General features: G+C 35.0%; 9 protein-coding genes and 1 pseudogene across 11 annotated transcripts; 6 read left to right on the plus strand and 4 right to left on the minus strand.

Moving 5' to 3' along the window:
• Positions 1 to 10,319: 10,319 nt before the first annotated feature.
• Positions 10,320 to 11,956, plus strand: LOC110710578 (annotated as a pseudogene).
• Positions 11,957 to 13,372: 1,416 nt separating this feature from the next.
• Positions 13,373 to 15,354, plus strand: LOC110710661 (cytochrome P450 94A1-like). The gene has a single exon (XM_021888989.1). The coding sequence runs from the start codon at positions 13,679 to 13,681 to the stop codon at positions 15,212 to 15,214; it is 1,536 nt and encodes a 511-aa protein (XP_021744681.1). The 5' UTR covers positions 13,373 to 13,678; the 3' UTR covers positions 15,215 to 15,354.
• Positions 15,355 to 19,143: 3,789 nt separating this feature from the next.
• LOC110710541 (7-deoxyloganetin glucosyltransferase-like) lies at positions 19,144 to 21,823 on the plus strand. Its single transcript, XM_021888864.1, has 2 exons — positions 19,144 to 19,944; positions 20,725 to 21,823. Exons 1-2 carry the CDS (start codon positions 19,404 to 19,406, stop codon positions 21,675 to 21,677), a joined length of 1,494 nt encoding a protein of 497 aa, XP_021744556.1. The 5' UTR covers positions 19,144 to 19,403; the 3' UTR covers positions 21,678 to 21,823.
• Positions 21,824 to 25,628: 3,805 nt separating this feature from the next.
• On the plus strand, positions 25,629 to 28,808 carry LOC110710612 (7-deoxyloganetin glucosyltransferase-like). Its single transcript, XM_021888938.1, has 2 exons — positions 25,629 to 26,091; positions 27,793 to 28,808. Exons 1-2 carry the CDS (start codon positions 25,629 to 25,631, stop codon positions 28,734 to 28,736), a joined length of 1,407 nt encoding a protein of 468 aa, XP_021744630.1. The 3' UTR covers positions 28,737 to 28,808.
• A 444-nt stretch (positions 28,809 to 29,252) lies between these two features.
• LOC110710520 lies at positions 29,253 to 31,740 on the plus strand. Of its 2 annotated transcripts, none has more exons than XM_021888838.1 (3): positions 29,253 to 29,390; positions 30,576 to 30,705; positions 31,139 to 31,740. In XM_021888838.1, exons 2-3 carry the CDS (start codon positions 30,582 to 30,584, stop codon positions 31,531 to 31,533), a joined length of 519 nt encoding a protein of 172 aa, XP_021744530.1. In that variant the 5' UTR covers positions 29,253 to 29,390; positions 30,576 to 30,581; the 3' UTR covers positions 31,534 to 31,740. The 2 variants fall into 2 exon arrangements, with proteins under 2 accessions (XP_021744530.1, XP_021744531.1); XM_021888839.1 differs by having other exon boundaries at positions 29,255 to 29,390; positions 31,157 to 31,740.
• On the minus strand, positions 31,619 to 35,124 carry LOC110710519 (protein NRT1/ PTR FAMILY 3.1-like). The gene is made up of 4 exons (XM_021888837.1): positions 34,959 to 35,124; positions 34,216 to 34,433; positions 33,065 to 33,624; positions 31,619 to 32,744 (listed from the first exon to the last, which is right to left on the minus strand). The coding sequence occupies exons 1-4, from the start codon at positions 35,062 to 35,064 to the stop codon at positions 31,814 to 31,816; spliced, it is 1,815 nt and encodes a 604-aa protein (XP_021744529.1). The 5' UTR covers positions 35,065 to 35,124; the 3' UTR covers positions 31,619 to 31,813.
• A 4,284-nt stretch (positions 35,125 to 39,408) lies between these two features.
• LOC110710614 lies at positions 39,409 to 40,128 on the minus strand. Its single transcript, XM_021888939.1, has one exon. The coding sequence runs from the start codon at positions 40,126 to 40,128 to the stop codon at positions 39,409 to 39,411; it is 720 nt and encodes a 239-aa protein (XP_021744631.1).
• A 10,483-nt stretch (positions 40,129 to 50,611) lies between these two features.
• LOC110710558 (exocyst complex component SEC15A-like) lies at positions 50,612 to 54,469 on the minus strand. Of its 2 annotated transcripts, none has more exons than XM_021888886.1 (2): positions 54,265 to 54,469; positions 50,612 to 53,330 (listed from the first exon to the last, which is right to left on the minus strand). In XM_021888886.1, the coding sequence occupies exon 2, from the start codon at positions 53,310 to 53,312 to the stop codon at positions 50,937 to 50,939; it is 2,376 nt and encodes a 791-aa protein (XP_021744578.1). In that variant the 5' UTR covers positions 53,313 to 53,330; positions 54,265 to 54,469; the 3' UTR covers positions 50,612 to 50,936. The 2 variants fall into 2 exon arrangements, with proteins under 2 accessions (XP_021744578.1, XP_021744577.1); XM_021888885.1 differs by having other exon boundaries at positions 54,259 to 54,469.
• Positions 54,470 to 63,415: 8,946 nt separating this feature from the next.
• On the plus strand, positions 63,416 to 64,809 carry LOC110710602 (psbP domain-containing protein 6, chloroplastic-like). The gene is made up of 3 exons (XM_021888928.1): positions 63,416 to 63,900; positions 64,109 to 64,425; positions 64,518 to 64,809. The coding sequence occupies exons 1-3, from the start codon at positions 63,585 to 63,587 to the stop codon at positions 64,686 to 64,688; spliced, it is 804 nt and encodes a 267-aa protein (XP_021744620.1). The 5' UTR covers positions 63,416 to 63,584; the 3' UTR covers positions 64,689 to 64,809.
• A 96-nt stretch (positions 64,810 to 64,905) lies between these two features.
• Positions 64,906 to 68,500, minus strand: LOC110710601 (bZIP transcription factor 17-like). The gene is made up of 2 exons (XM_021888927.1): positions 66,707 to 68,500; positions 64,906 to 65,691 (listed from the first exon to the last, which is right to left on the minus strand). Exons 1-2 carry the CDS (start codon positions 68,373 to 68,375, stop codon positions 65,252 to 65,254), a joined length of 2,109 nt encoding a protein of 702 aa, XP_021744619.1. The 5' UTR covers positions 68,376 to 68,500; the 3' UTR covers positions 64,906 to 65,251.
• Positions 68,501 to 70,877: the final 2,377 nt, after the last annotated feature.

Genomic DNA, 70,877 nt, shown 5'->3' on the forward strand with positions numbered 1-70,877 from the left:
TCTTTATACATATTTTTTTTTATTCTCTAAAATTATTTCACCTAAAAAGAACTAAAAATATTGTTTTTAAATTTCAAATTTTAAATTTATAAATTTCATTTTCAAAATTTTAGTTTTCAATTTTTTTTTTTCATTGATATTTTTCACCTTTAATATATATAGTTACAATATTCATTTTAGGGTTGGTATATATAATTTTTTTGTGATGTCCTATATGTGATTTAATAATGTTCTCAATAAGAAAACATGATGTACTTTATAGTTGTTTGTAATGTCAATAATTTTTGTAAAACTATATCTTTTTCCTTATGTCCATAATTATATTATATAATGATTTTTATTAGATTTTTTGATAGTTTATTTTAAATGTCCATGTTCTTTGATTGCGTAATTGCAATGTACTTTTATCGTCACATATTGTTCATTGCTTATTGTGAAATGTTCTTTGAATTTTGTCTTTGAATCGTGGTAGGTGTGTGTGTGTGTGTGTATATATATATATATATGTTCATTACATAATATTATCATGTTCTATAGTAATATCACGGATGTTCTTTAGATCTTAAAAACAATCATCAATAGAGAAGATCTCAAAAGAATATCATCATCTACCTTCACGATCCTAATTTTAAAATAAATATATGTAGTTAGTGATAATTAATATTAAAAAAAAATATAGAATTAATAAATGATATATTATTTTAAAAATATTATAATAATTCAAAGAACATGCAGAATAAATCAAGAACATCGAAGCAAAGAACATAAAGGATAAAAATAAAGAACATTCACATAATTGTTCAATAACTATTATAACAAACATAAGTACAATTTATAAAGAACATCATCTTCAACATTTGACAAAATATAAAGAACATCATCTTTAACCTTTGACAAAATAAAAGAACATCATCTTCAACCTTTGTCATATGGATCTCAAATTCATAAATATCAAAATTGAAAAAAAAAAATGATATTTTACAATAATCGTGCAAAATAATAACAAAATATGATCAACCTAATAAGCAAAATCCTGAAATTAAAATCATAACAAATAAAATCAAATTACCTTCTCCGATCCATCGATTACAATGTTCTCATAATTTGCTCTGTATTTTTCTCTTTACAAAATTCTTTATAAACTTTATTCTCTCTTAATTCGAAATTGAAATATGGTGAAATTTAATTTTGAAAGTTATGTAAAAATGGAGAATATCATGTTGAATCTCATGAATTGTGGAAGAGATTGATTTTTTTTTTTTTAAATAACAAATTGATGGCTTGCAAATGAAATGTTAAAAACTCATCATTTAACACTAGGTGTACCATGAGCATGGTACACCCTAGTGTACTATGCAATTTTCAGTATATTTATCTTATTTTGTCTGATAATCTTATTGTTTGCAACGAATTAACCTTACGTAGAACAAAACTCACACCCCTAGATCATACATAAATTTTGCTTTTAATTAGGTGTCCCCAATTTAATTTTGGGTGTACCTAAAATTCGAATCTTATTAGTCAATTAAGACAATCAAAAGATAAGACATGGTTAAAATATATACTTGAATGTACATTGTATCGAACAATAATTAACACAACTAGACGGTCCCAAACGAAAACTGGTTAGTCTCAAAATACGCTAAATGTTAGTTTTTTTTAATCGAAGGATGATTATCAAAATTCATACAGATAAAAATCCTAGCAAATTCGATTAGTAGTCCTATAGCTCCCGGCACAGGATTACTCTTGCATAGAAAAAAAACTCTCAACCCCTACAGAGCATACATTCATAAAATTCACTTTTAGATATACCCAATTTAATTTTGGGCGTACCCAAAAGTTGATTTTTATATGTTAATCAGAAGGATTGACTAAGACAAGACTTGATTAAAACATAGATTACGGTGTATATATAAAATGTTTCCCAATTTGGATATATCTAATCTATATTTGGGCATACCTAAAACAAAGTAGCTAAATGGAATATAAGAAGATAAAAAAAAAGAATGGTGGGAATGATATGTAGTCCCGATTAAGAATATTTAAAGGTTATTACAATCAAATAGGGTAATCTCAATCAAGTATTATAAAGTCTCAATAAAAAAATAATAGAAGGTTTAATTTTTTTAATCAATTAGGCAGTTCCAATTGAGCATTATAGAGTCCCAATAAAAATTAGAAAGGATATTACAATCAAATTAGGCAATCCTAATTTATTTATTTTTTATTTTTTTATGGTATTTAGAGAGCCACAAGGGCGGGGATGAGAATCGATCTCAGGACCTCCTAAAACCGGGAGGAAAGCTGTAGCCACTTGAGCTATCCCTCACTCTCAAATTAGGCAATCCTAATTAAGTGTTATGGAGTCTAATAAAAAAAATAGTTGAAGGTTATATTATAATCAGATTAGACAGTCCCAGCTAAGTGTTGTAGAGTGCTAATACAAAATATTTGAAAGTTATTAAAATCAAATTAGGCAGTCCCAATAATTAAGTATTATAGAGTCCAATAAAAAATACTAGGCAGTCCCAATAATTAAGTATTATAGAGTCTAGTAGTTGAAGATTATTATTACAATCAAATTAGGCGGACCCAACTAATTTTTTTAGAGTCCCAATACAAAAATTTTAAAGTTATTACAATTAAATTAGACAATTTCATTTAAGTACTTCCTTCATTTCGTTATAATTAGAGTTTTGTGTAAGCTATGTGGTGACGAAATAAGTGTTTAAAGTGATTTTTTTAACCATAAAAGGAATAAATGATAAGAGGGAAGATAAAAAAAATGAACATAGCAAAGTGGAATATAAGAAGATGATAAGAACGGAGGGAGTATATATTGTGTAATCCCTATTAAGAATATTTGAAGGTTATTACAATCAAATATGGTAGCCTTTTTTAATGATTATTCTTCAAATTGTTTTTGATTCAAGTTAATCTTTGCTTTTTTATTTTTGGGACTGCCTATAACTGTTTAGGAGTTTAGGACGATTTAATTATATTTTTTTTTATATAATATATTAATATGTATACACATGTTTTGGTGAATAACATTGTTGGTAATAAATTGATAAGAACATTTGACAATTAAATCATTACCACCATTGTATTTGACAATTAATTTAATTTAACAAGGCTGAGTGTCATATTGTTGGAAAATGACAAAAATACAATTTAAGATCAAAGCCCTCTTATTCATCATACCCAAACAAGGTGGGGATACCCACCCATAATATAGGACGACCTAATAAACAAGATAAAAAATAAAAAAGACTCACTTTTTAACACTTTTACTTATTTTTATAAATTATTATTCAACCTGCCTAAATAAAATTTCGGCGCTTTTTCAGTGTGGTCGGCACTAGCTGCTTAGTCAGTCAAGAATACTTATTCTGGGGTTACTCAGTCGATTAACGCATTTTCGCCGGGATTATTTATGTAGGGGTTACTCAAACAGTCATTGGTTACTAAATTTTCTCAATCCGTTAGCGCCTTTTCTGTGTGAGAGTAATCTGTGACCGACTGAATAACCCATGACCAACCGAGTAATACTTTTATATGTTTCTGAAAAATGTGGAATTGATGTAAGTTAGTAATAATTTCAAGTGAAATTTATTTAATATTAAGTTTGAAGATAAATGTTGATATATACTATTTGATGAATGTTGCAATTTTGTTTTGTATTTGAGATATTATTTTACAACGACACCAACTACCAAGGTTGAGTTTTGATTATTTGTTTTTGTCGATTTTATCTTTACAAGCTGTGAGACACATGCAAATTGCGTGTGCAACATAAGAAATTATTATGTACGACTCGATTCTCTTTTTTTTTTCCTAAAATATTATCTACCTTATTCTAATAAAAAAAAAAAATATTAGTGAGTTTATAAATTGATAAAATCGTAGAGGTTAAAAGGTAAGATAAGAGTACATTATAATGTTTATGCAAAATATGATTTCCCTCAAAAAAAACATTAAAAATAAAGTAAATTAAAGGATGGTAGTTTTTTTTTTTTTTTTGGTTAAAAAAAAGGCCAAATTAGAAAATAACACCTGTTAAAAGACCGTATTTTGATTTTAACACCTTAACATTTCAAAGTTTTATTATAACACCTACTAAAAAATTAAAATTTTGGTTTCACCACCAGAAAACGGATTCCGTGACGGAAATTTTGCATGGGCCCCACAAATTAGCTTACCCTCCAAATTTCTTCCTATTCATTTCGACTATCACCCAAAATAGGAAAATGGTAGAAAAATTATGAAAAGTGGTCCACCTAAATTATGTATTAATGCTAACTGCCCAAAAAACTGTCTCAATAAATGATTAAATTTAACTCAAATTTAATACTCAAACAACAACAAACAACCCCTCAAAAAATAAACTTGTTCATCATCTCTCTCACTTTCTCTCTCCTCTGCTTGTTCAACGCTCTTTTACAGAGCTGTAGAAATTTGCTCTAAACCAGCTTTATATACTGTTATTTTTCTGGGTTTTTGTTTTCTATTAGCAAAATCGATCGAAAATTCTTCAATTGCAGCAGATCATGCCATGGTAAAACAGTAAATTACCCATTTTGATTCGTGGATTTGGGTTCGCGTGGGTGAGCTAGGTGAGTCGAGAGTTTTGGTTTCGCGGTGTGATGAGTTTGTGTTCGTGGTGGTGGGTTCGTGGTTCTGGGTTCGTGGTGGTGGGTTCTGGATTTGAAGGGTGGGTGTTTCTAGGTGGCGTCGGTGGTGGTGCTAGGTCGTTCTGTTTAACTTTGGTGGTTTTGTGGGTTGGTGGGTGGTGAATCGTGGGTTAGGTGGGTGGTTCGTGGGTGGTGGGTCGTGGATTTAGGTTCGCGTGGGTGAGCTAGGTGAGTCGGGGGTTTTGGTTTCGTGGTGTGATGAGTTCGTGGTTCGTGGTGGTGGGTTCGTGGTGGTGGGTTCTGGATTTGAAGGGTGGGTGTTTCTAGGTGGCGTCGGTGGTGGTGTTGTCGCCGGCGAAGCAAGCAGGTCGCCGACGATCTGGGGATATTGATTACGATTGATTAATCACTGGATTGTGAAATTGATTTTCTAAAATCATAGAAAGCACAAATAAAAGTTAAAAACATCTTACCTCAGAATGTTCAATGGAGGAGAGAGGTCGAAAGCTGATTCAATGGAGGATTCAGAATGCGCTTCAATGGAGGAGAGAGAAATGGAGGGGGGGGGGGGTGGGGGGAGAGAAGGGGGGTGCAGTCTGTGGAGTGACTCAGTGAAGCAATTTGGGAATGTAGGTGATAGTCGAAATGAATAGGAAGAAATTTGGAGGGTAAGCTAATTTGTGGGGCCCATGCAAAATTTCCGTCACGGAATCCGTTTTCTGGTGGTGAAACCAAAATTTTAATTTTTTAGTAGGTGTTATAATAAAACTTTGAAATGTTAAGGTGTTAAAATCAAAATACGGTCTTTTAACAAGTGTTATTTTCTAATTTGGCCTAAAAAAAATGGTAGTTATATTTTTAAAATTGTAGTTTTCTTTTGGAAATTATAAAAGATGAAAGGGGTATCTTGGGAAAGTGAAATTTATCACCCAAAACCCCCGTTAACTATATATATTACTATAGATTTATTAACATAATTGAAACAATTAAATATAGAATAAGATTATTAGTAGTATAGTTGCATTTGCACTGCTCCAATGAACAATGATTTTTAGATAACGAAGGTATTATAAACAATAATCCACCATATAAACATTAAAGAAATGGTAATAATTTAATTTAATTTAGATATCTTTATGAAATTAATTGTATTTAGTTATTATAGATTATACGTATTAATTAAAAAATTTACATATAGAAATAATTAAATACAAGTAATTATATTTCAAAAAAAAATACAAGTAACTATGCTTCCAAAAAAAAAAAACAAAATCTACGCTAGTAATAAAAAAAAAATGAAAAAAAAAATTACAAAAACTATGCTAGTACTCACACGAATCAAAATCTAATAACTAAAGGAATTTTATCATCTATATTAGATGAAGGTTGAGTATATATGCATTGAGTACTTTTATTTTTCCGAAAAAAAAAAAAAATTCAAAATCTTATCAATATATTTTTTTTTTTGAAAGCCAAAATCTTATCAATATAAGTAATAAATATGATGCTTTAAATTTTTTATTTTTTTTATTTTTTATTTTTAAGGACTATAACAGCTTAGTTAGGCAAAATATATTCTACAAGTATTTAGCAAACCTGTATTAATATTTTTATTAGTTAACAAAATATATACTTAATATATTTGAGATTTTTTTTTATTGAAAAGATTCATCCTTTAAATTAAGTACTTTTATTTGTTCAAAAAAAAAAATTAAGTACTTTTATATATATTTATTAACATAATTAAAACCCCCAATAACAAACACGCCCAAAAAAAGAAAAACGGGAATCAGTTAGATTTATCTTCATTTTTATTTTAATTAATTTTCAACCTAAAATCATGCTCATCTAGCTTCAACATTCAACAATGGCTTCTTTAAAAAAAAACATTCAATGGCGGATAATTATTCACAAATCCGTATGACTATTTTAAATTATACTAAAAATCATTTGAATTATTCTAACAATTGATCCCGAAAGATATAATCCATAGTTTTCAATCAAATTTTTTATTCACATAGTTAAATTGATAGAAACTCTGAAATAAAAAATTAAAGCATAAATGTGATGATTAAACATTAATCTTATTGATTCTATATGTAATTTGGTAAATTTTGGATAAATAATGAAGATTGGAGGTTGATGATGGAGTGCCCATTAAAATAGATCAACAATTAGATGCACCATTGAAGATGGGTGAAGGTATCAAAATGGGGATGAAAGTATACAAATGAAAATTAAAGCATAAATGTGATGATTAAACATTAATCTTATTGATTCTATATGTAATTTGGTAAATTTTGGATAAATAATGAAGATTGGAGGTTGATGATGGAGTGCCCATTAAAATAGATCAACAATTAGATGCACCATTGAAGATGGGTGAAGGTATCAAAATGGGGATGAAAGTATACAAATGAATTTTGTCAATCGTTTATTTTGGATGATTTTCTTCAATTTTATAATTATGAGTGATTATATATAAGTTATAATATTATAACTTGAAAAAAAAAATTACCCTCTAAAAGTAATGAACCAAACAACCCTTTGCTGACTGGGCGTTGACTGGTCGCTGACTTGTCATGACTTAAATGATGTGTAACTTTGATTTTTCAATTTTTTTAAAAAAAAAATTTTCGAAGGCTAAGATTAAGCAATAAAAAATATCAACGGTTGAGATTTAGTCTGTTATTGTAGTCGACTGTAGTCGTCCGTAGTTGACGACTACAGTAGAATCATCGTTAATTATTTACTCAGGTTTAATTTCTTTATTTGTTTGTTTGGCGAGGATTGAGGATTCACGGTTTTATAATCTCCATCTAGAAGATCATGTATATGAGTATTTTCACTCAGACAACTATGTAAGTGGATTTAAAATCGAATTAGTACTAACTCATATTTTATTGCTTCAGGTGAAGTTTATTTTTTTTAAGGTAATCGTTGATTGAAATCTACGATGTAATTAGTTGAAGGTGATACGTATTTGTGTTGGAATTTTAGATTTCTTAATAAGAAATTATTTGTATGTGTCGTTTGGGTATCTTTCATCAATAAAATCCTTTTCTTTTTTAGAAAATCGCTCTAAAAAAAAAAAAAAAAAGCTTACATCCCTTTAAATAAAAAAAAAATTGAAAAAATTGCAAGCTTACATTTTTATTACTCCACCCAACTTTCTGTAATTTCCAACAAAAAATAACTCAATCAAGCTAAAAAGGAAAGATAAATGTATAACAACTATGTGTAAGTTAATCAAATACCAGCTTGTACAAAAATTAAGCACATCAATTCTCTGATCATAATCACAATTATGCTACTTATTATTAGGCAGAATTATGCTTATCATTATTGTTGACTCTCTTGGATGATATTTATCTCCATTATTTACCTATCGTACGGTTCTTACAGCTAAAGAAGCTAAAATTATAGTGCATATACTTTTTCTCATTTTTAGCTTTGTGCTTTGCATATCTAGCCTTGCATCCACACATATTAGTACTCCGTAAAGCAATTCAATCTAAAATTTTACAATACTACACCTTACAGGCTTACACCACAAATTCCAAATCAAAGCTACTTTATTAAAGCATGGCATGTTCTTGTTTTTATGCCACAATGTCTTTCAAACCCAAATGATAAACAATGTGATGAATGATTGTAACAAATCTCGAACCATCCAATAGTGAATAAAATTTAAATTGAATCTCGTTACATTATGTATGTTTTTTTTTTTTTTTTTTCAACATTGACAAAAAAAAGACAACTTACGAGTGTTTATCTAAATAATCCTCATTTTGTTTGTTTGAGCTACATTGAAGTGAGGGTTACTGTCCAAAATATCTCATCTATGTTAATTAATGAAACGAAAATTGAATTCTATCTACATTAGAGTGTTCTTCATTTTGTACACTTTTTAATGGAAAAAAAAAATCATTTTATAGCCTTCATAACAAAAGAAAAAGTAACAAGCAACAAAAAAGAAACACACAAGTGTTTATATCCACTAATTCCAAATTTCTTAGTTGATTATTATTAACTTATTTACCTTAATTATAAATTCTTATTCCATTAATTCCAAAAAATCAAACAATAATGGAGCAAATAATCACTACCTTAACTTCTTTCTTCCCATCTTCTACTCTCTTCTGTATCATTCTTTTTTCCCTCTATTTCACACTCAACAACCTACCAAACACCAAGAAACAACTTGGCTTCAAAACATACCCCTTTCTAGGAACCTTTCCACAATTCATAGCAAACCGGCACCGTTTCCACGATTATAGCCTCGAAATCCTTTCTCCCCTCCCCACACACACCTCCGTCTTCTACCGCCCTGGCAAAGTGCACGGTGTCATCACCGCGTACCTCCCAACGTCGAACATTTCCTTAAAACCCGTTTCGACAACTACCCTAAAGGCACTCGCTTCACCTCTTTACTGTATGACTTCTTTGGTACCGGTATATTTAACTCTGATGGTCATCATTGGCGCCATCAACGTAAAACTGCCAGTTATGAGTTCAACAAACATTCCCTTAAGAACTTTGTCCTAGAGAATATAAAGTTTGAGATTAAAACACGGCTTCTTCCGTTTTTTACAGAGGCATCCGGTTCAGACCGGGTTTTTGATTTACAAGATGTCCTCGAGCGGTTCGCTTTTGATAATATTTGTAAGTTGGCGTTTGATTTTGACCCGGGTTGTTTGGCGGGTGATGGGTCGGGAGAGTCCGAATTTATGCGGGCTTTTGATGACGCCAATACGCTTAGTGCCGGGCGTTTCTTGTGTGCGCTCCCTTTTAATATAGGATCAGAGAAGAGGTTAAGGGAATCAATCAAGACCGTCCATAATTTTGCTGAAAAGATTATACGGATGAGGTTAGAAGAAGTATCAAGAGGAAATATCAGTAATGTGAATTCCCAAGATTTGTTGTCACGTTTTATTTCCGCAAATGAAACAAGTAGACAACAAGATGGTAATTTTATAAGGGATGTTGTGACAAGTGTTATCCTAGCTACTTTATTAAAGTATGTCACGTTTTTGTTTTCATGCCACAATTTTTTTCAAACCCAAACAAGATAATTAACGTGAATGATTGTTAAAAATCTCCACCATCAAATGGTTACTAAAATATAAAATTGAATTTCGTCTACCTTAACACCTTATATCAATTAATCAAACTAGAATTGAATTCCAACTACATCAATATCCATCACTAGGTTATCCCTGTACGAATGTGCGATGCACGTTAAAATTAATTTTTCTTGTAATTTATGTTATGTTGCATTACATTGTATACAAATATTAAAATTAGATATAAAAATAATTTACATTTAAGGATATATAGAACCACATTATTTACAATAAATAATAGAAATAGTCAAAAGAAAATTATTTAAGGATGCATATTAATAAAATCTGAAGAAATTTTTTTTCAAAGTATACAATTAGCACAAATGTCATCAATATTATTATTTCAGCTTCCAACAATTAATTGTTTGTATAATAGTCTATAGAAGCATCTATTACTTCTTTGATTTTGTGAAGTGGACTCTCTCTCTTGGTCCCGTTCAAAAAAAAAAAACAAAAGAAAAGAAACAAACAACAAAAGCTACGTATAAGCGTTTATCGCCACTATTTCAAAATTTAGTTCATTATTTATTAACATTATAGACTTTAATTATTAATTCCTCATCCATTATTTCCCAAAAATCAAACAATGGAGCAAATCATCTCCTCCTTATCTTATCTATTCTCATCTTTTACTCTCTTCTCTTTCATTCTCTTTTCACTATATTTCACACTATACCACCTTCCAAACACTAAGAAACAACCCCTTGGTTTCAAAATATACCCTATCCTAGGCACCTTACCAGAGTTCCTAGTGAACCGGCACCGCTTTCTCGATTGGAGCTTCGAAATCCTTTCTCCAATCCCCACACACACCTCCATCTTCTTCCGCCCTGGCAAAGTGCACGGTGTCATCACCGCGTACCCTCCTAACGTCGAACATTTCCTTAAAACCCGTTTCGACAACTACCCTAAAGGCGCTCGCTTCAACTCTTTACTTTACGACTTCCTCGGTACCGGCATATTTAATTCCGACGACCACCTTTGGCGTCATCAACGTAAAACTGCCAGCTTTGAGTTTAACAAACGTTCTCTTAAGAACTTTGTCCTAGAGAGTGTAAGGTTTGAGATTAAAACACGGCTTATTCCTATTTTTAAAGAAGCTTCCGGTTCAGACCGGGTTTTGGATTTACAAGATATTCTCGAGCGGTTTGCTTTTGATAATGTTTGTAAGTTGGCCTTTGATTTTGACCCGGGTTGCTTGGCGGGTGACGGGTCGGGTGAGTCCGAATTTATGCGGGCTTTTGAGGATGCCGCTTCGCTTAGTGCCGAACGTTTCATGTGCGCGCTACCTTTAATATGGAAAGTTAAGAAATTTTTGAATATAGGATCGGAGAAGAGGTTAAGGGAGTCAATTAAGACAGTCCATGGGTTTGCTGATAAGATTATTCAGACGAGGTTAGAAGAAATATCAAGAGAAAAAATTAGTAATATGAATTCCCAAGATTTGTTGTCACCGCGGATGAAATAAGTAAACAACATGATGGTAATAATTTTCTAAGGGATGTTGTGATAAGTATTATCCTAGCTGGGAGGGATACTACGTCATCGGGTTTAAGTTGGTTTTTTTGGTTGTTATCCAATCATCCCGACGTTTTGACAAAGATTCGGTCCGAAATTGGTGAGGTTCGGACTAGAGTTGGTAAAAAAGTCGGGGATATGTATGATTTCGATGATCTAAGAGAAATGAATTACTTACATGCATCGTTATCTGAGAGTCTACGATTATACCCTCCAGTACCTGTAGATACTAGAACATGTTTGGAAGATGATGTGTTTCCAGATTAAGAAGGATTGGTTTGTCACGTATAGCACGTATGGTATGGGGAGAATGGAGAGCATATGGGGTATGGATTGCTTAATGTTTCGACCTGAACGATGGATAGATGAAAATGGTTGTTATAAATCGGAGAATTCGTTTAAGTATCCAGTTTTTCATGCGGGTCCAAGGATTTGTTTAGGGAAGGAGATGGCATATCTACAAATGAAGTCTATAGTAGCTTGTGTGGTGGAACAATTTGATGTGGAAATGCTAGAAAAAGAGAAATGTCCTCAATATTTGATGTCACTAACTCTAAGGGTGAAAGATGGACTTCCTGTTAAAGTAAAGGCGAGACAAACTTAATGGGCCGAGGAAGCAATATTGCAAATATAATTATCTTAACATATATTGTAACTTTTTTTTTTTTTTTTTTTAATGATACAACAAAGTTTTTAAGCTCATTTATTAATTAATCTTGTCTTATGAAAATTACGAGCGAAGAAAGCTCAGAAAATACTTGTATCTGATAGAAAGATATTAAGATAGTAGATATTTAATCTATGTACAATTTTTTAGAATGGGATATGTATTTAATTAACTCTAATGAAACTTACAAAAGCTCAAAAGAATTTATACTTGTGATTGATACAAAGATATTAAGATATACTTCACCTCAAAGTATATGCCCACAACATCTATTTTTGGTCTTCAAATCACCTTAGCTATAACATCTATTGTAATCTATTTCCACTCATTCAATCAAAGCTTTAGGGTCTGTTCTAATAGACTGAAAGTGGCTGAACTGAACTGAAATGAATATTTTATAAGGGAATGAAATTAGGAGCTGAACTGAAAATAAACGTATGAGAACAGGCCCTTAGTCCCATAAGTGCAGTTGGCTACATGAATTTAAAAGTGGTTATTCCGTATAATCATCCACAAAAATCTTCCTCCTTTATCCTTACGATCAAATACTTTATTCTCATGCAAATTCCTATGCTTCATATCTTTACCAACTCCTTCCAACTAAGTCATTTATGGTACGGTCTCCCTCTACCTCGTTTAGCCTCTCTATGATCCTATTCTTTCACTACTCTTCGTACCGGGGCACCCTGTTGTCTTCGCCTTACATGCCCGAATCAATGCAAGTGATTTTCACTCATTGAAGAAATAAATAAAGTTATTTATTTATTGCATTAACAATTACAGTGCTCATATTGTAATCAGTTGAAAATTTGAAATAGAAATTTTATGATTTTCACTCATTTTAATAGAAATGAAATTTTACAATAGGTTGTACCTTGTATGGTGCATGAATTGAAAAAGTGAAAGTGCATGATTTCTTATGCTTATGATTATATTCACCCACGATTCCACCTTATTGCTGGGCTAATGGCTATTACACTTGTAAAATTTCGTTTTCTTTTCACTTTGTTTAATTTAATTGAAAATATCTTACATTTTCTTTGTTACATGTTCAGATTCTTTGGTAACAACAGATTTTGTGAGGTCAAAGATATTTACAATATTCTCTCTACCAACAGAGCTTTTAAAGTGGCTAATTTGTTGTAATTATTTCATTTATTTTTCCCAACAATTTTAACCAGATTATAATAGATGAAATTTTAGAGAATATAACTTATTATTAAGGTAAAAGCTAACGAATGTCCTTGATAAAAATAGAAAGAATAAATTAAAATTAACATTAATAACACCGATCGATGGTAATTTTGTCATCCTTTCTCAAATTAATACCATTTTAAACAACCCAGACGCGTTCATTAGCAAAATCTTTTTATTAAAAATAATACAACAATATTTGTTCTTATAAAACAAAATGCAAGCTTACATTTTTTTTTACTCCACACAATTCAACTTTTTGTAATTTCCAACAAAAGCAACACTTACCTTATCTTTCAAGACCATATTTGCATTGTATTGCAATTGCCAAGTGTATACATTTTTATTACTCCAATAACACCAAAACGATAAACACTAAACTTTGATTCGAAAACACTACAATTTCCCACAATCTTTTAATTGGTTTCAATTTTTTTTTTGACAGATATTTTTTCTAATTTAAGTATATAATTTTACACATTAATACATGACACCAACCCTATTTACCACAATATTTTCTAACAACATAACAAACCATGGAAATCAATATCAATCTTGTTTTCCTCTCTACTACAACCCTTTTCCTCGTTCCTTTACTCTATTTCATCCTCCTTAAACCTAAAAAAACCCCTTATGGCTTTAAGAAATACCCGATTTTCGGTTCGATCCCGGTCTTTTTACGTAATCGCCATCGTTTTCTCGAATGGACTACCGATGTTTTGTCTACTATCCCTACTTACACCTCGGTATTCTACCGCTCCTTTGGCGGGATTCACGGTGTCCTCACCGCGGACCCTGCCAGCATCGAGTACATTCTCAAAACCCGGATTGAGAATTACCCGAAAGGGTCCCGGTTTCTTACAATCCTACAAGACTTCTTGGGCACCGGCATTTTTAATGCCGATGGCCTATTGTGGCGCTTGCAACGCAAAACTGCGAGTTTTGCGTTTAACATGCGCTCCTTAAGAAACTTCCTACTGAACTCGGTTCAAGTTGAGATTATTAATCGGCTTAATCCGATATTAGAAGAGGCCTCGGGTTCAAACCGGATTTTGGACCTACAAGACGTCCTCGAAAGGTTCGCTTTCGATAATGTTTGTAAGTTGTCATTTAATGTGGACCCGGGCTGCTTGAACCGGTCCGGTTCAAGCGAGTCCGAGTTTATGCGGGCTTTTAATGATGCCACGGAACTTAGTTCGGGACGTTTCTTGTATGCACTGCCTATGTTGTGGAAAATAAAAAAGATTTTTAATTTTGGGTCGGAAAATAAATTGATGCATTCAATCGTAACCGTACACGAGTACGCGGACGATATCATACGGTTGAGATTGGAGGAGAAAAAGTCAAATAAAGGTAACAAATATGATGATTTATTATCCCGTTTTATTGATGCTATGGAAGATAATAGTCAAAATTTTGTTACAAATTCAACTAAATTTTTGAGGGACGTTGTGATAAGTGTTATATTAGCTGGAAAAGATACCACGTCCACGGGTTTAAGTTGGTTGTTTTGGTTATTGTCACATAATCCGGATGTTGTTGAGAAAATTCGGGTGGAAATCGATAATATTCGGGTTCGAAATAAGAAAGTGATAGGAAGTACCTATGATTTTGAGGAGTTACAAGAAATGCATTACTTACACGCGGTGATATCTGAATCACTACGATTATATCCACCCGTACCTGTTGATACAAAAGCGTGTTTAGAAGATGATGTTTTACCTGATGGAACGAGGGTTAAAAAAGGTTGGTTTGTTATGTACCATATATATGCAATGGGCCGGATCGAGGGTATTTGGGGGAAAGATTGCTCCGAGTTTAAGCCCGAAAGGTGGTTGGAAAACGGGGTTTTTAAGCCGGATAGTCCGTTTAGGTACCCGGTTTTTCATGCCGGGCCAAGGGTTTGTTTGGGTAAGGATATGGCTTATATCCAAATGAAGTCTATAGTGGCTAGTGTGTTGGAACATTATGATGTGGACGTGTTAGGGAATGAGAAACGCCCAGATTACATATTATCATTGACACTAAGGATGAAAAATGGCTTGCCTGTCACATTAAGCAAGAGAAAGTGAAGTTGTGAACACTTGAAAAAACTTATCTTAATAGCAATTATTTGTATAGTCTCTTTGGTTGAGAGGTCGATATCTTATATGATAATAGAACCCCTCAAGCATGAAATTCCACATGCCTAAAAGAAGAGATTTAATTATTATCCTAACTTTTATGTACCTTTGAAAGAAAAATCACAAGACCACAATCATCTTAAGATATGTATAAAAAAAAAATGCATATATGTATAAATTTTGAATGTATTTGTACAGTTTTGATTCAAATTTGCATAGTTGGTATATATCTTTAAAGATTAAAAAAATTGCAATTTTGGTCTGCTTAAAAACGAACAAGTATTTTTTTTTAATAGAAAAATGAACAAGTATTTAAAACTGAAGCAATTTTTTTTTTATGTAAACTTTCTTTGTATAGATATGTAGGTTTTTTTTTAAAAAAAAATAAATAAATAAATTGGGTATTCTGAAGGTTGTGAATGATTAAGTGGTGACTCATTATTGTGAGAAACCAAACAAAAAATGATCTTGTTAACAAGCGTCCTGGGGCGTTAGATAAAGAATAATTATATTAGTTGAAATAGTATTGATTTACAAATGCATGACAAAATCACGCATCGTTTGGTGTAATTAATGTTAGTTTTACTTTGATAATTTCACTTTGGAAAAATTAGAAAAAAATAATCCCAACTTTTATGGATTTTGCTATAATAATCCCAACTTTGAATTATTCTAGAATAATCCGAACTTTGGGAGTTATTCTTTTTCTTCAATCCCAAATACCGGTTACCGGTTGAATGGTTTTTTTTTTGTTAAAGTGACACATGTCACAAATTGAGTGGTTAAAAAAAATTATAAAAAAAAAAGCAAAAGTAAAAAATAAAAAATTAACCCAGCCAACCCCTCCCAATTCCGGCCACCAGCATAATCCAAACAAGCACCCCCTTTGCCGCTGATTTCCCCTCCCCAGTCGCCGCTGATTCCCCCTCCCCTTTGCGCTGCTGATTCACCCTCCCCTTTCGCCGCTGATTCCCCCTCCCTTTCTTTTTCGTTTTCTCGTTTTTCGGCGACACTCGAAAACCCTTAAAACCTCTACCTCCACTCGAAACACCCTTAAAACCACCTCCCCCACTCTCTAAAACCACCAAAAACACCTCCACCACCATTGAAAACCCTAGCCGCAAGGGTTTCGAGGTGGTTGGAGGAACGATCTGGGATTTTTGAAAGTGGGGGAGGGGTTTAATTGGTGTTTCGTGGGGGAATGGGGGTGGAGGTGGGTCGCAACGACAGCACCAGGGATTTGGGGGGATAGTGGCGCATTGTTGGGGCAAGGCAAGGGATGGGTACGCTCGGCCGGCGGTGGCAGGTGGTGGTGGTGTTTGGGGTTACGGTGTTCAGGTAGGGGATATAAGGGTTTTCTGTTTTTTTTAAAAAAAATTATTTTTTTATTTTTCTTTTTTTTTTGGACCAATTGAAGCTCGACACATGGCTCATAACCTGCTATAACAAGTCATTGACTTTCGTTGACCGGTTTGGGATTGGAGAAAAAGAACACCCCCCAAAGTTCGGATTATTCCAGAATAAATGAAAGTTGGGATTATTCCACCAAAATTGTTGAAAGTTGGGATTATTTTTTCTAATTTTTCCTTTCACTTTTAATTTTCTTATTTAATGCCCGGGAGCACTCATTAGCTTTTGCCAACAAAAAAAAATACTCTGTAAACAACCAACGTAATATATTATTGTAGAACAATATTTATATGCCTAGACTTTACCAATACTTCCCTATATTTTTTATGACAAGAAAGTTCTAATGCCTAACTGTAACAAATGCCTAATATGATTATTATAGGGAATTTACTAGTATTTGTGTTTATTTAAAAGGTAAAAGTCCATAAAAGAAAGAGGTGGCGTAGATCCTATCTACTTTCTACCAGACTATCAAAGTCATGCATGATATTATTGAATTCACACATTGTTAAATATGTGTCTGGGCCGCACCGATCTGTGATCAAGAGAGAGAGTTCACTTCACAAGTCAAGGAGGTTTCATCTCAAAATCATATGACAATAGGAGGATTATCCCCTGACTTATAAAGTATTTAACTCTCTCTTTTTTTCTCAACGTGAGACACTTAGGGTCTATTCTATTCAGATTATTTTCAGTTCAGTTCAGCTCATTTCAGTTCTTAATTTCCTTCTCTCATAAATTATTCAGTTCAGTTAAGTTCAGTCAGTTCAGCTAAGTTTAGTCAATCAGAACAATCCCTTACATGTGTTCTTTGAGAAGTTTATAATTCAACACATAAATGGCATGTTAGGCATTTAGCAAAGTGCTCATTGTGAACCAGAGCCATTAAGAATGCCTAGCTCCTCGAGTCGTGATTGTGAAAAGGAAATTGCATGTTTTGACAGCGTGCGGAGGTGAAGCTGCCTTGCTGGTCAAGTGTCGCATTCTTCTATTTTAAACGGTCATTGTGTACTTGTGATCAACCTTGCTTCGCATTAGATTACAAACTAAAGCCCGGATTTCAGTCACTTCACTTTCTACATTACGGCCCCGTTTGGTTTAATGTAAAACATTTTCAATGTAAAATTAGTTTTCATGGAAATTATATTTTCAAGGAAAAACACAATTGCAAATTAGTTTTCCTTTGTTTGGTTGCATACAAGAAAAGTCCAAGAAAAATAAAAAAATAAGAGAGGAAATGTAAGGATGAATGAGAGGAAAGTAAAAAAAGAGGTAAGGAGGAGAGAGGAAAATGTGGCTTCCCTTGTTTTTGGAAGGAAAATGTTTTCCATCATTAAGGATGAAATTTTCCACCCTTGAAAAATTGTTTTCCTCTCCTTAACAAACCAAACAAAGTAAAATGGGAAAAAAAATGGAAAATTCATTTTCCATGAAAACCTTTTACATCAAACCAAACAGGGCCTACAATTCGTTTTTTTCTGCCGACTACGAGTACGTATTTGTTTACTAGTAGTTGTTGTTTTATGTGCATGCTTTATGCTTTTCAATTTTTTCTTAGTTAATTAATCATGTAATTTCTAAAAAATTGTTAGCAATCACATTTTGAAAATTCTGTTTTTGTTGAAACTATCTTTTTTTTTTTTAAAAAAAATAACAAAGAAAATCGTCTTGCGAGAACAGACCTAATTCTTTTAATTTACATTTCCCTCCTTCGTCCCGCTATATGTCTTCCCCCAATCCCCCTCCCTCTCTCTCTCCACCTTATCTTTGGGTGGTTAAGTACGTTATGATTTATTTTTATTTTTTTTAATTATTGGGAGAGAATTTTGAGGATGGTTGGTTGCCGGGATTTTTTGTAATGAGTTAGGCGATTTAGAGGAATTTTTCGGTCACCACCTTTGTTCTAATTCTAACCTTTATACATTTTTAAAATAATATTCCCTATAAAAGTCACGTTTCCTTAACATATATTATATGAATAAAAAACATTATAGCTTGATTTAATAATGAGGTTTTGATTGATTATATATACATATATACATATATATACTTCCTCCGTTCTGTACTACTTGACCCGTTTTGACTTTTACACTATTCACCATCCCTCCTTTGATCGTCTTTTGTGAATAATTTGTAAGGAAAAATATATTCATGTATGATATTTTTGAATTCGTCTCAATAAGTAATATCATAATATATAACTCTTTTAATTTTTACTTATGGAGAATTGAAGTTATTGATCGTTAAAGTTTTGCATTGGCAAGCGTGATAAAAGAAACAGGTCAAGTAAAAAAGAACAGAGGAAGTATATATATATATATATATATATTAAAAAAAAGTAAAGTTTGATTAATTAAAGGGTAAAATAAAAAAAATTGATACATCCATCCATTTCAAAATAGTCACATCATTTGTTATTCATATGTAAAAAGTAAGTCGAAATTAAAGGTTTTTGTACATTAGTTAATGTGATAAAAATGCCATCATCATTCATAAAATATTATTATAAACATTAGGTAGTGTGTCAACATTTATTTGACCTTTTGACTTACTTAGTACTAATGCACCAACCTTTTTATAACAATCATTGGAAGAAAAAAAATAATAATAAAATGTTACCCTTACACTAGACTCCATTAGTCCTTAGCAAGTATAAATAATTAAATATATATTATTATCATAGAAGCAAAAAACATAAAAAGTAGCTAAAGAAAAAAAAAATACCAAGATGAAAAATCATGTGGTTTGCATACCATTTCCATCACAAGGTCATATAAGACCCATGCTAAAATTAGCTAAAATCCTTCATTTTAAATTTGGTTTCCACATTACCTTCATCAACACATTACACAATCATCAAACCCTATTTCAATCTCAACAATATTATCATCAAAGTATTACTAGTCTTACCTTTCGATTCGAGTCCATACCCGTATGTAACGATGACAACAACAACGACGACAACAACACGAACCCGAAAGATATCATGTCCGTGATCAACTCTATTTTGAATAATCATTTGGGACCTCCCCTTAAAAAACTCCTTTTAAAACTTGGTAGTAAGGACTACTACCAATGTTTGCCTAAGAAAGATTTGAGGCCACCAGTGACGTGCATGGTTTCCGATGTTGGCATGTCGATGTTCACCCTTGACGTGGCCGATGAGATGGGGGTTCCGGCCGTGGCGTTGCAGACGTGTAGTGGTTGTGGAATGATGGGTTACTTGCAACATCGTCAGCTTCTAGACAAGGGCATTATACCTCTCAAAGGTATGTATGAGCCAATTCTTTCTTATGATTTTTTTTACTAGTATTTTTTCTATTTTGTTGAATATTTGACCAACAAAATAAAAATGAATTTATGTAGAAAGAGGGTTCTCCAACTTGTTGGTTAACTTTTGACTAATTAATTAGCTAGTAGGATTTGAAAATGTGAATGAAGATAATAAAATAATGCTATTATTGCTGTTATTATCAACAAATACTCTTGTGGTGATTATAAATTGTCATCTATTACCAATATACAAACTATTAATCGCCGCTAAACTTTGAAAAAATTAAAGTAGTCAATTCTATGTAGCTTACTGAGAATATATAAATATATTATTCTCCTTTCATGATCACATATTAATTTATATTTAATAATCGTTATGTTGTATACTTTTGATGAATTAGATCTTTGACATTTTACTTTACTTTGATTTTATTGTTCTAAATTCAACAGTATGAACTATGAAGTATCTATATATTATGGGACGTTTATGTATGAGATGAAAGGAGTATATTGCTTCTACGTAACAGTAAAAAAAAAAAATATATATATATACACCGGGTGTAAGGTGCACCAGAGGGTATTTTCTGCTTATTTGCTATTTTTTTTTCATTTTAAAATCTTAAATTGAGCAAACAGAAATTTGAAATGAAAAAAAAAAACACCCTTAGATGTACCTATCTCTACGTGCACCCTGGTGTATGTAAGTGATTTTGACTTAATTGCGGTCTACCCATTTATAATCTAATACGCGTTCTTTATTTTGTTTTCATACACAGACTCAAGTTACCTCACAAATGGCTACCTTGATAAGACTATTGATTGGATACCAAGTTTGAAGGGAATAAGATTAAAAGACATGCCGAGCTCTATTAGGACCACAGACCCAAATGATAAGATGATGAATTATATGATTTCAAGTGAGCATAAAGCTCTCAACTCACAAGCTATCATCATCAACACATTTGATGCTTTAGAGCAAGATGTTCTAAAGGATCTCTCGTCCATTTCACCAAATATCTACCCAATTGGGCCACTAAATTTATTAGTGGACCATATAGTACCAAAAGATGAAAACAATAGGCCCATTGGGCCTAGCCCTAAGGAAGATGTTGACTACATCCAATGGCTTGACTCCAATGAGCCCAATTCAGTTTTGTATGTAAATTTTGGGACACTTGTAGTTTTGACCCAAGAAAAACTTATTGAATTTGCATGGGGCCTTGCAAATAGTCATCATAATTTCTTTTGGGTTGTAAAATCCGATTTAGTTTTTGGTGGGTCAAATAATAATAATAATAATCATTTTCTTATTGAATTTGAGGAAGAGATCAAGGAAAGAGGCCTATTGACAAGTTGGTGTGACCAAGAGAAAGTGTTAGGTCATCCTTCTATAGGAGGGTTCGTGACACATTGTGGATGGAATTCGATGATTGAGAGCATAAGCAATGGGGTTCCAATGATTTGTTGCCCATTTTTCGCCGAGCAAGGTACTAATAGTTGGTATTGTTGTACTCATCTAGGCATCGGTGTGAGTATGAGTGAAGCCGCGAAAAGAGATGATGTTGAGAGGGTTGTGAAAGAGTTGATGGAGGAAGAAAATGGCAAGGAGATGATGAAAAAGAAAGCCATGGAGTGGAGGCAGTTGGCAAAAGAAGCAACCATGAGTCCACATGGATCTTCATATGTTAATTTAGAGAACGTAGTCAATGACATACTTCTTTCAAATTAAATCATATTAATTAAGCAAGAAGTGTTTAGCATTTTCCTCATCATAAAAGGAGTAAATCGTGTGGTATTTACTTTACTAGAACGCATGTATTAAATACTTTATAACGATCGATGCTATCGTGTAATATAAAAATATGGGGTTGGTAATTGGTATTACTCTTCAGCCCTTTATTATAATAAAATATGCTTTATTTAGGCTTTGTTCATTTCACCTTAAAAAATAATATTCAGCAAAAATAATTTAAGATCATTAAAAATAATTTTTAGTTTAGTAAAAATAAGTTCATTTCAATAAAAATAAGTTCATTTTAGTAAAAATCAGTACCTTTAAGAAGAAAATAAATATAATAGAGAATCAGTAAAAATTAATTTTAGTTGAGTAAAAATAATTTAAGTTCAGTATAAATAATTTCAGTTCAGCAAAAATAAGGTAAAGTAAACGGGGCCTTATTCTCGTACAGTTGTAACAATAGTGCAAAATATATACGTCGATAAACAGTCTCATAATTATATTGACTTTTGACATTTTTCCTATACTAACTTTGAACACATTTTATTACTAATAACTACTCTGATCCGTAGCTTTTAGGCTCGGGCAACATCTTGAGATACCGCATAAATTCTATAATCCAAATCCTTATACTTCCTCCGTTCTTTTTTACTTGACCACTTTGACTTTTATACTATTCACCACTCCTCCTTTAACCGTCTTTTGTGAATAATTTGTAAGGAAAAACATGCATGTTCATGTTGGATATTTTTTAATTCATCTCAAGAAGTAATATCAAAATATATAACTTTTATAATTTTTACTTATAAAGAATTAAAGTTATTAATCGTTGAAGTTTTGCATTAACAAGCGTGATAAAAGAAACATGTCAAGTAAAAAAGAACAGATGAAGTATGTTGAAAGAGTAAGAACAAAGAAGTAATGTATGACAATAATTTAGAAGTTGGTTAAAACTTTATTTTTTTATTAAATTTAAGGTTGTGGATTCAAATCTTAACTTGTGTAATTCACATATTATAACACACAAAATGAAAAACTAAATAAATTAAGGAAAAGCGTCACGTGACACTTAAGCTTGTCACTACGTAAAAAAATAAAATTGGCACCGGTTCAAACCCGGCCTAAGGCACCGGTTTGAACCGGTGTCAATGTGGGGGGGTGCCAAAAGTGGTTTAATAAGGCACCGGTTCAAACCGGTGCCAAAACTCGGCAATGGCACCGGTTAACAGGTGCCAAAAATGGTCAACAAAATTTTTTTGTTGTTTTTGGCACCGGTTAACCGGTGCCAAAAATGCCCAAATATATATATATATATATATTTTGTTTTTTCCATCTAAAAATTAAATAGCCTAAAATAAATAACAACATCAAAACATAAAGCCAATATCAATCATCATCAAAATTTGCAATATATGATCAAAAAAATATTACAACATATAAAAACTTCGATTACAGCATATAAATAAAAAAAATTACAATATAAATTTTTTAAAAAAATTACAATATAAATCAAAAAAAAAAAAACTCATTCATTCTTGTATCTTGCTTCTTCGATTTCAGATCTAGAATTCATACCTGCACCAATTAAAACAAAAAAAATCGATTAATATAATTAAACTTCGACCAGAAAAAAAAAAACTTGAAATCGAAAAAAAACCCAGAAAAAAAAAACTTGAACTCGAAAAAAAAACATGAAATCGAAAAAAAAGGCAGAAAAAAAAAACTTGAACTCGAAAAAAAACCCAGAAAAAAAAAACTTGAACTCGAAAAAAAACCCAGAAAAAAAACTTGAAATCGAAAAAAACCCAGGAAAAAAAAAATTAAACCCAGAAAACGAAAAAAAATTTGAAATCGAAAAAAAAGCCAGAAAAAAAAAAAACTTGAACTCGAAAAAAAAGCCAGAAAAAAAAACTTGAACTCGAAAAAAAACCTAGAAAAAAAAAAATTAAACCCAGAAATCGAAAAAAAATTTGAAATCCATTTAAATCCAGTATTCGAATAAACCCAAAAATTGAAAAAAAAATTTAAATCGAAAAAACCTTGAAAAAAAAATTAGAAATCGAAAAAATCCAGAAAACAAAAAAAATTGAAATCGAAAAAAATTCCATTAAAATCTGAAAAAAAAATCAAAATCGAAATTGATTAAAATTTTGATTAAAATAAAAAAAAATAGATTAAAAAAATTCGATTCTAATTAAATCGATTAAAATTTAAAAAAAAAATCCAAAAATTCGATTGAAATCAAAACAATAACCCAGAAATTCGATTGAAATCGATCAAAACAATAACCCAGAAAAAAAAAGAATTTAAACCGATTACAATTTTTAAAAAATTGATAAAAAAAATCAATTAAAACAAAAACCCAGAAAATTAAAACAAAACCCATAAATTCGATTGGCATCGGTCTTGCATGTTGTATTCAAAAACCCATATAGCTTTAGAAGGAGAAGATCTTTTGTGTAAGACAAAGAAGATCTTTCGTACAAGTCAAATTTACAGAGAATTAGAAGGAGAAGAAGGAGATCGAGAAAGATAAATGGAAAGAGAAGGAGGAGAAGGAGATCGAGAAGGGAGAAAGAGGAGGAGAGGAGAGGAGAGGAGAGAGAAAGAGGATGAGAGGAGAGAGAAGGGTACTGATGAGAGGAGAGGAGTATTAGGGTTGGGGGGGATTTAAAGAGTGGGTTCGGTTTTTTTTTTCAAAAAAAAATTTTAATGACTCCGGTTCAAAAAGGCACCGGTTCAAACCGGTGGCCTTTATGTATTTGGCACCGGTTTGAAGTGAACTGGTGCCTTATGTCTTGGTTCATTAACCCGCGCTTTTTTTGGCCTATTTTTGGCACCGGTTTGGCCTGAACCGGTGCCATTTGGGGGTTGCCTTTTTGTATTTTTCTACTAGTGTGTTTAGAAACATTTTTTAATAGGTAGTATAAATTTATAATAAATATTATTATTCTGATTGTTGTTGAGCTAATCTCATTTTTTATTTTCAAAAATATTTTGTTTGGTAATTATGTTAAAGCATAATTTAAGATATATTAATGTTCAAAATAATGCATTACTAAACGTGTCTAGTCGAGATCATACAGAATAAATTAATAAATACGAGTACAATCTATTAAGATATATATGGAGAAAGTACGTATGATTGGAGTTACATCATCTAGTTCACATACCGAGGACTTGAGGAGAATGATAGATCTAAATCACATATTCACATGTAAACAATATTACTTACAATGTTGATTTATACAAAATATACTTTGTATATCAAAAACTTTTCTAATTAAAAAATGTATGTCTTGCGTATAATTTTTTTTTTAATTATTTTTAATAATATGGTACGTATAATATAAAATGAAGAATTAAATCATAATCAAACGGTCAAGCATGTGAAACAGATTGCTTATTTATATTCGTTAATTATTTGCATGCAAGACAAATTTGATTTTTCATGAATTCACAAGTTTTATTTTATATTGTAAAATTAACTACTACGTACATTCATGAATCATGACAGGCTGATGTTTTTGTAATAGTCAACTTAATCTGAATAATATACTTCCTCCGTTTCTATTTAGTTGACGCGTTTAATTTAGACATGTATATTAAGGAGATGAGAAAGAGTGAGAGAGAATGAAAAAGCAAGTGAGGTACCTTGTAAATGCAAGGTAAAAAATTTACCTTAAAAGGAAACATGTCAATTAAAAAAACTTCCTAAAAAGGAATACGTGTCATTAAACGGAGATAGTATGAAACAATAATTATTGCTCTAAATGAATGCAATGGAGTAGTTCAGATCTACTATCAAGATTCAAGAATGATCTTTATATCTCGCTTCACTTCTTTCTCTCCTTAAATTGCAAACTCCGCTACAAAAATAGTCAAAGATATCATATTGTTCATATATTTTATTGTCTATAGTCTAGTAAATTTTTACTAAAAATGGAAAATCATGTTGTTTGTGTACCATTTCCTGCACAAGGTCACATAAGGCCTATGCTAAAACTTACTCAACTCCTCCATTTTAAATTCGAGTTTAGCATAACTTTCATAAACACGCACCACATCCACCAAACCTTGTTTAAAAATCACCATCGTTCACCAGAAGACGATGATCCAAAAGATATTCTTTCTGCCATCAACTCTATTGTCACTAATAAATTGGAGCTCCCGCTTAAGGAGCTCCTTGTGACAAAACTACTAGACAATTATAATAGTAATAGTGATTGTTTGCAACCGCGAGTTAGTTGTATGATTAGCGATGTTGGTATGTCTTCTTTCACACTTAGAGTGGCTGAAGAATTGGGGATTCGTGCTGTGCTACTTGAGACTGCTAGTGCTTGTAGCCTTTTGGCTTATTTCCATTGTCGCCAACTTCTTGACAAGGGTATCATACCCCTTCAAGGTAATATACTTTCGTTTTGAATTTTTATCACCTTGAATTTATTTGCTTTATGTTTTACTTACTAATATGCATTATTTTTTTATTCTAATAATGGTCTAAGTTTATATATTATTTAGTGATGCAATTTATACATGTTCGAACAATATAAATTATGTTTAGAATTTGATACATGCTAGAGTGTTAATTTTGGGCTGAGACTACAAATACAAGTTAAATTAGTTATGATAATAAAATAAAAAAGAAATATAAATTATAGACACCATGCCACCACATGTAGTTATAGACTTATAGTAATTACTACCTCCGTTACGTATTATTTGCAACGATTTGACATAAAGTAGAGAAAAAAAAATGTCTAATCGTTACAAATAATATGTAACGGAGGTAGTATATATAATAGATCGGCATTATCGCACCGAAAAACAAAATCACCAACAAGGCAACAAGGTAACAGCCATTTGTATATGTCATGTGGTACAACACCCTTTCTTTCAAGTTTCAACCAATCAAAATTGCACATTAATTTTATTTTGGGTTTTTCTACATGGTACCCTTGAGTTTTTGAGTTTTCTACCTTATACCCTCCTAAATTCAAATTTTTACAAGGTGACCTTGAGTTATTAGTTTATTTTACATTATATCCTTGAGTTTTTGAATTTTTCTATATGGTACCCTTGAGTTTTTGAATTTTTCTATATGGTACCCTTGATTAGTAAAATAAACGACTCTAAATTAATTTGACTCAAACCAACAGCATCTAAACGACTTATTTATTAGCACCCTCAAAGACACAACTAGCATGTTTAATGCGAAAAAAAGGACTAACAACTTGAGTCCCCTCTAAAACAAGGTCTTTTAGTTAAGTAGGACTGTAGGAGCAAAAAAAAAGTTCTTATCTTCCATCTCAAACAATCATACAAAAGTTCCACTAAATAGCGAATAATGAAGATTAATGATTCCTCTATCTAATATAAATATAGAAGTGGTAAATAGATCATATTTAGATGGTGTCGGTTTGAGTCAAATTAAGTTAGAGTCATTTATTTTACAACTCAAGGGTACCACGTTGAAAAAACCCAAAAACTCAAGGACACTTTGTAGAACTTTGGATTTAGAAGGGTACAATGTAGAAAACTCAATAACTTAGGGGTACCATATAGAAAATCCCTTTTATTTTTTACAACAAATTTCAACATACTCATTCACTCAAACTCCTTAAAATTGTATTGGGGTATAGTAATACTCCATGTACATCTTTCGAACGAACAAAACATTCAGGGTCTATTCACTTCAACTTAATTTCATTTCACTTTAGTTCAATTCAATTTAGCTTCAATCAGTTCAGTTCTATTCAGTTCAGCTCCAATCAATTTAGTTCAGTACAGTTTCAATCAATTTAGTTCAGTACAACTCCTAATTTCTTACTCTCTTAAAATATTCATTTTAGCTCAATTCAGTTCAATTAAGTTCAGTTCAGTAAATGTGAATAGGCCCTTAATTTCTGTAAGGCCTAATTAGTCTAATATATGTCGCATTTTACCACCAAAATACTACAAGTATATATATATGCCGCTACTTTATGATAGAGTGATAATAAGAAATAAGTGACAAATTTGTGTTCAAGTCCAAAATTATGATTTCCAACAAGTTGATATTCTTTATTTTGTCCTAAACATTAAAGTTTTGCTGTTTATTTTTCAGACCAAAGTTGCCTCACAAATGGTTATCTTGAAAAGTCAATAGATTGGATATCAAGTTTGAAGAGAATATCCTTAAAAGACATGCCAAGTTTTATTAGAACATTGAATCCAAATGATATGAATCATATGATGCTCAATATTGTTATGTCAAATGCACATAGAGCTCTCAAGTCTGAAGCCATCCTCATCAACACATTTGATGCCTTGGAACAACATGCCCTAGAAGATCTCTCCACCATTTTTCCTAACATTCATCCAATTGGACCCCTTAATTTGATGGTGGATCATCATATATCAAAAAAGGATACCATTAATAGTGGACCCCTTATGAATAGTAATGAGTATATGAAATGGCTTGATTCTCAAGAGCCTAAATCTGTTCTCTATGTAAGTTTTGGCTCCCTTGTTGGAGTCGATCAAGAGACGTTTATTGAACTTGCTTGGGGGCTTGCAAATAGCCTTACAAAGTTTTTATGGATTGTGAGATCTGATCAAGTCATTGAAAAGAGTTGTACTATTGAATTCAATCGATTTAAGGAAGAGATAAATGGTAGGGGTGTGCTAGTCACTTGGTGTGACCAAGAGCAAGTATTGGCGCATCCTTCGATTGGAGGGTTCTTTACACATTGTGGTTGGAATTCAACAATTGAGAGCATAAGTTATGGGGTGCCAATGATTTGTTGGCCATCGGCCGCAGACCAATTGATTAATTCTTGGTATTGTTGTAATTGTCTTGGCATTGGTATGAAGATGAGTGAACATGTTAAAAGAGATTATGTTGAGAGGGTGGTGAAAGAGTTGATGGAAACAAAAAATGGTAAAGAGATGGGGACAAAGGCTGCAAAGTGGAGAAACATTGCAATAGAAGCAACCATGAGTTCACATGGATCTTCATATGATAATTTAAAGAAAGTAGTTAATAATGTAATAAAAGTACATCAATAAGTCAATATTAATCTCATATGTTGTTGATCATGAGACGATTAATATAATTACGTTATAGTCATAGTAAGAAGTCTTGTAATGTGTTGACTTTTATTTTTTTAATTAAGGAAACTTTAACGGACATTTTTTGGTAAACAAATCAGAGAAAAATATGGAATTGAGTGCCAATTAACATTTGCAATATTTTTTAATGGTTGCAATTGGCAAAATATGTAATTTCAATTACTGTAATTGGCAAAATATATGTTTTTTTTGGAGGAAATATTACCTTCGTTTCTTTTTAGTTGACACATATTTCTTTTTAGGAAGTTTTTTTAGTTAACATTTTTCCTTTTAGGGTAACTTTTTACTTTGCATTTACAAGTTACTCCACTTGCTTTTTCACTCACTCTCTTCTCTTTAATATATGTGTCTATTTCAAACACGTCAACTAAATAAAAACGGAGGAAGTATTAAATTATTCCATAAATGGTTGACTTGAATTTGAAGTCCAGGATGAATGTGATGACAAAAACGACGTCGTATATTGATTCAATCAGATGATAGCATTTTTGCATACCATCTATCAGAGAAATTATACAAATCGAAAACCCTAATCTGCGGCTCTGCGCTCCAAATCTCATCAGACATCTTCATCTTCTCTCTTTCGTTGAGGTAATCTTCATTTTTTCTTGCAAAGTTGCAAACTTGCAGTTATATACTTGTACGATTATTGCCTTTATGTCAATTAATTACGAATTTGAAGTCTATTTATTATTATTATTATTATTATTATTATTTTTTTTTAAAAAAAATATGTAAGATTTAGTTCGTAAATTATTGGGAAATTTTATCAATAGAAATTTTTGGAGATTACATTGAGCTTAATTTTATTTGGGAAATGGATGAATTTTTATGACATACAAGTTCTTCGTATCATCTAAGTATTCTCCTATGATGAGTAAATTGGAAAAATGAGATTTTTAGAGGAGATAGAATAAGCTAAGTGTCAATTGGGATTTTTGGATTTGGGGTTTAAACTGAAATGTGAGTGATGCTATGAGTTTGTTGTCAAACTATAAGGTATGTAGAATTTATGATGAATTGTTGAGTATAGAAGGAGAAATGAGGGTTCCAAATGAACTGAAAGTGAAAGGATTGGGCTTTCTTGTTGTTGGGATTTAGAGATTTCAGGATTTCGTGCTGTTCTAATTGAGGGATGTCGGGTTTTCGTGTTGTGCTGATTGAGGGATGTCGGGCGTTTGTGCTGTGCTATCTGAGGGATGTTGGGCTTTTGTGCTCAGCTAACTGAGGATTTTGTGGCATTAGGTCTTTAGGATATTTCAGGGATGTCGGGGTTTTGTGCTGTGTGGTAATTGAGGGATGACGGGCATTTGTGATTTGTGGCATTTATGATGTGCTATTTCAGGGATGTCAGGGTTCTGTGCAGTGGTAATTGAGGGATGTATTGCATCCGTGCTATGGTAATTGAGGGATGTATTGCATCTGTGCTATTGCAATTGAGGAATGTATGGCTTTCATACCGTGCTATATGAATGAAGTCGAGTTTTGTGCTGTGCTATTTGGGGGTTCGGTTGAATAAGGATTATGGAAGTGGAGGCAAGCTTTAGTGGAATAGGGAGGGTAGAGCGATTAGTGATGCGTTGGGTGATGTTGGGTCAATGTGTGCAACCTTGTATTGTGCCATAAGGACTTTGATTTTCTTTGGTAGTTTTATGTATCTTCTGTTTGCCATCCAACTCATTTGTGATTTATGTTTTTGTTATAAAAAATGCAGTGTTAGTTTGTGTATTTATGTTCTAATTATTTTTTTTTTTTTTATGGATCCTCTTGGTTTAGAAAACCATGAAAAGACCATGGAGTGATAAAGAAGATGAATCGTCAGATGACGAATCATCATCTAGTGATACTGAATCAGAGGATGAGGATGAGCCTGGAAAGCCAAAGTCATCGCGAAAACCTTCTGGAGGTACTCGAAGTTTTTATTGTTTTCAATTCTTTTTTGTTTATCGGTGTGAAATAATATTCGTCAAAAAAATGGGGAAAGAGTTCTTTTTCCTCACATGGATAGTGTCTTTGAGGCGGCTGGAAAAATTCTTTCATGGTATGTAAAGGAAATCGATCATCTGGGTTTTTACTGAATTCAAGTGAACTTCCTAGAATACAACCCTAAATTATGGTCTTAAATTCAATTATTATGTGTATATTACGCCATCAAAGTTTTAAAATGTAGTGGCATTAGGAATTTAGGGTCAGTGTGAGGCAGAGAAATGTATAAAATTATGAGGATTTGTGCTGATTATGGATATGGGAAACCTCAAATGATTTAGGGCAGTTCATATCCTTGTGTCTGAGCTCTACAAGAAAATATTTCTCTAGAATTTACTTATTATATATCATAGTTTTGCTCTTATATGCAGTAAAATCTGCAAAACGAAAAAGCGGCGGAATTGATTTTGAAGCTTTGAGCCGCCATGGTTATAAAGGAGGCCTATCTATTCTGAAAGTGCCTCCACCGAAGGAGGATCCAAATCGAGACTGGACTTGGTCTACTGGCAAGGATAGGAAAAAAGATCAGGAGAGTGAGGAATCATACAAAGAGCGTCAGAAAACAAGAGCTGCTTTAGCAGATGGAGAAGAGCTTGCAACTGCTATAACTCAGAAAGAGAAGAAGACTTTTGCCCAGAAAGAAAAGAGAAAGAGAGACCTCGGCCAGACTAGTAGAGGAAAGAATTATGTTGAAGAAGAAAAGAGAATGTTAAGGGATAGCGGTGTATATTCTGGATTTGATTGTTGAAGCATGCAGATATTTAAATTCGAAAATCTTAACTCCAAGTAGGTTGCTCTGTTTGTGCATTTCGTACGTAGACAGATCCATGTTCTGGTGTACTATATTGTAGGTTGAGGATGCATTTATCATAAAAATACTTGCATAACTTACAAATTTGCTTTGTTATTAAGCTATAACTAGTTATATGCAGGTGACTAAGCAGAGGTTTTCAGCTAATTAAGTGTGAAATGTGATTACATTTCTATTAGTTATACATTAAACTCTGCTATTTCTAGTTTATCAAATTCTATTTGCCTTTCGAGAGTTCAACTTCGCTATCCTTGTCTACTATAACTTTTGACCATGGAGAATGGGTACATAAATCCTCCCCTTGCTCATCAGAGTCTTTGACCTGCTCCAAAGGCTTATATGTGTATAACGATGCACATAGAACATAATATATGAGATTTATTACTTGTATGCCAGAGACAAGCAAGAAGTAGTACTCCAACCTTCCCTTGTTGATGTTCCTATCAGGAAGCCAATTGTGCTCTTTTCCTGTGTAACCATGAACCATCGAGACTACCATCGTCCCTAAGTAGTTTCCTACTGATGTCGTTAAGCAATAGAGTGCAACAGCGGTGCTTCTCATGCTCTCAGGTGCTTGATCGTACAGAAACTCAAGATGACCGACATTCATGAAAACTTCTGCTAATCCGTGGAGGCAATATTGCGGGACTAACCAAAAGACACTGATGGGAATAATAGCCATAGGACTGTCCAAAAGGTGGTAATGAGTAGCAACTGATTTCCTCTTCTTCTCAACCAGAGAGGCTACAAGAGTTGCGACTATGTTGATCACGTATCCTATCCCCATCCGCTGTAAACATGATATGCCTACAGGGTTTCCAGTGAATCTACGTACAAAAGGAACAAAAGCACGCTCATAGACAACGAGCCCAATGAGCATGGTCCCAATGCTAAATATTGAAAGACTAGCTGGAGGTATTTGAAATGAAGAAGAGAGGTGACGGTCCATTGTCCGAGCTTGTGTGAGCACAAAGCTGCCTTGATGAGATGATGCAGTCACGAGCAGGATTCCAGCTGCCCATATCGGTAACACCCGGATGATAGATTTCAGCTCTTCCACTCTATGGACTGTAGACAATCTCCATAAGTTTGGTGGTTTTGAATCTTTTGCCTCTCCTTCTGTTACTACTGCTGCCTTGTCGAGCCACCTACAGGTAAAGGACCAAAATTACTCTAAACTGTCAGTTTTCAACAAAGATGAAGCTTTGTTATGGCAATATATATGTACTTTACATACATATGCAATGCACCATTACAAATATACATAAAACTTCGTAAATATTCTGATAGACATAAGTTCAGATTGTCTGTAAAATTGCAATATTATTGGCGGTACATTTGATGTGTGTTAGTAAAATACCGAGATTTGTAGTGATTTATATACTTTCTAAGCTAGTATTGTACTTTATATGACTCTAGAGTGACTCAGGTCAACAAAATAATGCTGGTATTTGTATAATAAACTTACGTGAACTGTTCAGAGTGCAGAAGTCTTCCATCAGTAGAGATAAGAGCATCAAGTTCCTTGTTTTGGTACAGCAAACTGCGGTCAGCTGGCAACGGAGCATTCCTCTTCTTCCAAGCAGCAACAGCCACTTGAAACATTCTAACCAAAGGGCTTCCTGCAGGCTTATGTTTGAGGTAAAGCGGATATCCGATCACAAAGGCTATAACCGATATTGTCATAGCCATTGTTGGGATTCCGAGCCCCCAACCCCAGCCCACATTGTCTTGGATATAGACTATAACAGTCAGTGCAGTTAGTGTTGCGAGTCCCATGAAGAAGTAATACCAGTTGAAGTAGTTCCACTTGCGCCCTGCAACACCGGACTTGCTCATGTCAAACTGGTTGGCTGCGAATGTCACCACGCAAGGCCGGATGCCACCCGTCCCTATAGTTGTTAGGAGGAGAGCCATGTATAATACCCAAAGTTGTTGTGTTGATGCTTCTTGGCAGTTCACTTGTGTAGGGCACGGCGGAGGGTGGAGTTTCGGGAGAATGGCTGTCATGGTAACACTGAACATCCCCTGCAACCATTGAAGACATTAGAAATTGTACAATGTGTACACAATTCAAAGGGCTAAAACAAATTTCTACATAAAACATGAACTTTATTATGCCATCATAACTAGTAAGTCTTCTTATTTTCTAGTGCATTTTAAAAGATTTGTCATTACAAATTCTTAGATAGGTGTGAAAATGTCACACTATAATTTATGCGCCTTGTTAAGACATAAGGAATCTATGTCAAAAAGGTGGAAACTACATATGCATGTCCTTGAGATTCGATTATAAATCCACTCTCAGAGATAAGTGTATCACCTCTCGACTCAGTTATATTGATACCATCATGTATCTTATAATAAATAAACGACAATAAAATAAAAGGAGATTGAAGAGCGAGTAAAATACTATCCTGTATCTATGTGCCTTGTTAAATATTAGAGATATGTGTCAAAAAGGCGGAAACTACTTATGATTGTCCTTTTAGAGTCGACTATAAATCCACTCTTAGAGATATGTGTATCACTTCTAGACTCAATTTATAGATATAATTCGTATCTAATAAATAAACGACAATAAAATAAAAGGATGAGATCGAAGAGCGAGTAAAATACCAATTGATAGAAGATAGAACCAATGGTAATAGTCCAAAATTGGCCAGCAAAAGAGTCGGCAATCAAAGCACCAATAAGAGGAGTAAAACTAGCAGTCCCCCCAAAATTGGTGAGTGTATTGGAGGCTTGTACAAGAGGCATGTTGAGTTGTTGGGTCAAGTATGTTATCATATTTGCATGAAATCCAACTCCAGCAAATCTGTCGCATATTTCATTTGCTGCAAAATTACAAATAACTCAACTGTTAGCATTTATGAATCAATAATGCTACTAGTACTAGCTTTTGTCACTAATTGAATTAGCCACATAGCTATAATTTAAGACTCGTGTTAATGTGCACGTGAAACTAGTTTGAATGTTCTGTGCAAGATTTTAAAATAGTGAGAAAGTTGAAGAATTTAAGTTGAAACATAGAAAATATAAACAACTAATAAATTATCCGCGGTATTAAATTAATATTAAAAAAAAAAAAAAAAATCTTGCCTACATTTCTTTCAAGGCCTTTTAGATTAGCAAGTTAAACTAAAATTATGGTAAGAACAATTATTAAAATCCAACTCAAGACTACAAAATTCCACACATAGCAAAAGATCAATGATTGTTAACTTATAAACAGAATTCAAAGTGTTTTTTTTTTTAATCAGAATTCAAAGGGTTCATTTGCTAATGTAACTTCCATTCAGAATTAATAGTCATGTTGATAAAGGAAGTAACTCGTAATGTGAAATTGTGAAGAAACTCACCGAGAATGAAAGGCAATGTTCGAATCCCACCACGCATCTTCTTCTTAGGACTATCTTCAATATTTTCTTCAACATATCCTACATCTAATTTCTTCTCCAAATCCATTATTGTAGATTTAAAATTTTAATGAATGAAGTTAAGAGTTATTGTGAGTTCTAGAAGAAGTTTAATGAAGGGTGGTATTTATAAGCCAACAACAAAGGCTAGAATCAGTGAACGTGCATGGTGCCTAAGTGTGAAGTGAGACCCACCATTATTGTGATAGATATTATTCACTACCTTATCCCTCGATTTTATTACTGCGTTGCATTATTATTCTAGCTTTCTTATGGTCTAGTGATGATGGATATACTAGTATATTTTCTTATAAACTTCATTGGATCTTCACCAACTACCAATTCATTGTTAATTTACGAATTACCTGTCACATTGTCTTAATACTCATAATATAATCACTCACGGTTAAAGATGTTGCAACTTTTATCTAAAGATTATTCCTAATAATATATTCATCATGATCATCAATTTTCAATTTCCCACTCTCCAATTCTCTATGTTAGTAGGAAAAAATGATTTTGGAAATTTGACATAAAACATTATAGGCATTATATTGCTTCTTTAATTTCCTATTTTATGTTGTAACTTTTGCACTATTGATGCACTATTTTTTTTTATTCTTTTTTTAAAGAAAAAGCATTGTTATGTGGGATCTTGTTATATTATTTATAATACGATATATACTTTTAATTTGCTTCGGCTTGCATTGCAAATTAATTAAAAACAAAATTAAAGTATTTATTGTGAGAAAAGCATGTAACAAAATATCAACACCAACATTGTACTTTTGCACCTAAAAATTAGATCATATTTGACTTTTGTGGCGAAATATTATCAAAGGTCAGTTTAGTTTCAATCAATATCAAAATTTATTAGACCTAAAACTTAATTTTTTTAAGGTAAAGAGAACATAGTTGGAGGCTTGGAGCAAATACATATTATAATCTGATGAAGATGTGTGATAAAAACAATGCAGTACCGAAAATTCTAGAGATTTTGTTTTAAAATAAATGTTGTGCCCTTAATTTTATGAATTAAATAAACTCTACATATCTAATAATTTTTGGGCGACACACAATTTGGATAAACTAAAAAAAACAATTTAATCTCATTGCTGAAAAAAAAACTACCTGTTCTCTTCAGCTTAATTTCACTGAAGGAAATTAATTCTGTGAATATTCCATTAATTTGTCAGCCAATATATACAATTGAGTAGCCTTATCTCAAGGCACTAATTATGCTACAAATAAGGGAATAGCTAATTACAAAATATACTTAAGCTATAAACAAGGTAACTAAAATATTTACATTGACTAAAGATATATTTTGAATATATCTTAACACACCCCCATAGTCTAAGCCGGAGGAGGACGAATGCTTAGACTATCTTTAAAGTCTTCAAAAAGAACACGAGGGAGGCCCTTTGTAAAAATAACCGCAATTTGGTGCCTAGAAGGAACATGATGAACCCGAACTTCACCCCGGGCTACCTTTTCTCGAACAAATAAAATATCCATCTCTATGTGCTTTGTTCGTTGATGTTGCACCGGATTGCCGGAAAGATGAATATCACTCACATTGTCACAATAAACCAAAGTCGCCTTCTTAATCGGACAATGTAATTCCAAAAGCAGGTTTCGAAGCCAACATGACTCAGAAACAACATTAGCAACGCCCCTGTATTCTGCCTCGGCACTAGACTTAGATAGAGTAGCCTGTCGTTTCGAGGACCAAGAAATCAAATTGTCACCCAAATATACACAATATCCAGATGTGGAGCATCTAGTATCTGGACACCCGGCCCAATCTGCATCTGTATATGAAACAAGAGAGGAAATAGATGACGGATACAGATGCAAACCATGATCAATCGTGCCTTGGACATACCGAATGACCCGTTTGAGAGCAGCCATATGCGTCTCTTTCGGATCATGCATATGTAAGCAAACCTGTTGGACCGCATATGAGATATTCGGTCTAGTAAATGTGAGGTATTGCAAGGCCCCTGCAAGACTACGATACAATGTAGGATCGGCACAAGGTGAACCTGTAGAACTGTCCTTCGGTTTTACCTCAACAGGTGTAGCCGAAGGTTTACACGAAGCCATCCCTGCTCTCTCAATAATTTCCTCCGCATATTTGCGTTGTGACAAAAATAATCCACCCTTATGTCTTGTCACTGCTATGCCAAGAAAATAATTAAGATGACCCAAGTCCTTCATAGCAAACTCCGAGCTAAGAAGGGACATAATAGAACGCCGCAGAGTGTCAGAAGAAGCAGTAAGAATAATGTCATCAACATATAAAAGTAAATAAGCCACATTTTTCCCTTGACGATAAATAAACAGGGAATTGTCACTTTTACTATTAGTGAAACCAATAGTAGCAACAAAATCTGCAAATCTCTTATACCACGCCCGGGGTGCCTGCTTAAGACCATATAAAGAGCCCCGAAATAAACACACATAATCAGGGTGAGTTTTATCACGGTACCCAAGGGGTTGATGCATATACACTGTCTCCTGAAGCTCACCATGTAAGAAAGTGTTCTTAACATCAAGCTGATGTATGGACCAAGCCTTAGACAAAGCAAGGCTAAGAACAGTACGGATAGTCGCCGGTTTTACAACCGGACTAAAAGTCTCCCCACAATCGATGCCAACCTGTTGTGTTTTGCCATCACCTACAAGACGGGCTTTATGCCTCTCAAAAGAACCGTCAGATTTCACTTTATGAGTAAAAATCCACATAGAGCGAATAACATTAACATCAGGTGGACGGGGCACCAACTCCCACGTCTTATTATTAATAAGAGCATTATACTCATCATCCATGGCCAATTTCCAATTCGGGTCATTAAGAGCAGAAACGGGGTTACGAGGCAAAGGGGATATCGTAACACTAGATGTCATAGCACTAAAATTTTTATATTTTGGATTTGGCTTGACTATACCGTTTCTACTACGAGTAACAATCCTAGGAGGAGGTGGCGGAGGAATAGGGGTTGAGGGAGGTGGAGCCGTGGCAAGAAGAGTAGAAGTAGCATTCGGAATTTCCGGTTGGGTAGGACCACATTGGGCCGTGGCTAATTGAACAGGCCCACGGTCCAGCGTGGCCCTATTATGCCCACCAGAATTCGGCATGCTAAGAGAAGGGGAAGAAGATGGATTTGAGCTGCTGGACCGAACTGGGCCAGAAGGTGGAGTAAGGGGCCCAGTTCGTAAGGAGCTAGGAGAAGAAGAAATGGGCTGGTCCGTGGACTTAGCTGATGTGCTTTGCAAATGATTGACAACATAAGAATTGAGACCATCATCCAAGAAATCATACGCATGGGAAGTGGGTTTATGCAAATCCTTAAAAGGAAAAATACTCTCATCAAAAATGACATGGCGACTAATAATAATTTTATTAGACGATAAATCAAAGCATTTGTAACCCCTATAATTTGGTGGATATCCCAAAAACACACACGGTGTGGACCGAGATTGAAGCTTATTAATGGTAGTGGAAGGAATCAAGGGATAACACAAACACCCAAAAACACGTAAGTGAGAGTAAGAGGGTTCCTTTTGGTATAAGATTTGGAGAGGGGACTTATATTCTAGCAATTTACTTGGGAGAATATTATGAAGATATGTTGCCATTTGCAAAGCATGGTGCCAAAACGACGGAGGTAAGGAAGCATGAGAAAGAAGAGTTCGTATGATATTATTTAATGATCTTATTTTTCTCTCGGCCTTTCCATTTTGTGATGATGTATGGGGACATGAAAGACGGAATGACATGCCATTAGACTCACATAAAGCCCAAAAAGGACCGTTATCAAATTCCCTCCCATTATCACATTGAAAAGTTTTAATTGGTCGTTCAAATTGAGTACAAATGAATGCTTGGAAGGCTAATATTTTATTTAACACATCCGACTTTTTAGCTAGGGGAAAAGTCCACAAAAATTTTGAATAATCATCCAACACAAGCATATAATAACGATGACCCAACGAACTCAAAACAGGAGAGGTCCACAAATCACTATGAATAATATCAAACGGCATAGAAGTACTAGAATTCGATGACACAAAAGGCAATTTAACGTGTTTTCCAAGTACACAAGAATTGCAAACAGTAGTACTAGAATTATGAGTACATTCAATGCTTTTATTACTACAAAGCGTCCTTAAAATAGACGATCCCGGGTGTCCCAAACTATCATGCCATAAAGGGGAAGCTAAAGCTGTAAAAGTCGATGGAGTTGAGTTTTTGAATGTGGTAGTAAGAGGATAAAGGTCTCCTTGGCTATCACATCTCATTATTGGCATCCCCGTCCGATAATCCTTCACAGAAAAATCATAAGGGTCAAACTCAACGGTCACACAATTATCAGTCGTAAACTTCCTAACAGAAATTAAATTTTTTAATTATCTTAGGAGCATGAAGAACATTAGTAAGGGACAAAGGCGGGTTTGGGGAAGGCAATGTAGTATGACCACAACCATGAATTGGAATTGTATGACCACTACCAACAATAATACCATTATAATGATTGCTCAAATTAAAATAAGACGAGAGATTACCGTTGGAGGATGTCATGTGCGAAGTTGCACCGGTGTCCATGTACCAAGAGGGATCGGGTTGGCTCAACGTCATAGTGTGCATTGCCGATTCAATATCCGTCGGGGCATAAGGCATGGACTGCTGTTGCGGATTAGCCATGTACACTTGTTGTGGGCGTGGGCCTAAGACCCCTTGCTGCTGACGCATTGGGCCTTGCTGCTGCTTAGCCCAACCTTGGGTGGGATATGGGCAGGGAGGTGCAGCCCAAGGAGCCCAACCCCAAGGTTGGTATGGCTGATAGGCGTGCTGCCATGGTGGAGTTGCAGCCCAGGCCGGCTGCTGCTGTTGCGGACCACCACCGCGACTGGGCTGCTGTCCACCGGTGTTCTGACCACTACCCCCGCCGGTGCTGGAATTCCGGCCCCCACCAGATTTTTTCTGGTTTTTATTCTTGCCTCGAGACTGACCCGAATTAGCATCACGAGGTGCACTGACCACCATTGCCGAAGCCGACGCCGAAGCTGCCTTCTTTGCCAAGCCGGCTTCCTCCAATGTAAGCATTGAGCGGGCTTGGTAAAACTGAGGAAGAGGATTGCTTTGCCTTATCAAGGTTGCAACCCCATTGTACGGTTCCGTCAAACCGGAGACCAATTGAAGGACAAGGCGGTTGTTATCCCCGGTGCCCCAACATTCTTCAATTGATCGGAGAGACTCTTGAGTCGTTGACAATACGCCGAGACGTTAGGGAAATCCTCCATATCCGTGTTGGAGAATTCATGTTCAAGAGTCACGGCACGGGAATTTTGATTGTCTTAGAATATGTTACGGAGCCTATTCCAAGCCTCCATTGCCGTCGAATCACGTTCCATTGACATTGACTAAAGATATATTTTGAATATATCTTAACATTCACTTCAATTCAGTTATTAATTTCCTTTTCTCATAAATAGTTCAATTCAATTCAGCTCAATTCGGTAAATCAGAACAGACCCTTAATATATATAGTAGAAGAAATATGAAAAATGGAGAATTGAAGAAGAAAGATTGAACAATTATGAGGGTAAGATAAATGATAGAATTGTGGGAATTGGACTTTGAAAGTTTGGAGAGATTTTAGAACATGATTTTAGGTTGCTAATAATAGGAGAGTGAGTGTATGTTCAATATTTTAAGAAATCTTGCCAAAAAAAAAAAAAAAAAAATGAAGTAACAAATAAATCTCACAAGAGTTGAGAGTGAGAGGTAGCTCAGGTGATAATTAGAGCTTTCCACTTGATTTAGGGGATCTTGAGATTGATTCTCACAAGGACAATCGTACAAGACACATTCATAATACTTCTTCGTAACTGATTGCTAAAGTTAAATATGGTCTACAAATCGAGTATATTGTATATATAATTATATGCCAAAGGGGGTAAATAAGATTGTCTATTATAAGTATGGACCAGTCTAATAATATTGTATTACATTGGTCGTGATCTTTTTAGAAGAACCGGCCAATTAATTTTCTAGTATAAAAATGTATCCTTGTTTGTTCATGATCTACAAATTTATGATGAATATCACTTTACAGCTTCTAATATAAATTTAGTGTCAAAATTTTAATATTTTCCAATAAGAATTATGGTATAAGATGAGCAATTCTAAAATAATGTATTCGGATCTATGCAGATATAAAGCAGAAGAATCTTCAGAATATTGCAAAGGGAAAACGACAGTGTGATTTTGGTGAGGTGGATTTTAGATGAATGAGGACTATTGCTTTTTATTGAGAAAACAAAATTCACTTAGAATAACTTCTATCCTTTTAGTTGTGGACTAGTATTCATTTCACAATTTGTCAACTACATTTTGATGAAATCCACTTGAATATATATGCATATTCAATTCTATCCAATTCCTTTTTATTAAGACAGACGGGCTTGACCCGTGGTCTTAAGAATCAATAAAATAGTTCAGTCTCATATTTCAGTTATACTTTAGATAGGGTCGGTGTGATAAGACTTATAACAAGCTAATAGCTATAAAATTTGTGACGATGTATAACAATAGCGTGAATTGGCTAGGTGGAGTTTAGATTGATGAGGACTAGCGCTTTTTATTGTGGAAATAATATAGCCACTTAGGGCCTTCAGTTAATTTCAGTTCAGCTCAGCTCCAATCAGTTCAGTACAGCTCAGCTCAGTTCAGTTCAACTCAGCTTAGTTTCTAATTTCTTTCTCTTATAAAATATTCATTTCAGCTCAGTTCAGTTCAGCTCCAATCATTTCAGTTCATTTAGTTCAGCTCAATTCAGTAAATGTGAACAGTCCCTTAGAATAAAAATTGATCTCATAGTTATGGATAAGTAGTTACTCAACACTTTGTCAAATACGTGTATATTCTGATGAACTCCTAGTTGGATATGTATATTCATAATTCAATTCATTTTAATTATCAAGACACATAGGCTAAACCCTTTCAAACGAATGCATAATTAATTTCGGGGATCAACAAAACAGTTTAATCTCATATTTTAACAGTACTCCGTATATTGGATAGGTGCATTATAACAATTGGTGATGCAAAATTATTGAGTAACATGGTTGCGATGATATATTTCCGTGTGAATAAAAATTGTCATTTAAATCATTGGAGATGGGCAAAGTTAGGGTTTTCAGAAACCACTAAAGTGGGGAAAACTGTCTAAATATAACTCCCACTCAGTATTTGTGGCCTTTAGCTAGTAGTAGTGCCTACTAGTTACTATCTTTGAATCCTTTTTTAGGCATGATTTTATATCCAATAGTTGAATGACAGGTGCCAAATGATTGGACAAACGTTTGAAGAATTCAAATTCATCAAGAACACCTCTCTAATTCAATTCCCTCAATTATGGTAATCCAATCTTAATCTTCTAGTGTTATGTTATGTTTTTGTGTACGAGAAACATGTGGTCTCTCTTGGGAGGAGGAGATTTGGAGATCGATAATAATTACATTCGTAATTAGCTCATTAATAACATTTGTTTTTTAGATATGCGGTGGTGGTTGATAATAATTCAAGAGACTGTGTGAAGGACATAAGTTTAAGAGCAAAGGTAGTAGGATTTATAACAAGGTCGCTATCATTGTCTCTTCTATTTTTGAGAAAATTATCTTCGATTATTTTCTTTTCAAAAGTTCACTACACCTATTATATATAGCTTTTACTATTAATATTGTGTGACATCCTTAATTTTGATGTTTAAGATACACTAATATAGAAATTTGATATTAATCTATCTGCTTGGTAAGTATTGAAGACTTTGATGTACACTCTATTATTGCCTTAAGTCTTATGGATTACTCGTATGCATCTTTTAAGTCATGAAATCTTTGTGACTTCTAACCATATTCTATATTTGTCTAAAATTATTAATGAACAAGTAACTTTATAATTACTTAGTCAAGCCTCAATAAATTAAATACTCGGAGTTGGGTTATTAAAAATGAACATACTAGTATCATTTTTTTTTTGACGAATCTCAAATAACAAATATCATAGTGATTTTAAATCTTGAATATGTGTCTCCAAATTTTAATCAATTATGGAGCAAAAACACAAAAATAATGCGATTTATTATTATTAAAATCCTACAAAATGTTACGGAGTATTCTGTATTATTATATTAATTGGAAAAGGTAACCATTAGAAGAATGTTGCTTAATTCTTTTTTATTTAATCTAGACATAGCTTGATTGGAAAGTATGTTAAAAGGTAACCATTAGACTTAGCTTGATTGGAAAGTATGTTAAATACTGCCTCTAATCTGTATGCTTAGTAATCTTGTCCTTTACAATTTTATATATTAATAGAGTGTACCATTGTTAATTATAATATATCCAATTTGCAAAAAACATGACAAATTTTATGGCTACTAGATTTATAGGATAAGAAGATATTTTGTTTTCCTGATTTGGTTACACACGGGCTAAATATGTTGTTAATTTTGGAGGGGCACATAGTTTTTAGGAAAAATTGAAAACAATAATCCCACTTTTCGCCCATCTGCTCAAAATAATCCTACATTTTCGAATTCCAGAAATAATCCCACCTTAACACCCCATCTTCCCAAAATGAACCTTTTACCGGATTATGAAATTAGTAACCTGTTTTAGAAGGTGACTTGACACTTGTCATCTTTTAATTGGTCGTCCTAATTTTAAATAATTAAAAAAACAAAACAATTAAAAATAAAAAAAAATTCTCCCAACCCCACGACCTCCCCATCATCACCACCATCACAACCCCTGCCGCCACCCCTTTATCACCACCATCACCTCCATCACAACCCCTGCTGTCGTCCCTTACCACCATCACAACCCGAAACCCCGACCCGAAATCCCCACTTGAACTGGAAGAAATAGAAGTCGGCCGGCGTGTGGATCTACAGCAAAACAACCTCCTCCCCACCCAACCCACGAAAACCACCTCCACCCCCGATTTAGGCAGCAAATTCCGGCGCTAATTTTTTCAAATTGGAGGCGTTGATTTGTGGGATTATTTCGTGATTGTTGGCGTCGAACTCGAATCGGAGTTTCTGGGCCCGACAACGAATTACTTCACACACCAAGAGGAGGGAATCGGGGAAGGGGAAGTGGAAGGGGAAGGAATCGGGGAAGTGGAAGGGAGAAGGGGAGGGAATCGGAGAAGGGGAAGTGGAAGGGGAACGGAGAAGGGGAGGGTATTGGAGGAGGGGGGCTGGTCCGGCTGTTCAACCAGCTGGGGGTTGTGATGGTGGTGATGGTGGCGATGAATTGAAGGGGGTGGTCATGGGGCGGTGCCAATGGTGGGGTGGGCTGGGTTAGGGTGTTTGGGATTTTTTCTTTTTTTTTTTCTTTTTCCTTTGTTTAATTTATTAAAAAAAACAAAAACAAAAAATTTACCTGTTTAAACGGTTGTAAGTAAAAAGGTTCATTTTGAGCAGATGGGGTGTTAAGGTGGGATTATTTCTGGAGTCCGAAAAGGTGGGATTATTTTGAGCAGATTGGCGAAAGGTGGGATTATTCTTTTCAATTTTTCCTAGTTTTTAAGAATTGTGGTTTTAGAAAGTACTACTTCGTATGATATTTTAATATAGGTAGCCTTTATTAAACCTTAAATTTACATAAAGTATTTTTAAAATTTATTTTATCTTAATTCATCTAAATGTGTATTTTGAAATAAGTGCAAATAAGGTGATAACATTAATTATTTCTATTTCGAAATATGCTTTAGCTATGTTCTAAAAGGTTGCATGAAATTCCTAATAGATTAAAGATTCATCACACATAAGAATTTGAGGGGTGAGGCGATATAGATAAATGCATTTCTAGATACACACAAGTATATAAAAGTCGAGTAAAATTCGAGGATAGTTGTTACAGTAGTGAGATCTGCAAATGGTGATATATGGTGGATTATTAAGCACAATTAAGCAGAACAGTAGTTGATTTTAAATTGTGAATTAGATTATTAAGAACTTAGGGCATGTTCACATTTACTGAACTGAGCTGAGCTGAACTGAACTGAACTGAACTGAACTAAGCTGAAATAAATATTTTATAAGAGAGGGAAATTAAGAGCTGAACTGAACTGATTGGATCTGAACTGAACTAATTGGAGCTGAGTTGAACTAAACTGAACTGAACTGAAATTAAGTAAATGTGAACAGGTCCTTAATGTCAGAATCAAACTGGACTCAATAGGTAGGTAAATAGGCTCCAAACCTTCCAAATTTTTTGGTTAACTGCCCACTTTATTATTGCAAGCTGAATAAAATTAACCTGTCATTTTGATGGCTAAAATCACTGCATAATTACTTGTAACATCTGTAACAACTTCAAACTAACCTACAACTTATTTCTTTCGGCATATCAATAAGGACATACAGCTTCATTTTCATTTTTCAAGGGGGTGGGATTCCAGTCTTCCAGATCGAGAAGGTAACATACAATTACTAACATGAATATGTTTCGTGTTATGTCTCATCTTGCGTCCCAATTCTTCCTAAATATTACGAGTACTTACAAGTTACAATCTACTTCATCACACGTAGTGTGACTGGTAATAATTGCGGATATTATGATACACTCAGATATAATGGGACACAGGATAGGGTAAAGGATTCCTTAATCGCAAAAACGAAAAGAGCAGCATCTAAGAAGAATTTGCAGGGATGTAAGAGATCCAACGCAATATCCAACAAATTATATGTGGTGCATTTCTCCCTCAGATAGCCATAAAATGACCTTAAAACACATGCGCAGCAGAAATGTTACAGTGAAAACCATCTGTGGTCTACAATTTATTCCAACTACACGCTTAAGGCAAGCAGACAAAATCAGAGAAAAATGAAAACAAACTCTCATAATTAATCATATCCAGTCACCTTCTTCATAAGCTTAACCAAGCCATAAAAATTGACCCGTGAGATCATTCACAAGATTCCCTTCTTCACATTGTTCTTATTCAAATTATTAATCATGTCGACTTCTGTTTTCGGGTTTTTTTTTTTTTGGCGACACCTTATCTCTGTGTCTCGGCTTGATTAGAATAAGTTGGATAACACAACGTCGTGTACATTTAATAACGTTCACATTGTGAGAGAGTGAGGGATAGCTCAAGTGGTTAGAGTTTCCCTCCTGATTCCAGGAGATCTTGGGATCGATTCTCACCCCGCCCTTGTGGCTCTCTAAACATCAAAAAAAAATAACATTCACATTGCCAACATCAGAGCAATGCGGTCCAAACCTGGCCACGAGAGAGCATGAACCAAAGCATGGCTAACAGAATAAAACGAACATGTTAGGAGTGTTAACTGAAACAGACTTCCAACTATTCTCAGCACCCCCATACATCATAGGTCTAACTGGTCCAGACAGAGTTCAACCGGTCACAACCCGGTCCACTCAATCGGTCCCAATGTGGTCCACAATCCGATATGTAAAGTAAACGCTCTTACACTACAATTCAGTTGTTTAGCATAATTAACGATCCTAATATTCTTAAGTAACTGTAGGTTCACAAGACAACAGAAGAATGGTGCTGAAATTTTTGACAAAGGTTTAATCTGTCACACTAGAAGAACATCTAGTCTAGAATGACGTAGCCAATTACGTAAAGATTGAAATAAAAGCCAAATACAGATACTGATGTGTTTGGTGAACGTTAAAGATTTAAACTTTAATAAAAAGGAAGGAGATTGTATTGTCAGTGGTCCATGACTCAATTATATGATTCAGGATTACCACCAATTCACAATTGATAACTCTCTTCTAACCTGGTCTGTCCGGAGCATGATCTTATGTCTTCTCATTGGTCTTCTCTTATCTAATCAACCTGCATTCACACTTCGAAAAAAAAACAATCATTAAAATAGGAGCAAGAAAGAATGATAAAACAAGTATAATGGTATGTCAATCCGATTTTAACTCGTATTTGTATCGGGTACTCAGCACTGTGACACCAATACAGGGAATTGGTATACTAAATACCAAGAATTTGCAAATTTTTCATAAAATAACCGAGTTTGACACCTAGAGATATTCTCGTGCCTAATGTTAGTCCAATCTTAGCAATAGAGGTTAGGTTGCACCTTAATAGGTAGCGTCTAATGTAAATATGTAATGTACTGCAATCTGACAAGCAACCATGCTGGTTTTCCAGCTTTCCTTCAAGTATTTAGAACATTCCTTGTATACTCAATTACTCAAGGGAGCAAGCTGTTGCCACAAGCCAAGCCCGTCCGTCTAGCCCAATCTGACAAAGGCCTGGATCCTGCTAGCAAGTGGGTCATGGATCAAGTTTTCAAGGATCAGCCTGGCAGAAACCAACCACATTTACAGCCCAATCAGATTAATCCCTGCTTTTTTGAGCAAAGCATTAGGCCAATGTGTTAAGGCCCAGGATCAGACTGTGAATCAGCCCACCCTTTTTTCCTAGCCACTTCCATGGCCTGCCTTGTCAACTGATCCTGACTACTTGGATTATCCCAAGAGGCATTATTAACCTAATTTTCACTTATAAGAATTCATCGGAACTTAACTAAACCAATCTAACCTTACTTGATTTCACCTGAGCTTATTAGACTGTATTTTAATTGTACATTAAACTTGGATAACACTTATTCTTAACTTATTTATTAACTTAATTTTCTTGGAATAAGTAGAAATAAGGTTGACAAAACAGGGCCATTATATAACAGTTTCTAAACTTGAAACCCTGTCTCATAACATAACAGGTAGTAACAAACAGGCGACAATAGCTGATAGATGCATATAACAGCAACGGCCACTATATAATCCACTGCCACTGTATCTTTGTCAAACTTCTTATTTTTAACTGATAATATAGACACTACTGAAAGTAATTATAGTGCTACAATTCCTTTATCTAAGGACCATGATAAGTCAGTGCTGTATAAACATTATCACAACCATGGGTATGACAGTAATCTTGTTCTAACTTTAAATAAAAAGCAAAGACATTCCTGACGTATCCAAGTTTCCATATCAAGGCAGAATGAATTACAATTCTGAGACTAGCAAATTAGCATATACTTCTATATACTCATTTTTTTCAGCTGTTAAAATAATCGTTTTTTCTTAATAAAAAAGCACCGAGAAGAATGTAAATTATTTATTTCTATTCATTGGTCTAATAGGAAGTGCAGACTGCAAACAAGTCATCTGCAAACCATCTTGCTTCTATATGGGAATGAACCTATACATGAACCTCTTTCAAAACCTTACCAGGACAGATATCAATACATGAGTACTGAATCCGAAATAAATTTCTATATGGGAATGATGTTGCTCTTATATACTAGCAAATTCTGATACCTGGATGTATGAGACTAAATTCTTAATAAAAAAAATGGTATTAGTAAGAGGACTAAGTGTACATAAATCACTATGATGGGTAGGTAGAGAGGGAAGAAAATAGAATATGGAACTGTAAAGCGTCAAAGACTAGCCATTAATCATATCTTTATATGGGCCTCCTGGACAGTTTAAAGTACATCATGCTAGATTGCCAAAACATGGTAACCGAGTGCAATGCAATTCACATGTCTATAAAAGACTAAAAGAAGCAAAGACTCATGAGAACCTTCCTCTCCATCAACAGAAAGGATTGTGATACAGCAATGCTGCTAAGAGAAGCATATTAAAAAAAACTGTCACAAAATTTCCAGTTTGGTGATAAGTATTGAGCCTTAAGAAAGAGAGTAGGCTGGAGGTAAAACAAGAAGAAGATTAGAGAATATTTGGTACGTGATTAAACTCAGACTACTTTAGAATGAGTTTGGAAAGGTGTAATTGTCTGTTACTCTATTGTCACTGCACATTCAGATGGTCAGAACATGACAGCTTTAACTGTATGCAGCACGCTACATAAGAAGATTTCCAGAAAAAAATGATGTCATAACGACATAACATCATTGTAACTTCCACAGAAATTTTTGTAGGATAAACTTGGACATTCAGTTAAAAAGGTTGCAAAGCAAAATTTGAATATCTATCAGACGAATAACATATACCTCACCTTTGGTTAAGTGTAGCTGAAATAGGTTGACGCGGGTCCAATAATCTCCAGTAAGTTGGCTCCAACACTGTTTGTAATAATCTGAAAGTCTCAAGCCAAAACAAAATAAAATCAAGTTTATCACATAATCCCCTTACTAGCCACTAAATGGATTTCCAGGCAAAACATAAAATGATTCGCCTCTTAGGACCATTAAAAATTGAGACTATTGAGTATGAAGAGTAGAGAATGGTAAGAATATTCTCAGTATCTCTGGAAAACTGGTAGCGTAATATGATTATCCAGCAGGAAGCACCCGAACACAATTATGCAACACAAAATCCTTTCAAGAACTTTGATGTAAGCCTTGTGAGACATTGCCTTTGTCACTTCATAAACTTTGCATCTTGAAAAAATGAATTTAGGCAATTAAAAAGACCCTATCCCACACCATGAGCATCTCATTGATTTTATGAACTCGTGTAGCATGGATCCAGAAAAATGTCTACCAAGCTCCTTATAAGGAAAACTTTACAACAAATTGCACTAAGACAAGAGTTGATAAATAGCAAAGTTCACAAATAAGGAGCTTCTCCAGATGATATTATTAACATGATATTCCCTTGCCAAGCAAAGTTTCAGCTAGTTATGAGCTAAAGCACGAGTTCAGATTCTGAGGGTCATCTTTTCAAACTAAAACACCAATTGGTTTATCAACAATCTCAAGAAAATATTTTTTAGATTAAAATTTTTTAAAAATAAATGTATTCAGGCATGGAGTTTCAGCACTAACAGAGTAACAGTAAGAGTAGTGATTTAAATAGGCCAAGTGCAATGTAGTTTCTCAGAAAAGCTCCCACTACACCAAAAAAATATATATATATAAAAAAAAAGATCTCCCAATACAAAGGTCAATCTGTAAAACCGAAAAGCAGGCCCGATCTCAGGTTCAAAAATATTCATGCAAGTCCTGCCATATGCAGGAAATGATGAACTCGATAATTTTCTCGTAGATACTTAACAACTCAGCAAACACAACATAACATTACCAGAACCAGAGGTCAAAGTCGTTAAAACAAATCTTCAGTTCGCATTAGCAACAAACAAATTTCAAATAGAATTTCATTTTCTATGGAAGTTATCCTTTGTGTCATAACAGAAGTCAAAAAACATGTTATAAAAAAACCAAAGCTTATTGATAAATCCGGAAACTTTCAACAAGACTGTACGTTTTTATGTTTTACTAAAATGGCAAAAGTGAAAGCTTGACATGTGATCAAATATGTTTCTCATGCATAATGAACAGGTACTGATAACCAAAATTTCCATGATATGTGATCCAGAAAAAGAAAAAACACCTAGTGGTGTGTTCTTCAAACTCAATAAAATGCACAATATGCTTTCCATTATTCCATATGATTCCTTTTTTTCACTTCTTTCTAACTTTTTTTTCCTTTTTTTTTCTTTCTTTTTTTTTTGGGGGGGACAGATCCTTTTTTCTTTCATTCATTCTTTTCGGTTTTTTTTTTTTTTTTTTTTTTTTGCCCCTTCAACGTTGTTGCCAAAATAAGCACTTGGTTCTGCACTCTAAATGGATCGTCGTTATCATATATTAATATTAGGAAATAAGAATCCAATGATCCTCTAATATTTCAACAACAATATAAAGAAAATTCAGTCAATTGAAATGTTAAGAGAAACAAAATTGAAGAGAACATAGAGAAATAATACCACAGGTAAAAAGGGTACCTATATAAGTAAGCTACAAAAGAGAAAAATCTAGCTGTGTTACCAGAGAAAAATCACAACTTCTTTGCTTCATATAATAAGAGGCTGCCAGCTGTCTAACTGAAGTCCCGCAATCTTCTTTTCAAAATATCCATAGATTTCTTCCGGGCACTGGTTTTTGCATTTCGATTTGAAAGACTTCCAAACAGACTATCTGCAGAATCCTTGAACTTGTCACAGATAACTGCAATCTTCTTAATTTCCAAAGTATGGTAATTCTTCTGCCTGATGACAGGGTTCATGAAGTTTTCTGCTGTATTACTCCTGAGAAGGTTGATTAATTGGCGAGCTTCTATCAGGTAATATCTAAAATTACCATCCTTATAATCTTCACTCAAACCAGTGCTCTCAAACCGCTGATCAGCAAAGTTTTCTAAAATCTCAAGATCACTGTTAATGGCCTCAACTGCATTAGCATTGAATCTTTTGACACTATCACTAAGAAATGCGCCTGTAATAGTATTGGATATATGCTCAAGAGCGCCACTGCCAACCTTGTATAAAGCATCCATTGGTAGAATTTGCTGGGCAGTTGACAGAAGAGTGTCAAGATAAATAATCACCTCATTCATGTATTCATGTCCATTTTCAGGTACATCATCTGGTATCCAATTGATATTTTCAGGGAGTGACATAAACTCATCCAGCTGAGTGTTAACCAGACTCAGCAGAGCAATATACGCTGCATCCCTTGATGTTTTAAGGACCACCTTAGCTGTTAAAGTAGCTTGAGGATGGTCTATTGACCGTGTGGGGACTCCACAAAGATTTGATGCAGTTTTCACGAAAAAATCACAAGCTTTTTCGAGAAAAGCCACATTTGCAGCAATCTGCATGGCTTTTGATACACCAATGGAGGTGTCACTAATTTTATCAAGTATGACTTCATTAAGCACATCGATCAATAGCGCATCCAGGCACTTCTTCACACCATCAAAAAGATTTACATCCCCACCAGAAGATAAGTAATCTACAAAGTCCTTTATAAATGATCTGACAACACGGCAAGCTTCCGGTACCATGGAGGAGAATGGTGCAACATAAGGAAAGGCAGGCATGATGTCTGATGTCTGCAGTTGAAAAGAGAGTACATTTGCCTGGTAGTCAGATTCTTTTTTCAACAACATTTGACCAAAGCTATCATTAGCAACTATTTCAGAAATCTGCCTGCGGCACTCTTCCATAAGAAGCTTGCTATACTTATCTTTAGTGCCATTAATTGTCTCAAGAAGAGAAGTTACTTCATACCCATGATGTCTCAATGTTGTTCCAAAAAGGGTCATATAATCTTTGATAAGAAGGAAATGTGCTGTATTATTCATCCTGGAAAACTGGGCCCCAACCACAGAAGTGATCTTAGAAACAGCAGTTTCCCACATTGTCTCAACCTGACTTTCTTCCAATAAACCTCCTGTAGTCCTGAGAACACGATCTTCCACTATAAAATAGCCAGCCACCTGGCCCAAAAAGGTTTGATGAGATTCAAGAAATGGCTGCGATGAGAATATCTGCAAGTCTGAATTGAGTTGCGCCAGCCGGTTATTATAGTAGTATTCCCGAAACCGTTCCCCAATCGCTAGGCATTTGTGGATGTGATATGCCCTGTAAATAGGAGTAAGATCAATTTTCAAACTCAGATCCTCGTCTACCTCTTCAACATCTAAGCTGTATGCAACCTCTGGTAGCTGTGAACGATTGTTTTCTTCAATTTCTCTCTGACGAGCCTTTGTTTCTTCATCCTTCTGACGCACTGATGAAGTATGTGCTATTGCTGTCTGTCCAATATCCTTGGCCAGGGTCCTGATATGAACTAGCCATTCATTAACTTCACTGCACACTTTTTTCTCAATATGCGACTTTATGGCTGGAATTTTATGTTCCACTACCACTCTCAGCTTTCTGACAGGAATATTCTTCAAGTAATCCTTCTCAATCAACTCAATAGTCTTCAACGCAGGATAAAATTTCCCCTCAGACACATGGACATTACACTTTGAACAAAGCTCCAGCAATTGAAAGCACATTTTGGACATCTTAATAGCTTCACTTATATTCTTCTTTATCGAATACGATTCTAGAAGCTCATCTAGCTTAGACAACAGAGAAGTCCCAACCTCTTGCAATTTAAAATTATCAGTTTGGAGTTCAGATTTCAGCTCCTCTGCATCAACGAGCACACCACGAAGCTCATCAACCGCAATAATGAATTCTTCATAGTGAAGCCTGCATAACTCCTCGATCTCTGCTTCCTTCTTCTTTGACACGTGCCTTAGCTGCTGAAGAAGTGGTTCGGGACGGCCTGTTTCAAAGGCATGCCGAACAAGAGGACTCAAATCCTCCCCATTCCCTATCAATGTAGCAAGGACCAAGTCCTCACCAGTCCCAGTGTCACCATTTTCAACTACAGTTCTCTTTTTCGTTTTTGCATTCATGGTTTTACAGCATGGAACCTATTCATCATTAAAACAAGGGTATCATTAGATATGTAGGGGTTCCTAATCAATTAATTCTATATTTCGAAACATTTCAAAGTTTACCCCAAATAACATTAAGAATAATCCATTGATAGTATTAGTAAAATGAGGTAGTACTGTATTCTTTTCTTCGCAAGAGAGTCAAAATAACATGAAGTAGACAACACCCAATACATAAATGATATCTCAAGAAAAGACATTCTTCAATTCAATTAATTTTTGTTCATAGAAAAATCCCAGAAGCATCCTATCAATTTGAGAAGCAAAATGACACGTCCAAACTTTAAAGAATCAGAATTACAATAATGTACATAAATCAGTCATGCTTGGAGGATGCCAATTAGCTTAGTTCCTTAAAGACTTGGGGTCGTACACTCGTACCCAACAACCCAAGACCCGGGAGCAAATCCCGTCTACATTCAGCACATTGTAGCTCCTTACACACCAATAAAACCAATTCATTCAGGCTTGCAAGATCAAATTATACAGTTTTTCCTCTAATTATTCTTATTTTTAAAATAATGCACGTTCTAAACAATCAAGAAATTCTGGGAAAATTAAATGGTGGTCAGATTAAAACAAATTAAATATAATATTACTCCTTAATTGCTCAGAATGTACAATTATATATTAAGATAATTAATTCGTATAAAATCGAAGTAATCTAACACAATATCTACTTCTTTCTTCTTCCTCTTAAATTTCCCAAATGTGCTCTACATTTACATTGATCAAATGAAAATTTCCCTTCAATTTTGAACCCTTAATTTTCAGGTTGAAACAACCTAAAATCAGCGATATAATTCAAATTAAAACAACCCCAGAAAACCTTCAATGAATCAAATGAGAATATAAAAATAAAACAAAATTGAAGGAAAAAAAAAAAACAAGAAAAGAAAAATACCTCAACGGCAAGATCACGGCCGTGCTGCAAAGGCTAAACGGCGCACGGCGGAAGACGGTGGCGGAAAGGCTGAGCAGAAGGCGGAGAGAGATAGGGAGAGTTGAGCAGTGGAAGTGCAAAAAGTTGTTTTTGTGCGAATTTGCTAAAAGTAGTGAATTTTTATCATTTTCCCTTCCATTATTTTCCCCCTTTTTTGGGATTAAAGTTTATTATTATTTTCAAATTAAAGATTTTTTTTTTTTTTTTTGAAAGATCAAATTAAAGATTACTTGTAAAATTAAATTTAGTATAGTAATCTATGACTTTTTTGTTGTAATTATATTATTAATTATGTAGAATATACAAAGTATGAGTAATATTTTAATTTCGCTTAAATACAAGGAAAAATTGCCCGTAATAATCCGACCTTTTAGCCGTCCGCTTAAAATAATCCCACCTATGGATTATTTTTAAATAATCCCACCTTTATACCCACTCCGCTATAAATGGTCCCAACCGGTCATGTAACCTGTTATATCAAGTTACTTGACACGTGGCGGCCTGTAATTGGTCTAAAAAAAATAAATTTATAACAAAAAATTAATATTTTTTATAGAAAAAATTCAAAAAAAAAAAAAAAAAAAACCCACCCCAGCACCGCCTGAGTCCCCACCTCTGCGGCTCCGGTCACCAGAACCCACCCCAGCGCCGGCATCGGGGTCCAACCACAACCCACTCCAGCGCGGCTCCAACCCCCGACTCCAGCCTCAACCCAAACCCAACCCCAGCACGACTCCAATCCCACCGCAGCGCCGACGACCTCCTTCCCCCTCCCCCGAACCACCAACCCACTCCAGCTCGACTCCAACCCCAGCACCGACTCCAAACCCAACACCTTGCAAACTCTCTAAAACCCTCGATCTCAGCCCCTTTGCCCTTCTCCGTCCCTTTTCCGGCTACCTCCCTTCCCCACACCCCAATTTCGACCATCATCCCCTTCCCACACCTCGATTTATGGTTGTGGTGGATTAGTGGCGATGGAAAGGGGTAGGGAGGGTCGGAGAACGGCGCGCGGGGATCTTCGGTGTGGCTGGCTTCTCCGGGCCTCGTCTGGTAGGGGCGGCGAGGTGGGGTGTGGTGGCTAGGGTCGCTGTGAGGCAATGTGGTGGCTGGTTTAATTTTTTTTTAATTTTTTATATTTTAAATTGTTAATTAATGTTTTTTTTTTTACGGGAAAGGCTCACATTTTATTAAGCATTAGCAAAATCCAGAGCAATAATAGAGTTTACATCATCAGGGGCTTCTTCAATCCAAACCCTCATATCAACAAAATTCTTACTAAGTTGAGCTAATTTATGAGCTGCTCTATTGCCATTCCTGCCAATGTGAGCCACTTCGAAGAAAGTGCAGGTCTTCGTAAAGTAGAGGATATCAGCCACGACTCTACCAAAGTAGGAACACTCAGCCTTTTTGCTCTTCAAATAGTGGATCAACTTCAGACTGTCAGCTTCAAGAGTGAGCTTGCGGAGCCCTGCATCAACAGCAACTTCAATGCAGTGTCGCGCTGCCATGGCTTCTGCAACATCCACTTCAAAATTTCCACTGATTTTTAAGCAAGTAGCAAGCATAACATCCCCACAGCAGTCACGAACAAGACCCCCCAAACCAACAGCTTCATCTTTGAAAATAGCAGCATCATAATTGAGTTTATAGTGTCCAACATCAGGTGGACTCCAAGTTTGAGGCACCAAGGTTCTGTTTGCTATCTCAGAAGGAAGGGTAGCATTTGCCTTTTCATATTCACCAACAATGCTCAAAGCTTTTCTATTTACATCCACCACCTGAGATTCCTTTCTCTCAAAAACCCACAAATTCCTTTTTAACCAGATTCCCCATAGAGTACTCCAGAAAATATCCCACCATAATTTGTCTTTGATTTGCTACCTTTTTCTTTACACCAGAGCAAGAGAGACTGACAGGTTTCAATTTGAAAATTCAAACTAAGAGGGGAGACATACCACACCTCTTTGGAAGCATCACAAAACAGCAGGGCATGTTCAATAGATTCAGGAGCTTCTCCACACATAGGACACAGATCATCCTCGCGAATTCCCCTTTTTTTTAGATTGCCTTTGACAGGAATAGCCCTTCGAAGAGCTCTCCACCCAAAATGCTTGATTTTTGGAGGGATTCTGGCATTCCAAAGAGCAGACCAGATAGCATTATTGGGAGGTGACGAAGATGCAGCAGAGCCATGTTTTTTGGACTCAATCATAGCATGGTAAGCACTTCGAACAGAAAAATCTCCTGATTTCGTGAAGTGCCAAGTCCAAGACTCGTCATCCCCAAATCGAGCAACAGGAATCTTGGTGATTTCATTTACCTCCCATTGAAGAAAGTAGGAGTTAAGCAAAGGAAGGTTCCAATCCCCATCACTAATCAGATCAGCAACATAAGTAGGGGCATGTTCAGCAGGTTGTTGATGTCGATACAGGACACGAAAATTGGGGAGGGTGGGCACCCAAGGGTGTTTCCAGATTTCAGTAGACAGACCCTTACCAATCAGTTTCCTAGCACCTTTAGAGACTAAATTTCTCGCAGACATTAGAGACCTCCAAGTGAAGCTGGCATTAACAGGAATTTTCGCTTCCATAAGCTCAGCATTTGGGAAGTATTTTTGCTTAAGAGTTCTAGACATCAGGGAGTGCGAGTTTGTTAACAGTCTCCAGACCTGTTTTGCGAGCAAAGCTTGATTAAAAATATGCAGGTCACGCATACCCATCCCACCTTCCTTCTTTGAAAAGATCATCTTATCCCAAGCAACCCAGGCTGTTTTTCGTTCTTTATCCTTTTGACCCCAAAAAAAGTTTCGACACATTTTTTCAATCTCGTTGAGAATGCTAGAAGGGATGCTAAAGCATTGCATTGCATAAGTTGGAATGGCTTGAGCAATAGACTTGATGAGTATCTCACGACCCTCTTGTGAAAGAAAACCTTCCTTCCACCCTTTTAGCTTTTTCCAAACCCGGTCTTGGATGATGGAAAAAATCCATTTCTTTGAGCTACCAAGATAGGTGGGTAGCCCAAGGTATTTATCATGTCCATCAACGGCCTTAAAGGATAACTTCGATTGAAGCAAATTTTTCTTTTCAAGATCAATATTTCGGCTAAAGGACACCTCGGATTTTTCCATATTCAATTTTTGGCCCGAAGCAGCTTCATAGGTGGAAAGAATATCAAGAACATTCTCAACTTCATCTTCATTAGCCCTTATAAAGAGGAGGCTATCATCCGCAAAAAAATAAGTGAGAAAGCGGATCAACTTTCCTTCCAATTTTCACTCCATGAATAAGTTTCTTACTTTCAGCATCTCTAAGCAGGGAAGAAAGGCCTTCGGCACAAATAATGAAAAGGAACGGGGATAATGGATCACCCTGTCGAAGTCCCCTAGATGGAAAAAAAAACCCCTAGAAGGCTGCCCATTAACAAGAATCTGAAAAGAAGCACTTTTAACACAGCTCATAATCGATTTCACAAAGGAAATCGGGAAACCCAGCTTGCACATCATTCTCTCCAGAAAACACCATTCAACTCTATCGTAGGCCTTGCTCATATCAAGTTTGAGCCCAAGGTGACCAACCTTCCCAATTTTCTTCTTCCTCAAATAATGAAAACACTCATAAGCAACAAGAATGTTATCAGTTATTAATCTACCAGGAATAAAGCCACTCTGCGACTCATGAATAATATCAGGAAGAACAAGCTTTAGCCTATTTGCAAGGACCTTCGCAACAATTTTGTACAAGACATTGCACAAACTAATTAGTCTATAATCAGCAGGAGACTCACATTCTTTCTTTTTTGGAATTAAAACAATGTAAGTCTGGTTAATAGAACCAATATCCCCACCATTATTAAGAACATTTAGCACACAGTCAATCACATCACTACCAACAACACTCCAAAATTTCTAATGGAAAAGAGCACACATACCATCGGGTCCGGGAGCTTTGGTGGGGTGCATTTGTTTCAAGGCCTCATGGACTTCTTCACCCTTGAAAGGTTCAGCCAGCATGTTTTGCATATCATTAGAGACACACGACATCACCTTATCAATCACATTGTCTATTTCGGCTTGGATGGATGAGCCAAAAAGATCTTCAAAATGTTTGACAAAGACCTCAGCTATATGATCTTCGTCCTTATAGATATTTCCTGCCTCATCCTTAATCTTCACAATTGCGTTTCTTTTTCTTCGTTGTTGCGCTTTTGTGTGAAAGAATTTGGAGTTTTTGTCCCCACTTTTTAGCCACTCTTGTCTACTGCGTTGCTTCCAAAACACCTCCTCCCTCTCCTCAAGCTCATCCATTCTTTCGTCAATGGCTTTCATTTGTGCAATATTTTCCGGGGAAGGTTCCTTCTCCATGAGAGCTGCCATACCTGCCTTACAATCGCCCATCTCCTTAGCAAAATTCCCGAAATAAGCCTTGCTCCACCCACCTAAATTAGCGGCAGTACGCTTTATGTTGTGACTAATATCTCCTCCCCCTTCCCAGGCTTGGCGAATAACATCCCCACAAGATTCTTCTCGGAGCCATATCTCTTCAAAACGAAATATCTTAACTCTTTTTTTCTTCTTTGGAGCATGAACACGATCTTTAATACACAAAAGGATAGGTAAATGGTCAGATTTTCGCCGTTCAAGGTGAGTAACAAACTTCCAGGGAATAGCTCTTTCCATCCATCAATGGCAACAAAAGCGATCGAGTCTTTCTTGAACATTTCCTTCACCTTCCCTATTGTTTGACCACGTGAATTGGTAGCCCACATAACCAAGATCACCCAACTTGCACTTGTCAAGAGTTTCCCGTAAAATAGTGGCTTCAGCAAAATCAAACCCAACCCCTCCTTGTTTCTCCATTGACCATAGCATCAAATTCAAGTCTCCACCAACAAGCCATGGGATGTCAGGCAAGTTATTGAGATTGTTCAATAAAACACCTGTTTTGTGCTTGTTCTCAGTTTCAGGGAAGCCATATATTCCAGTAAAGCGCCAAACTGCCATCTCCTCCCACTTTATGCAAACATCGATGTGATTTTGAGAGTATGACTTGAGATCAACATTCCAGTCATCTTTCCACAACAAAGCAATTCCCCCCCTTCTTTTCCTCCCTTCTCCTTCACACCCAACTGCAATCATGCCACTACACTTCAATTTCTTTTTTATTTTTTCCATTTCAAAGAGACTAAGTTTTGTTTCTTGCAAAAACACCAACCCCGGGTGTTTAGTGATGACAATGCGCTTCAACGCATTGACCTTCCGAGAGCTACCAATCCCCCGACAATTCCAACAAAGGGTGTACTTCATTGTTCACCGAGGGCCCATGGTGTGAGGCCTGCCACTTGTTCAGTCATAATTGAGTCAAAATCATCTCCAATATTCTCACTCAGCTTTGTCTTTTTTTTGCACCCCTCTGTTTGTTCTCCTTCCTCATTCACCCCAACATCATCGTCCCTTTTTCTGATCACTCCAGCCATCTGATTTAACTGTGTGGTGCTCACATTTTTTTCTGATCGGTTTTTAGCACGATAGTGTTTATTAACACGAGGGTTTGCAAAGATGGGAGAGGTGTTTGAAGTAGGGTGATTTTGTAAGCTTTGGTTTATTTGTGGGATTATTGGATGGATGTTACTTTGGCAGGTTGGTTGCCTAATTTCCTCAATGCCAGCCAAAAAGGTAGACTCAAGGTTGTTTGTAGCCTCGGCATCACTTCTCACTATATTTTCAGAGTTTTCTTTTTCCTTAAAATTCATCATTTCTAGCTCCCCAGACAACTCCACATCCACTACCTTCTTATCAGTCTTCTTTGGTCGACTGGTGAAAAGGCTCCTAGCACAGTCTCTTTTCGAAACATTTTCCATATTTCTGTCATCCCCTTTGTAACTCTTCCACGGGGATGCCTTTAGACAACCCCCATACTGTAACTTTGGATTGTCATCATCACCACACCCTTCGCAATCCTTGACGCCATGCCCAATCTTACCGCAAAAGAAACAGAACAGGGGCGGTTTCTCATATTTTATGTCAAAAAAACTCCTCAACTCCACCCCTCATCTTCACCTTCACTTTTTGAAGTAAGGGTTTGTTAACATCAATAAGTATTCTGAGCCTAACAGATTTATCAATCCCCATGAGGCCAGAAGAATCAGCTTTGATAAACTTTCCAATTTTATTTCCAATAGCTTCAAAATTTGATGAGTTAAATCTACCCTTAAAAGGTAGGTTGTAAACCCTCACCCACATTGGTAATTCACACAAATTCACATCCAAGGGCTTTACATTGTCTTCTATGTCACTAAGGATTAAGGCATGACGATCAAAGTGCCATGGTTGGCCTTCCATAACATTCAACTTGTCTTTCCAATGAAAAAACTGAAAAACAAAAGTGTTTTTACCAACATTACTGACCTCAAGTCCATGTTTTGGTTGCCAAACATTCTTCATAGTAGTTATAAAGGCGTTGGCATTCACATTTCGGTTCGTCCAGACCTTCCCCACTAACCCTAGTTCCACCCTCGCTTCCTCATCTTCTCCAGCGTCCTCAACCCATTCAACAACATCCTCCTTTGACTTCTCATCATTATTACCTTCAGCCTCATTCAAAAACTTCTCTGTCTCTGTATTGCTATTTTCCTGACTTTGTGATGGTGTCTTTTCCACTTCAGCCACGATTTCTAAAGAGTTGGAAGCCATGGCTAAGCAAAAAGCCAGATCAACAAGATAGAATTCAAAGAAAAACCTTTAGAGCAAAGGAAAAACCTAGTAGAAAACTAGACAAACCCTCCCAAGGAAAACCTAGAGGGAACCGAAGAGTCGTTAACCTTGACAACTCTAATGACTACATTTACCGTTAATTAATGTTAATTAAATGTTAATTATTAATCAATTCTTAAAATCAAAGTTAAAATTAAAACTTATTTTTTGACCAATCACGTTGTTTCGCATTGGAAACTATTCTAGGAGAAGTTCGAATCTGTTTCGTTCGGATATTGATCGGTCTTGGTTTGACATGGTTTACGCGTTATTGGTTCCCGGAAGAGTTAATATTCCCATTAGCAAAACCCTTTCTTACCCTGCCTTTGGACTCGTATTTTTTTCGTACACAATTAACGGAGGCCTTCCCGACATATGTAGCAACGTCTTCAATAGCATGCTGACACGTGTAAAAAAAAAATTACCTCTTTAACCGGTTACAGGTCACTTGGGACCATTGAGAGCGGATTAACTATAAAGGTCGGATTATTTAAAAATAATCCAAAGGTGGGATTATTTTGGGCGGACGGCCCAAAGGTGGGATTATTCTAGGCAATTTTTCCTAAATACAAAGTATAGAGCATTTTTTAACTAGGATAGCTTATAGTATAGTTTTATCTATTCTTTATTGTAAAAGTAAACTTAAGCTAAATGTTCCAAGGATAATTAGCCCCATAATTTTGTTGTTGGGGTGATTAATTACACCTTTGTCAAAAAAAAAAAAAAAAAAAAAAAAAAAAAAAAATCTTAGTAGCACTATAACAAAACATTTTTTTTTTTCAACAAACCTTTTTTGCCCCTAAAAAATAAGACACGTTTTGAAAGTGGCTACGATAAAGGTTTGGAAATTTGGCTTAATCCTCTTTAGTAAAAAAAAATATAAATAAATAAATAATCACATGAATAATCTACTCTAAATCTTATTAAGAAAAGGTAATTAAGATAAATTTGCAAAATACCTGAACTCTAGAGACAACAAATGAATTGTTTGAATTGGAATCAACTTAAATCATAAAGCGACATCCATTGAATTCTAAATACACTTATCCGTTAATATGATCATGAGATCGTGAACATGTAGACAATTGAGATTAAGTACACACATGTTAGAGAAAGATGACCCCAAATTCAAAATATGGAAAATGAAAATTCATGGGAATTTGCAATTGGGATAGTTGTTTGGTTAACAACAAGAAGTGAAAATGGATGAATGGGAAACATAGGAAGTTAATTACCTACCTTCCCCTTGGTCACTCAAAATTCCCATGAATTTCAAAGTCCCTTATAACAACCAAACAACTTAATACCATTTCCTAGGAATTGTATGAAAGAAATAAATTCCCGTGAAATACAAATTACTATATGAATTTAACTCCTATGTTAACCAAACAAGTATCTCGCGTCACATCCTCCATTAGGCTTTTTATTTTTTGTTACTCGTTAAAACAAAATTACACTCTGTATCTCTTTAATACAACAAAACAGGGTTTAATACAACAAAACAATCTAATTGTTTAAGGATAATAGTCATTCGTATGTAAAACCCCTAAAGTAAATATACTTCACCTCATCTTTCACAGGAGTCACATGAAGATTTTACCTTTAAACAACAACCCTATTGTTGCTAATCTTAAGTCATTGTGGTGATTTTTCTTCTTTTTCGATGTTTTATGCCTAGAATTATTGTAATTAAAACCTACTCCGTATAATCTATCATATAATTAAACAAGAAATAGGTTGATGAATTATTTGAATACTCATTCGATTTTTATTAGATGCATCATTTTCTGTTCTAAAATGAAAGTTTTACTTTAGATGCATTACTAGGTTAAATCCCGTGCAATGCACGGTTGTTAAATATTTTTGATAATTTTATTATAAAATTTTTAATATAATGACTTGAGTATTAAAAAATATAGAGTATATCAAAAATAAAACCATGCAAGAGAAAATATTTAAAATATTTTATATAAAACAAATTATGTCGTAATTTAGATGTAATTAATTTTTTCCTTAATCAACAATGATGTTTTGAGAAAGTACTTTTGGCGGGAAATTTTTTATTAATATATTGACACAAGTGTGTCTATAGATTCGCTTTTAGTAGTATGTAATTGATTGATGATTGATACTTTTTGTTAACAAATGAAATTTTCTCACATGGATCCTTTTTCTCTTTTTGCTTTATCTCTCTTTTTTTAATGGCTTACAAATGCACAATTATGTAAATGATGCATCTAAAAAGACAGAGGTATTAATTTATAATGATAAATCAACCAATATTGATCAGGCTTGTATTAGATTTAACTATTTACGTTAGTCAATTTTTTTATTTTATTTTTTGCAATAGAGTCAAATTTTATTGAAGCAAGTCAATATTAGGCTAGTCGGTTCTACGAGATGCCACATCTTATAACAAAACTTTCCTTTCTAAAACAATCTCTGAGCCAACCAAATCCCAACTGAAATTCAGACCTCATCCATACATACATAACCTTCATTTTCTCTCTCCTCATCATTCTCTATCTCAAACATGGCTACTTCTTCACTACCCAAACTACCCCTCACTTCATCTTCATCTTCTTCAATCTCCATTAAACCCCCCACTAACCCATCAATGTTACAGTTACACACCCAAAAACAAGAACAAGAACAAGGAAAATCACTAATAAGAAGAGATTTGGTGTTAAAAGGTGTCTCTTTTTCTCTCCTTCCTCTTGTACTAAAATCCCCTCCTCCTTCACAAGCTAGAGAGGTTGATGTAGGATCATTTTTGCTGCCTTCGCCGTCTGACCCTTCCTTTGTTCTCTTCAAAGCCACTTCTAAGGACACCCCTGCCCTTCGTGCAGGTCAGTCTGTTGTAATCTCTACTTTTTTATTTAAGCTATTTCATTTGAAGTTTGAATACTTTGTTTTCAGAATGTGTTATTTTGCTTATGTGGCGCTCTTAATGCTTTCGAGTATTTAATTTTGTTTAGCATTGGTACATTGCTAGAAAAAGAAAGGATGTAATGTAATTGTAGCATTGAAAGCAAGGTTATAGTGATGGTTTTGCAGGGAACGTAGCGCCTTACCAATTTGTATTGCCACCAACATGGAAGCAGTTGCGAATAGCCAACATACTGTCTGGGAATTACTGTCAACCAAAGTGTGCAGAACCATGGATTGAGGTTAAGTTTGAAGATGAGAAACAAGGGAAGATACAAGTTGTAGCTTCCCCTCTCATTCGCTTAACCAACAAACCTAATGCAACAATCGAAGAGATTGGCAGCCCTGATAAGCTAATCGCTTCCCTTGGACCTTTTGTTACCGGGAATACCTTAGACCCAGATGAGCTGATTGATACCTCTGTTGAGAAAGTTGGTGATCAGACGGTATGATCTCTTGTACTCATCTTAATCGTTTGCTAATTACAGTTATTGATGTTGGTAGAATAACTAGGCCTTGGTGTTTCTGGTGCTTGCAGTACTACAAATATGAATTGGAGACGCCATATGCTCTGACGGGAACACACAATCTTGCCAAAGCAACAGCAAAGGGGAACACAGTCGTATTATTCGTTGCCAGTGCAAATGATAAACAGTGGCAGACCTCTCAGAAAACTCTGCAAACTATAGTAGACTCTTTTCAAGTATAGTTTTATGCAGAATCATGTAATGCTTCTTTCACTACAGATTATAGTGTTTAAACTGTAATACAATAATATAACAGATCAGATTCATGTTGTGCAGTGAAGAAATATTTGTGCTCGTTTGCAAGAATAACCAATGCATTTGTGCCTATAAAGATGAAAGCTGGCTAAAATGTAGATGTAACTAGTTTTTGATCAAAATATTAAACTAGAAACACGAATATATAATACAAGTATAAATATTATAAGTAACATAGTGAAAAGAGGCAAATGTGTGAATACAGATTAAAAGGTAAATATTGCATGTAAGTATATAGATTACATAAGTTACAAGCAGTCAGCGTTCCTGAACGCATCCTCAAGGTAGGCGATTGATGCCTGTCAGCACACCAAGATCTCAACATGAAGATAAGAACCTAGTTTACAAAGGTTTCTTAGCAATGGAAAGACCAACTGATTAAAGGTGTCACTAGAAGATTTAAAAGCTCTACATAACTATTGATCCTGTACAAAACTGTGGTGGAGATGAATACTTTATATCCATCACTCATCTTTTTCTATCCCGCACTTCAGGTTGTCACTAAATGATTGCTTGAACCCAAAAATGGGAGCATGCATGAGTAAGTAACGTACTTGACACTGTCAATAAGAACAACAAAGATCCGAGACATAGTCTTTGATCTAATCACGCCTTCTCCATCACCATCACCAACTTCCCTGGGATCGACAAGAACAGAAACGACCATTGAAGAACTGGTTCTGTTGCCCTGAAGTCCATCATTTTGCTCATGTGCCACATGCTCTTCAGTAGCATTCAGTGAATGGCCATCGAGAGGAACAACAGGTTCATGGAGGATCCTTCTATTCCTGGGTTTGTTAGGGCGAGTAGAATTCTGTCGACGTTCAGAGGTAACATTAACAATGGATGTAGCAGGAACTATTGATCCTGGAGTGGGTGAGATATCAAATTGGAACACTTCAGTACACATGCCAGAACTCAGCATAGGCCCTGCACAAGAGTAAAATGTGGCTGCAGACAGTTAGCGATATATCATACCACACATACAAAACTAGTAGAGACTTGAGAAAAGTAAATGCACAGGCTACTTGACTACTAAACGATGCAATAATTTTTTTCACTAACAGCGTAATCTGCCCTGATTCTTAAAGCACACAAACCCACCACCTTTTCTGGCCTGCTAAACGGTTTAAGCATCCAATACCATTGTTTTCACAGCCTAGCAACAAGCAAAATAAAAAAGAAGCTTTGCTGCTTAGCAGTAGATTAAAATGAGGCTTTGCTTCCATCCTCGGATACCAAAGAAAAGCAAACTCAAGCGTACACCCTCCATCAGAGCTGACACAGATCACAAAATGGCCATTGCAGCAACTGGTAGAGATTGCTAACAAACCAACACTTAGAACTTTGAAAGATAATCAGCAAAGGCGATACCTTCACATTTTTCATCATGCAGCTTTCATATATATTACAGGCATGCACAGAAAATATTATAACTACATAATTAGAGGCAAAACTTTCTTCTGTGTACTTCAGGGCTCAAGATCTTGTACATCAAACCCAATGAATATGAACCCATTTCTCAAAAAAAAAAAAAAAATAAATAAATAAATAAATAAATAAATAAAATAAAAACAGTGGCTAGTACAAAAATTAAGTAAAGCAGAAAATTTATTGTATGATAATACACATGATAGAAGAAAGTTGTTCAGCTTTCCAGAAGTTGTGCTCATGGAATTTCAGAAAATCAGAATTACCAATCACCTAAACTAATCATTTAGCTTGGACAGCCCATAGAGAAGTCAATTTCAGACTCAAGAACAGGAAAATAAATCTAAATCACTTTCCAGATTGGCATCATAACACAGGAAAAAAGAAAAATATGAAAAAGTAGATTAACACACCAAACTAAAATAATTGCAAGTTCTAATACCAGCAAACTCCTTCAAACACATTTAACTGAGGAACAAAACAGTCAAAACAGCACAAAGTTCGATATCGTTACCTGCAAGTCCCTCACGGAACCACTGCTGCAGCTTGCCATCAGATCCAGCTGGTGTAAACCCTTCAGAAGAGCTAGAGCCGAGAGCCCTTTGCCTCCCATTTTGATTTCTGTCAAGGTGAGGGTGTCTCCAATTATTGCTTCCGGGTCCAGGAATAGGATACGGTGGATAACTACCATGGATAGCCAAGCTTGTTTCTTCACTAGGCTTACTCTCCTCGTCTGTTTTCGATGCCATAGCCTTCTCACTGGCAAGAACCGAATGAATAATCAAGTTCCCATCAATCTTAACCAGCTTATCATTCCTTGGGACATACAGAGACGCAACCAATGGCTCACTAGAATTCCCATTCGGACCAATCCCGTCTGAACTATTCGACTGCTGAAGTATCCTCCCATGACTACTAATCTTACCCTCCGAAACCCCAACATGCTTATCAACCATAAATACACTTCCCTTTTGCACACCATCAAACCCAATACCGCCATACTTAACATTAACCAACGGAACCAACCCTCCGAAGAGCAACATACAAAACAACAACCCTAACAAACTAACACTCGCAACCTTCTTAGTCTTCCCCTCGCCCTTCTTACTATCCGACCTCCTACTAACCTTAGGAGCCGGCGCAGGCTGCTGAGGCTTCAATCTAGGAATCGGAACCAACGGAACATGTGATCCCTGCGGCTTAACCATATAAGGCGGACACGCCATCCACGGGTATGGCATTGGAGCCATCGGATACATCCCGTGGGGCGGTGGAGGGGCCGCACAAACCCCACCAGCACCGGCCAATTGCTGTCTCAAACTCGCATTCTCGGCCATCATATACGAAATCTTTCCATTCAAATCAGTGATGGTAGAATGCATTGATCTAACCTTGTCCTCAAGCTCCTCTACATACTGTTTCTTCCTCTGCCTAGAAAGCTGCGCACTTTCTCTATTCCTCATTAATCTAGCTTTCTTCTTATCATCCCCATCAACACTACCCAAATCAACACTCACATTTTCCGACATACCCGATTTCCTAAACTTGTTAATTTTACTACCCTCTTCAATTTGTTCATGATCATACTCTTTCTTCCTCTTTGAAACAACACTTTTACTAACATTGTTATTATTAATATTATTCTTCCCACCAAATTCCTCTACTTTAACCTTACTAGACAAATCATCAACAATATTCTCAACATAAGAACTGGAAGAAACATCACGATCATCACTAACATTACCTGAATCACCACCACCACGAAACGTCTGCGAAACGGCGGAATTACTCTTACAGCTACCAGACTCCGGCGAAGCACAATTCAACTTCACCCCAAAATTCGACTCCTCAGAAGAAACCCCACCATGATGATTCCCCCCTTCAGGAGACGAACAATCGTAAACCCTTAAATTAGGGTTTCCAACAACAATCTCCGAATCCCCAGAATTCCGACCCTCTAAAACATCAGAAACATCCGAATCAAAAACCCCATCTCCTTGCGGGTCCAAAAGAAGATCATCAACGAATGTAAGATCATCAAAAGTGAAATCGAAGTCAGCACCAAAGTTGAAATCATCATCGTTTTCCGGGAAGAAATCGGAGGAGAGAAGATGAGCGTGGTCGAGAGGAGGAATGGGAAGAGGGGTAGAAGGGTGGGGATCGTAAGGGAGTGGATCTTCCATTGATGGAGGTTGAAGAAGGTAGTTGAAGGAGGAGAGAGAAAGAGGAGGAAGATACTAGAAAGAAGGAAATAGAAGAGGTTTACTGGGTTTGGGTTGAATGAATAAAAAAAGAGGGGGTTTTGGAGGATTTAGGAGAGACAAGACAAGTGGGTGGTTGTTTTTTAGGAGAGAGAATGAATTTGAGTCTATTTTTCACGCGCTTTACTTGGGTGTTGTTTTATACTACTAGTGTGGAAAAAGTCTTGTGGTTTTTATTGTGTAGGCTATTGAGATCATGTAGGATATTCATAATAAATTAATAATCACAATATGGTCCATATCAATAATATCATATAGGATTGATATTAAATTATGGTTCGTATGGTATATTTGTGGTTTTTTGTTTTTTGTTTTTCAAAATCATGTGATATATGTCCTATAATAAATAAAAAAATTAGTCAAACTTATTAAGATAATGATATTTTTGAAAACTGTCCATAAAAAAGTGGAAACTCCTTTTTTGGGGTTCGTTTGGCATTGTTGCGGTTTTCTGTTTTTTGGTTTTTTATTTTTTAAAAGTATATGATATATGCCCCATAATGAATAAAAAATTATTTAAACTTATTAAAATTATAATAATTTTAAAACGTGACAACAGAAAAGTGGAAACACCTTTTTCTTGTTTCCTGTTTTTGGTTTTTAAAAAAATAGGAAACTAAAAACCAAAAATGATGCCAAACAAGCCCTTGGTTTTCGGTTTTTGGTTTTTTGTTTTCAAAAAAAACTGAAAATCAAAAACAAAAAACGAAGTCAAACAATTTCAACTTTAAATTTCAACTTATTTAGTGTTATGTTAAATCAGAACATATTTTATCAAATTAAGTGAATTGAACATAGTCTGGATTTATATTTATAGGCTATAATATGGAAAGAACTATCGTCAATTATTGATAAATAAGTAATGTAAATCATAATTAGCATAACATAGGAAGTAGTAATTTCCATGAATTTCATATAATGGAATTAAATTCGTGGATAATCCTAAAGCCGCTGAACGAATCAAAATGTATTTGTTTCTAAAATATAGAGGGCCTATGAGCCTATGACTCTTCAAAAGTGTGCAAAAAATCAATTATTAAAGGGTATCATTTGTGAGAAGTTTATAGTTAACTAATTTGGTTAGTTTAGGTTTTATTTGGATGTGAGATGGTACATATGATTTGGAAGCTAGTTGGAATTGAATCTTTTATGCACTATTTACCCGTTTTTTTATCTCTTTACACAACACATAAAGCGACAAATCAATGGAATTTGTATTATTTAACACATAAGCTAAAATGTGAATAAAGCAATTAATTGTGGACTTTAAAATTTTGATGCAATTGTTGACTTGCATATTTTAAAAATTGTCACAAACAATTAAGCATGTATGATCATCATCAGAGTTAGGCATACGCTAGGCTAGCATTAAAGATGGGCATGGGCCGTGCCGGCACGCGGGCGGCACGGGCCCGACACGATTCCGGCACGACTCGGCACAGCACGATCGCCGGCACGACACGGCACGGCGGCCCACCAGTGGGTCGTGGGCCGTGCCGTGAACAAAAATCTGGGAATCGGCACGAGCACGGCACAAGGCACGGTGGCCGGCCCGTGGGTCGGCACGCCGGCACGACACGTGGCACGGTCTGGCATGGCAGTGGTAATTTAATTTTTATTATATGTATTGTTGTTTTTTGCTAAATTAATAAAATTATTTATATAAACTTAAACATAATTAGATAAATAATTTTTATAACCTTAATTAAAATAAAGTTTGTTCAAAACAAAATATATTAACATTAACATAAACATAAATTAATAACATTATTTATATAAAATTAAGTTATCCTAAAAAATATTTATATATCGTTTTTTTTTACGTTCATTTAAAAAAAATAAAAATAAAAAAGTGGCACGGTTTGGCCCGCGGCCAGGCCCGCCAGGCACGTGGGCCGTGCCGTGCCGTGGGCCGGGGTGTGCCAAGTTTAGGCAAGGCACGACCCGCCACGAAGCTGACACTGCACGGCACGCCCACCACCGCGGCACGGCCCGTTGCCCATGTTTAGCTAGCATGACAGATTAATAGTCGATTGGACCGGACATTAACCCAACTTCATTAATACAAGTCCATCATAAGTCTAATTCGTACAAATTTTTACCTACACTCTATGGCAAGGAACACTGCCTGCACCCCCCCCTCCGCGCGTGCCCTGCCCCCGCCCCCGCCCCTTTTCATTTATGAATTTTCTGTAAATTTTTTGTAATATGTTCATTTCTGTATTGGTAAATATTCATTTATAAATCATTACATGTTCATTTTATAATAAGGAGTTTTTGTTCAAAGTAATATATTTTATGAATTATATTGAATTTTAAGAATTTTTTATCAATAAAAATGAGAGCAAATTTATTTATATGGATTGTTGCGTTTAAATCATTTTTATTATTAGAAATATTGCATCATCCAATGTACATTTTTGT

This window comes from Chenopodium quinoa, unplaced genomic scaffold (assembly GCF_001683475.1).
Source record: "Chenopodium quinoa cultivar QQ74 unplaced genomic scaffold, ASM168347v1, whole genome shotgun sequence".
Classification (NCBI taxonomy): domain Eukaryota; kingdom Viridiplantae; phylum Streptophyta; class Magnoliopsida; order Caryophyllales; family Amaranthaceae; genus Chenopodium; species Chenopodium quinoa.

What these genes read in the sequence shown, in the direction of transcription:
- LOC110710661 (XM_021888989.1), top strand. Translation starts at nt 13,679, where the DNA reads ATGGAAATCAATATCAATCTTGTTTTCCTCTCTACTACAACCCTTTTC.
- LOC110710602 (XM_021888928.1), top strand. Translation starts at nt 63,585, where the DNA reads ATGGCTACTTCTTCACTACCCAAACTACCCCTCACTTCATCTTCATCT. An exon ending in CACCCCTGCCCTTCGTGCAG is followed by an intron (nt 63,901 to 64,108) that starts GTCAGTCTGTTG and finishes ATGGTTTTGCAG; the next exon opens with GGAACGTAGCGCCTTACCAA. An exon ending in AGAAAGTTGGTGATCAGACG is followed by an intron (nt 64,426 to 64,517) that starts GTATGATCTCTT and finishes TGGTGCTTGCAG; the next exon opens with TACTACAAATATGAATTGGA.
- LOC110710558 (XM_021888886.1), bottom strand. Translation starts at nt 53,312, where the DNA reads ATGAATGCAAAAACGAAAAAGAGAACTGTAGTTGAAAATGGTGACACT.
- LOC110710614 (XM_021888939.1), bottom strand. Translation starts at nt 40,128, where the DNA reads ATGCTTACATTGGAGGAAGCCGGCTTGGCAAAGAAGGCAGCTTCGGCG.
- LOC110710520 (XM_021888838.1), top strand. Translation starts at nt 30,582, where the DNA reads ATGAAAAGACCATGGAGTGATAAAGAAGATGAATCGTCAGATGACGAA. An exon ending in ATCGCGAAAACCTTCTGGAG is followed by an intron (nt 30,706 to 31,138) that starts GTACTCGAAGTT and finishes TATATATCATAG; the next exon opens with TTTTGCTCTTATATGCAGTA.
- LOC110710519 (XM_021888837.1), bottom strand. Translation starts at nt 35,064, where the DNA reads ATGGATTTGGAGAAGAAATTAGATGTAGGATATGTTGAAGAAAATATT. An exon ending in AACATTGCCTTTCATTCTCG is followed by an intron (nt 34,434 to 34,958) that starts GTGAGTTTCTTC and finishes GTAATTTTGCAG; the next exon opens with CAAATGAAATATGCGACAGA. An exon ending in CTGCACTCTGAACAGTTCAC is followed by an intron (nt 32,745 to 33,064) that starts GTAAGTTTATTA and finishes CTTTACCTGTAG; the next exon opens with GTGGCTCGACAAGGCAGCAG.
- LOC110710612 (XM_021888938.1), top strand. Translation starts at nt 25,629, where the DNA reads ATGGAAAATCATGTTGTTTGTGTACCATTTCCTGCACAAGGTCACATA. An exon ending in GGGTATCATACCCCTTCAAG is followed by an intron (nt 26,092 to 27,792) that starts GTAATATACTTT and finishes TTTATTTTTCAG; the next exon opens with ACCAAAGTTGCCTCACAAAT.
- LOC110710541 (XM_021888864.1), top strand. Translation starts at nt 19,404, where the DNA reads ATGAAAAATCATGTGGTTTGCATACCATTTCCATCACAAGGTCATATA. An exon ending in GGGCATTATACCTCTCAAAG is followed by an intron (nt 19,945 to 20,724) that starts GTATGTATGAGC and finishes TTTCATACACAG; the next exon opens with ACTCAAGTTACCTCACAAAT.
- LOC110710601 (XM_021888927.1), bottom strand. Translation starts at nt 68,375, where the DNA reads ATGGAAGATCCACTCCCTTACGATCCCCACCCTTCTACCCCTCTTCCC. An exon ending in GTTCCGTGAGGGACTTGCAG is followed by an intron (nt 65,692 to 66,706) that starts GTAACGATATCG and finishes ACTCTTGTGCAG; the next exon opens with GGCCTATGCTGAGTTCTGGC.